The 71,740-nt window shown below is 48.2% G+C and overlaps 1 long non-coding RNA gene across 1 annotated transcript; it reads right to left on the bottom strand.

Moving 5' to 3' along the window:
- Positions 1-26,327: 26,327 nt before the first annotated feature.
- LOC123849660 (uncharacterized) lies at positions 26,328-56,792 on the bottom strand. Its single transcript, XR_008506714.2, has 5 exons — positions 55,499-56,792; positions 49,471-49,532; positions 46,560-46,683; positions 36,294-36,338; positions 26,328-28,055 (listed from the first exon to the last, which is right to left on the bottom strand). It is a non-coding gene; the product is annotated as an uncharacterized LOC123849660 (long non-coding RNA).
- Positions 56,793-71,740: the final 14,948 nt, after the last annotated feature.

The following is a 71,740-nucleotide window of genomic DNA, read 5'->3' as shown; positions in this document are numbered from 1 at the left end:
ATTGGCAAGAATTCTCCCTCAAACAGCTCCTTCTTCTTAAAAAAAAAAAAAAAAAGTTGTCTTAAACCTTACTAAATGGTGGAAATCCTCCTGTTTAGCAAAGAGGCACCCATGAAGACAGTTCTTGGCACAAAGCTAATCAAAACTGCCTGGGTCGCGGCCAGTGGCTCTCGTGAGGTTGCCCCGCGTCAGTTGACAATATGACTGTAGATTAAGTGCTACTAATTTAATAAAGCTGCTCTGAGGACAGAGCTGATCTATCAATGAAGACCAGAGAGGAGCGCATCGGTGGGCGTTCGGGAGGGGCGGCGGCCAATATTGAATTGCCAGCAGTAATACTGGGGGGAACATCTATCGACCCTCAGTGAGGCGCAGTTATTTTTAGTCACCTGACTCTCGGGCACCCAATCATTACCCGTATTCATCAGAGACGTATAATGAACAGAGGTATTGATTAACAGGGCTAGCTGAAGAGATTTCCCAACAGTGCTAGTTCACATTGATAGGTCTCCAATGAGAATACAGGCCACAAAGCCCTGGAACATAACTTACTGTGTTCTAGGTCCTTCCATTGATTTTATTTTGGGTGGGGGAGGGAGGAACAGCCTTGCACACAGTGGTGCTCCCTTGACCTTTCTCTGAAATCTTCCTTGGGAAAAAAAAAAGAAGAAGAAGAAGAAGAAGAAGAAAACCAAGTCGCTGCAAGAGTCAACAAGTACACAGCCCCACTCTGTTTCCTGCCTCTATCCAGGCCGGCTCTCCTACCTCACCTTTGATTGCAGTGCGCATGCATTACCCTGATTTACAGAGATGTGCTCGAAGCTGGGACACGCCAGTCAGAGCTCAGAGCCATCAGGCATACGAAGCCTCCCCTCCCCTAAAGATCAACATATGGCTTCGGGAAATTATCGTGTTCGGCTAATTGCACCAAGTTGGCATGGTAGGAACATAATGAGTCCCGGTTTCAGCATGCTGACCCCAAACCCAGTGATGCCAGCACATACTAACTTTCCAAGCATTTTGCCTCATGGCAGGAATCCTCATTGAGCTGCTGTTTGCAAAAGGCATTTGGTTCGATTCCTAGCGTGCGCCCCGGTCCTGCGCTGGCGCGTTCCCGTCCTGCGAGAGGGTTTGCTGGGCTGCTCACGGGAGCACTCGTCCTTCCAGAGCGCTCGTGGCGACCCAAACGCCCTAACCTTCGGAAGCCGCGTGCAGCCTGATGGGCGGCGTGTAGCTTAAAATGCCAATATAGAACTAGAAACCATTAAACCCCGGGGGGAGGGGGAAAAAAGTACAGGATTAAGACAAGGACAGCTGTAAAAAATAAAGCTCAATGCATCATTAGAAACCAGAAATTCACAAAATACAACTGTCTGTCATCCACGCTGGATATTAGCAACACTTGACTTGTAGATTAATGAAATGCTATAGGAACGCGAAGTCACCCTTAACCACCGCAGCCCCGGGGAAGTTTCTCTTTGCTCCAGTCTCTCCTTACCTGAGCCCGGGGTTTTTGGATGACGTTGAATTTCATTTGCCTCCCATTATCCTCATCAACCTGCCTTACTGGGACTTACCTTGACCAGCAGAACTTTTCCTCCTGAGGTGCACCCTCTCCTTCAACTTTGTCTTTTATACACGCCACCTTCAGCCTTTTCTTTGCCCTTCTTTACTTTCCTCATTATAATGTTCAGTTCAATTTCTGTTTTCTTGGCTGATACTATTAAAAAAAAAAACAGTTCAATATCTTCTGATCCTCTGGGGTTAGACTGTACCTTGACTTCTTTCCAAATGTAAGAGCTTATAAGGAAAAAAAAATATCAAAGTCTTCAATAATTTTGAATCCAGAGTTCTGCGCATTGTGTGGCAACTTCAGGTCTTTGGAATGCTCCAGAAAATGGTCATAAGCAACTGAAGCTGGAGGTTATCAGGGGTTTTGGGTATGTGCTATGTAAGGTGATTTAAAGTGATTAGGCCACTTCCAGGTTTTTAGAGAGATTCATTTTTACAAATAGAAATGCTATTAACAATTCAAAGCACTCTCATAATTCCCCATCTTTGTTCTTCCTCATGATCTCAATTTCCAGTTTCTTGTTTTGTTTTGGTTTTTTTTTTCTCTTCTCTTAAGTGGAGAATTTCCTTCCAAAGTTTCACAAAGTCATTTGCAGGCTGAAAACAAGACACTTATTTGATTATTTTCAGATGTCGCATCACTTGGTCTTCAGCAGAAAGTAATCCTGCAAGATGTTATGCTTTCTGCTTTTTGTTCTTTCAGAAACCACAAACCTGTGTGTTTGAAAAATCTGACTCTCTCCGAAGCCCCGCACCTCACCCACAGAGCTCACATGTGGGGATGGTTTCAGGCTCACATGCAGACTTGTTTTTTCAAGGAAGCAACAGAATCCACTCACTTCACATAGATCTGTGAGCCTAAGTACAGAGGGGGAAAAGCCAGGACGTGGGTGAGATCCAGGAGTTGTGTCTCATGTGGGAACTGTGCTCTAAACATCTTAAAGATGGATTGTTTCTCTAGGCTGCAGCTTGTGGTCCTTAGTAGGTGATCAGTGCACTACTAACAGAATAAATAGAGGAAGGCATAGGGGATGAAGGTTGGGGGTTGGAGCCCTTTGCTAAATACCAAAGTCAAAGCCAGCCTTATGATGAGGCGAAGGAGGCTGCGGTCCCACACCTGGATAGAATGCATGGGTCAGCTATTTGTGGGCTCTGAAAAGTAAGTAGTCTAACAGAAGCTTGGAGAAGAAAGACCAGGATTCGGAGTGCTACCGAAATGGCCTTACTTCACCATTTTTCCTCCCTCCTGTATGCCCCAGCTGGCCTGAATTCATCGAAATCTGAATCCCGTGAGTGGGCATCAGGGCTGGACGAAGGCATCTCCAGAAGCCCTGTGGTCAAAAAGTGGGGAAGAAAACAGCAAATGGTCAAAAATGTAGGCAAAATTGCCTATTCTTGCCACCCCCCCCCCCCATTTTCTAGTGCTGGCCTCAAACCCAAGTGGTGGTGACAAGAGCAGGAGTGACAGGGATCTACAGGAGCCAGACTCTGTGCCCCAATAAGAGCTGCTGTCTCAAGGGCGGGGAAACCCCTTCTATCTCCATTGGCCCTCTCACTTTTGGGTCCTGGAGGTAAGCAGAGTCCCTGCAGAACAACAGCTTTCCAGCCCAAGGACTGAAAAGGCAAGATTGGAAAGCTCCAGAAAGATCACAGAGAGGAAAAAGTATTTGAAATACTAATGGCTGAAAACTGCCTCAGTTTGGCAAAAAGACACAAACCCACAGATTCAAAAGGCTCATTAAACCCAAAGGTGATCAAGTCAAAGAAATGAACACCCAGGCACAGCATAATCTAATTACTGGATTCTACAGATCAAAAAAAAAAAAAAAAAGAAAATCTCAAAAAGAAAAAAAAAACCTGAGACATATGGAGCATTACATATAGGGGAACCATTGGAATGACTTTTTTCAGCAGAAACCAAGAAAGCCAGAAGAAAGTAGAACATCTTAAAAGTGCTGAAAGAAAAGCACTGTCAACCCAGAATTCTAAGTCCAGGAAAAATATTCATCAGGGATGAAGGTGAATTAAAGACATTCTCAGATGAAGGAATTCTCAATTTTTTGTCCAGCATACATGTTCCAAGAGAACTGGGAAAGGAAATTCCTTAGAAAGAAGGGAAATGGTACCAAAAAGAAAGTTGGATCCTCAAGAAAGAAAGAAAGAAAGACAACAGAAATGATAAATATATGGGCAAATATAATACATTATTTTTCTGCTGTTAATTTTTTTGTAATTTGAAGCAAAAACGATAGCATTGTCTCACAGTGTTTTCGGTGGATGTGGATGTACTACATAAGACAACTATGACATAAGGCTGCACTCTGCATGATTCTATTCATATGACATTGTCTGGAAGACACAACTGTGGCCATGGAGAGCAGATGGGGGCTGCTAGGGTGCAGGGGGTGGGGGCAAGGGGGGGCATGGCAATGGAGAGGGAGTGGGAGAGCGTTTGGGAGAGAAGGAAACACACTGTTTCCTGTTTGCAGTGGTGGTAACGCAGATCTATATATGTACTGAGTTTTATAGAACTGTCCACAGAGAAAAAGTCAATTTTACTTGATATTAATTTGTTTTAAAGAATAAGAAGTAGAGATCAGTCCCCTGGTAATCTGCTTTCAGAGGGAGTGAAATCTGCCTCTCGTACCCTCTCACCCCTGGGTTCTAAATGATATGTCCTTTACTTGTTTGCTTTTCCAGCTATGTCCTTAAAAGAAGGCAGCATCCTTCACATCCAAATGACAAGGCTTAAAAGAAAACCCTACAGAGGAAACACACTGACAAACACTCATCTTAAGGTATAAATACTCTCTGCCTTATTGATAGCAGTGTGTTTTGATAGAAGAGCTAGAAGTGTGTTTCCAGAAGAGACTGGAAAGGGAGGGACAGGAAAACTAGGAGAGGACAACTAAGAGAGTTCAGCAAAGGAGATTGACAGGAGTGGTAAGGCGATAACCAGACTCGTGGTAGGGAAGGTAGGGAAGTTAGAAGTGTCAACGAGTGACTGGTTGGCCATATGAAACGCTCCAGAGAAATCGGGTAAGGTGGAAATTAGAAAGCATTCATTGGATTTGGTGATTGGGGAAGTTAATACTTTGGTGCAAACAGGGCATGTTTTTGATTTATGCAACCCAGTGCCGACCAAGCCCAGGACGCCTTGCTAGTTAGAACTGCTTTGCCCTCAGCCCCTACTCCACGAGCCATGCTGGGTTGACTTTCACCAAACTGTGACCGGAGACTGACCAAGCAAAGGCAGTCCACGTATAGGGTGGCAAATGTGCCCATGAGGAGGTCTGGTACAGAGCAAAGATAGTAATTCGTTATTTAAACCATCTCTGTCCAGGACTGGACTCTGATATATAAAGTAGATTGAGCAGTTGGATATGAGAAGAAAATAGCACCAAGTTGAAGAGAAAGAGAAATAGAGCAAGAGAAAGACAGACGGACAGATAGACAGAGACTATGAATGCTGAGAGAGAGATGGATAAAGACACAGGTCCCTACAGGTGCTCCGGGACTGCAGAAGTACATGGACGAGGATGAGCACGGAGTTTATTAGGAAGTTTTGTGGCAAAGGAAAGAAACTTGTGTCAGAAGTGGGAAGAAGGGTCAAGGTAGAGGGTGTGTGTATGTGTGTGTGCATGCGTGTGTGTTTATTTCTTATGACAAGAACACTTCTTCTGATCGCAATGTGAGGTACAACCCCAAGACCAGAAACAAATAGAGTAGAGGTCTCTGGGGGTGTCAGATCTTCCCCTATTTGGCCTCCTCTTTCTCCACTTGCACAGGGCTGTGAAATACTGTCTTGAAAACCAGAACACAGTTTGCCAAACCCTGATCTAAAAACTCCCCCACTTTGTAAATGAGGAAGCTGAGGTATCGAAAGTTTATTGGTTGCTCCACTCATTAGTGCTAGATTGTGATTAAAGTAAAAATCTTCTGGGGTGCCTGGGTGGCTCAGTCGGTTAAGGGTCCGACTCTTGATTTTGGCTCAGGTCATGATCTCAGGGTGGGGAGATCCAGCCCTGCGTTGGGCTCCATGCTCAGCGGGGAGTCTGCTTGAGAGTCTCTCTCCCACTGCCCCTCCCCCCCACTCTCTCTCTGTCTCTCTCAAATAAATAAATCAATCTTTAAAAATAAATAAATAAAGATCTTCTGACTTCTGGTCCAGGACCATTTCCATTTTGGTTGGAGTGTCCATATAATTTATTGTCTAAGCTTGGATATATTTTAGAGTGAAAGAGGGAAAAAAGAAAAGAAAAGAAAAGAAAGAAAGAAAGAAAGAGGGCACTAAAAGTAGTCAATAGACATTAACAGGTCCACAAGAGTAGGAACCTAGGACTGTCCTGAGCAAACCGGACATGTAGTCACTGCAGAGAAACTTTGCAGCCTTTCGGGCTACTTCCCAACTCAAGATCACCTGGGGCCCACCCGCTAGCAAAGCCCTTTCCACATGTGTTGTTTGGTGTGCAGTGTCTCTCCATCTCCTGAGCGCACAGAACCGAAGACTGAACTGGGCTTTCCTATCTTAACATCTTTGAATAGAAGATGCCCTGATACACTGCCAGACTTTCCTCTGTGCAGGGATCACGGGGCCTTGGGCAACAATCACGCATGGTGATTAGAAACTGAACTGAGGAAATTTGGGGGGTGGGTGGGTGGGTGGGGTGCCAAAAGCCTTACTGTATCAGTCAGGTTCTTAACTGAAAGCAACAGAGGAAGACTCTGACTTGTTTATGTGGAAATATCTCTCAGATACAGCTGGGTGGCTCACAGAATTGCTAAGAAGACTGGATCACTAGCCTAGGAAGCTGACAGGAATGCAAGATGGTAGGTAAAAATAAATAGGCCAACAGCTAAAATCGGATCCCAGCATTAGTGCTGTGAGGACCTGGGTGATGTTGCCAGACTGGGCTTTGGTTGCTACGGCCAGTGCTCCTACAGCATAGACCTAGAACAACCTTGGCATTGACCCTGTTCCTGTGCATAGTCAGCTCTGAATTCACTGAGTGCCGTGGCTGAATCAGATGGGCCAGTCCTAGGTCATTCCTGTTAGGACGCTCTTTTCTTACAGCGCGAAGGAAGGTTCTGCCTACAATAACCACTTTTTTGTTCCCAAATACTTCTGCCCCAGCCTGGGGAAAGAATTGCACTTCCCTGCCTCTCTGACATCCGGTTTTGACTGTGTTGCTTGTTTTCGCCAATGAAATAGGAGCAGAAATGATGTGGATCATTTACAGGTGGATGCGTCAGGAGCCAGGGTGTGCTTTGCCATATATTTTCCCTCTGCCTCAAGAACAGCACTGCTCTAGTTGGGGACTGCTGCGTCAGTCCAGATCCAAGGAGTGAAGACGATGCAGAGCAGAGCCAGGGCCATAATTAACAGGCAGCATTAGCAGGAATTAAAGCTTTGTAAGCCACTAAGATTGGAGAGGGTGTTATCTGTTAGCAGGGCATTACTTGGCTTGATCTGACTGATACAATGCTCTCTCCAAGATTCAAGATTCATGTGATGGAGAATTACCCAACATAGAAACAGACCAAAATAATAATAATAAGAAGAAGAAATTAAAAAGACACGAACTTTAAAAAATCCATCTTCAGGGGCGCCTGGGTGGCTCAGTTGGTTAAGCGACTGCCTTCAGCTTAGGTCATGATCCCAGGGTCCTGGGATCAAGCCCTGCATCGGGCTCCCTGCTCGGCAGGGAGTCTGCTTCTCCCTCTCCCTCTGCCTGTCGCTCCCCCTACTTGTGCTCTCTCTCTCTGTCAAATAAATAAATAAAATCTTTAAAAAAAAATCCATCTTCATATGTACAATTCATCCAACTATATAATTTTTGAAGAATCATCTCCCTTCTGCTAGGTCTTCCTTACCCTGTGGCTCTCCCAAGCTCTGCCCTAAGGTCCCCACAGCACTATCAGAGTATAAAGTTTGCTTGGGCAGGACCCTTGGGGCCAAATCAGGAAGTTCTTCACAATCTCTGTTGTGTGTATGTTAGAGAGATTATTTATATTGATCTTACCTTTAAAAAAAAAACTCAGAATGTTAAAATTGATCAGGAAAGACTTCCACTGGGAGAGAATGGTTTTTGAAAAACACTCTGGCAGATTGAGACAATAAGAAGTTGTAGAGTGTGTGTGTATGTATGTGCGTAAGTATGTGTGTGTGTGTGTGTGTATGGGGTGTGTGTGTGCATCAACTTTGTTTTTAGGTGGGTTCATTTCTAAAAAAGTTACATGTTTTGTTTTTTTTTTTTTAAAAAGATTTTATTTATTTATTTGTAGAGAGAGAGCGAGCCCAAGCAGGGAGAGTGGCAGGCAGAGGGAGAAGCAGGCTTCCCGCCGAGCAGGGAGCCCAACGCGGGGCTCGATCCCAGGACCCTGGGATCATGACCTGAACCGAAGGCAGACGCTTAATGACTGAGCCACCCAGGCGCCCCTAGATACGTGTTTTAACAAATTTAATGAAAATAAGGAATCCATTATTTTATAGTCATATTATCCAAATACTTGTGCCCGTTTGCAATAGAATTATTTTCCCTCTCCTAAGGAAATTAATTTCAGCCCAGTTTCCTGGCTTCCCCGAAAGTTTTAAGGTTCCGGTCCTTCATTCGTATCTGCTCATGACTTTTAGGGCCTTTAGGATTCAGTTCACAGACTGAAAAGAATTCTGACGCCAAAAAGCAGGTTGACCAACCGATTGCAAAGCACATTTACCTTAGAGGCTTTGCAGAAGGGGCCGGGCAGAACTGGCTGGTAGTGCCGGGGGTGTTCACTAACCCAAGGCCTGGAGATGGTTTGGGGTCCGTGTTCTCGGATGCTCAGCCCCCACCGCCTCACCCTGTCATCCGTTCGCTTCTCAGCCTTCCCCGCTTCAGCCCTTGACTTACCACCCTGTCACTCTGCCAGGGCCACCAGTGTCCTCCCTCGCACCTACTCGACTGGTCTCTTCCACGTCCCCCCGGACAGCGGCGGCATCTGCTATGGACCCCATCATCTGCGAAACTTCTGTCTTCACTCCACTGAGATTTCTCTTCCCTGGCCTCCTTCCTCCAACCATTATTTCTCAGCGGCCTTTAGGGGCATCTCCTTGGCCCCGTTCTTCCTGCCCTTTCTTCCGTAGAGATCCTCATCCGACCTCACACGTTCACCTGCTACGTTCGGGCAGCAGCTCCGGCCAGTGCAGCACGCTCAGCGGCCCGGCCCTGGGCTGCGGCCGCCTTTCCACCTGCCTGCTCGCCATCTCCCTCGTGTGAGCGTCCTCCTGGCTTTTCAGGGCCTGGCGGGAGGCCCTTGCTTCTCTGCCTCCCGCACTTCCCAGTTGAGCTGACTGCCCAGCACGAAGTGCTCTTCTCTGTCTCTTTCTCCCCCAAATCACATCAGCACCAGCGCTTGCTTCTATTCCTTCCCTTGACGTATCCCTCTCCTTCCCTCCCACTCCCCTTGACCTCTACCTGGCCCATCCCTGCAGGCTCTTCACGGCTCTCCGGACTCCCATCTGCCAGGGCCACGTCCTAGGGCGCCAAATCCGGGTCCTCAGGACTCAGCCTCCTCTCGCATGAAGCTGACTCCCCTTAGAATGGCGCTCGGGCCCTTCCCAGTGTAGTCCCAGCCACCTGTCAAGGGACGGACTCGCCACTGTTTCCTTCCTTCCTTCCTTCCTTCCTTCCTTCCTTCCTTCCTTCCTTCCTTCCTTCCTTCCTTCCTTCTTTCTTTCAAGACTTATTTATTTGAGAGACAGAGGGAACACAAGCAGAGGGGAGGGGCAGAGGGAGAGGGAGAAGCAGACTCCTCGCCAAGCAGGGAGCCCGACGCGGGGCTCCATCCCAGGACCCTGGGATCATGACCGGAGCCAAAGGCGGACGCTTAACTGACTGAGCCACCCAGGCGCCCACTCTCCATTGTCTCATAAATAACTCCTCACCCATTTTTATGGACCTAAGAAAGCAAAAGCCTCTCTAAAGACTCTCTAGAGAGGCTGGGAGTTTCTCTAGAACCTCTAGAATCTGAGGGATCAAAGACTCCCTGGAGACTGGCCTTCACCTACCTCAGGTGTGGGACTCTCTGGAAAACAGTGACTTGCTTCATTGGCTTCAGGCCCCCCTGCTCCCACTGGAGTTTCTCCCCGCAAGCCTTTCTCTCGTCACAGGTGACCCCAAGCAAGTCACTGAAATGCCCTGTTTCAGCACCCTCCTCTGTAAGGTGGGACGAACACCTCACCTCACAGTTTTGAGGACGTACTGACTTGTAACTAAAACCACTTACCACAATGCCTGGCACATGGTAGGTACTCGGAAAATGTAGGGTTTTTCCCTTTGTTTCCTGACCAAGCTTATTTGTTTTCTAACCAGTAAAGCCTTGTCCCTAGGTGTTACCTTTTTCACACTCACATTATTTATTCACCCACTGGTTATTGATAACTCACGCACGCTAAGCATTGTTCGAGGTTCCGGGGCCCCCTGAGTGAGGACCACAGCGTCCTCCAGGGCCTGGTCTTAGCACACGGCTGGAGCTCCGCTCTCCTCCAGCTACACCAGAATTAGTGGGTCCTCAGCACGCGACCCCAGCCAGCAGAGTCTCATTTCATTTCTCCACTTTTTTTTACTTCGATTTCTGGTGCTTTCCTCCAACACTCATAGCTCGTGGCAGTGTATGACTGGAAAGAAAATGACTCGGAAAAACAGGGTGCTTAAAGATGCATAAGGGGTTGCAAAAGTACCCCCACGGTGTTTGAAAATTACCAACACTTGAGAAGAAACAAGGCTAAGAAATATTCACATTTAAATAAAACCTTCCTCACCAGCCCAAGCCATTCAACTCAGAGAGCAGGAGGTGTTTGGATCCAGTCACCGTATTGACAAACTTGCTCTCCTCCCTATTGCTCCCAACCAAAGTATAGTCATTCCAATTACTCTCAGATCAATTCATTGTGACCAAATCTGAACCCGAAGGCTGAGGTCATGTCCTTCTTTATCGCTCCGGTGGGGAGCTGAGTGCAGTGCTAGGTAGGGGCTCAGCAAATTCTGGCGACCATCAGTTCCAGGCAAAGGGTCCTCAGAGGCTGGGTCACCGGCTTCCTCATTTGTACATTCTTATACTAAGCACAGGGCTTGGTGCATAGTCGGTGCTCAGTCGGTGTCTGCTAAGTAAGCAAAGGACTAAACAAAGGGATGAAAGGGTGTGAGTGGAATGATGTTCAGAAGCTCCTTCTCAGCCCACAGGCTGTGGTGGAGCTGCAATGGGGGGGCTGTGGCTCCCACAGGCACAGGGAACCCAGTGTCCCTGCCCTCATGGTGGCCCGGGCTCGAGTTTGTGCGAGGCCACTGCCCTCCCCCATCACAGAACGGGAGGTCTCCTCTGATCAGGCTGCTTTGGAAAACTGCTTGCACCTGGCCTGGAAGGACACAATTAAAAGATGCCGTAAAAATTGACAGATCCCAGTGCGGAGGGCCGAGAATACATTACAATTCCAATCGAACTATAAATAAAGCCCCTAAATTAAATAAATCTCACACAATTATGGATTAAAACATGTTTAGTGTTAATGGCCTTGCACATGGACCCTGACTCCCGAAATTCTTGCTGAGGCTGCATGGCTGGGGGATTGCATCATAATTAACACCAGGCCATCCTGGGAGGGGCCAGCCTGAGGTTCAGCTGTGGGCCTTCGGGAGGCGAGGCGGGGGACCGGCAAGGCTCCCTGCTCCCAAATGCTCACCCAACCCTTTCTTGGCCTCACTGATTCTTCGCTTGAAAGAATACGACCTGGAGATGGCCATTCCTGCTCAGGGTCTGACCTTGGACACGAAGGCTTATTCTAGGTTTCGTGATCTGGCTCTTCCCACAAATGTCCGTGTGCACCGAATAAATGACCCAGTACCAGAAAGAGATTGTTGAAGAAATATCTGGAGAGTTCAGCTACTGCTCACTCCAACCCTGTTACTTTGAAGTCCATAGATTGTAATATAAATAATCAGCAATAACAGCAATAGTCTCATGCACGAGTTTCCTCTACTAACCCTCAAATCAGTAGGACCAAGGAGGTTGGTCACATCATGAAGGACAATAAAAGATACAAGAGCTCTACCTACCCCAAACCAATATGATCTCTCAGATTTAGGAAATCTTACAGGAGAAAAGCATGGAGCCTGGAGATTTCCTTCAAGACAGATTCTTACCTCTCACTGAGACCCAACAGATGGAAAGAGGCCATAACCCCCCCTCCACCCCACGGACCTGCCCCTCAGAGCAGGTGGTTTTGTGGCTAAGGGCGTGGGTGCTTGGTTCGGGCAGCTTGGTCCCCACTGCGGAGGAGCAAAGCCTCATCCTTGCTCCCGTGCTTCAGCTGTGGAGAGCACATCCCTGGTCTCCCTAATGACGACTCGGGAGAGAGAGTGCCTGCTTGCAGAGGTGGGAAGAACACAGTTGAGGGCAGACGCATTCCCAGTCGGCTAACTTGTCCCCTTGAGCAGCTTGCCTGCACCCGGAGAGAGGGATGATAGGTACTCGCTGGGTTCCTGGGAGGATGGAAGGAAAGGAACACCATAGAATGGCTTAATCTGAGCACCCAGCGCAGGGTATCTGCACCCAGTAAATGCTGGCTCCCCTCTACCCTCCCTCCCAGGTATCTTTCAGTTGCCTTAGCAGAACCCAGAGAGGTGCTTGAACATCAGCCTACTCCAAGGAGGATGGGGGCTCAGGGAGGGCTGGCTGAGAGAGAGAGAGAGGGATTGAGATGCTGAGCCTCCCTGGGGAATGGGGTTCAGCAGCTAACAGGGTCCGTGCGGGGCTCTTCCCCTGTCACCCTCGGGGTGAAGGGGCCCTTGACCGTGGCTGTGTGCAGCCTCCAGTCCTCTTTCTCAGTCCTGATTTGGCATCTCTGACCATGCTATTGTCAGACTGAGATTTTAAAGACAGATCTTACCACATCACTGTCCTGCTTAGAAAAGATTCAATGGGTCCCCCTTCGGATAAAGTGTAAAACTCCTTAACAGTCTTTGCAAAAGGGTCTACTGGGTTTTTTTCAATCTCTATAGCTTGCACTCTGAGTTAAGTTCTCAGGCTCTCTCTGGCTCTTTTTTGCTCCTGTAGGCTTTGTGCATATTCTTCCCTGTGTTTAGAACTTTCTTCCCCGGCAAGCCTCGCTTGGCTGGCTCCTGGTCTTGGCTTCCATAGCCCATCCTGCATGAGGTCTTCCCTGATCCCTCCTGCTTGAGCTCGGTGCCCCTCCTGGCTGCCTCCTTAGCAGCGTGCTCAGACCCCATCAATGTGCCTGTGTATTCAAGTGTGATCCCCCAGTTACATGTCTGCAATCCCCGCTAGACTACAAGCTCCAAGAGGGCCCCTTTCCTTCATTCACCACTGTATTCTTGCTAGAACACAGTGCCAGGCTTAGAGTAGTGACACAAGAGATGAGAAACAGAAAGAGAGAATCTCTCTAAGAAAGAAGGAAGGAAGGAAGGAAGGAAGGAAGGAAGGAAGGAAGGAAGGAAGAAGAAAGAAGAAAGAAAGAAGAAAGAAAGAAAGAAAGAAAGAAAGAAATATAGAAAGAAAAGAAATATAGAAAGAAAGAAATATAGAAAGAAAGAAAGAAAGAAAGAAAGAAAGAAAGAAAGAAAGAAAAAGAAAGAAAGAAGAAAGAAAGAAAGAAAAGAAATTGCTCATTTTTCTATTCCCTGCTTGTCTGTGTTGTTTCTTGGCATCTCCACAAGGACAACTGAACATGTGTCCTCCCTAGTGAATCAAGAACCAGCTCTGAAAGTTCCATGATGAGAGGGGCTTTCTTGGAATAGGCAGGCACCTGCGAATCTTGGCCTGGACGAGTTCTGGTCTCACTTATCCTTTCACATGCAGATACAGATATGGATGTATAGATGTAGGTGCTGATATACGTATACATGTATTGCAAGGACTTGACCCCTGTGACTATGCACTGGCTGGCTAGACAAGTCTGAAGCCCGGGGGACAACCGGAACTCCCAGACATGGGTGGAAGCTGCAGTCCACAGGCAGAATTTCTTCTTCAGGGAAGCCTCCCTTCAACTGATTGAATCAGGCCCACCCGGGCGATTTAGGATAATCTTGCTTACTTCAAGTGAACTGATCATAGACTTTAATCACATCTACAAAATAATCTTACAGGGACATCCAGATTAGTGTTTGAATCACCAAGGACTACAGCCTGGCCACACCCACACAGAAAACTCATCCATCAGGCCTGGAGCTGCGTTGAAAATCCAGGTCTCTTGCTCCTGCCCCAGGCTGATCTCTGTGCCCTGTGCATTTTCTCCCTGTTAAGGCAGAGAAGACCAGCCTGCATTGCTCTGAGGCCTTCTCCAAAGGATATTTCCAGATAGAATTATCTCCAGAAGGATGGCTTTTTACTTGCAATGAACTGCAAAGACTCTGGGAAATCGTGGGTACGTAATGTGAGAAACCATATTCAACTTCCCCAAAAGAGGAGTGAAGGAAGCCCTTGCCCAGTGGCCAGAAGGGGGCTGGAGGCAGGGCTTATCTTCACTCTGATGCGCCAGGATGGCTGGTCGGGGGTTTGGGGCTGACCTCCATTCTGATCCGTCAACTGCTGGGCATGCTGGTTGTTAAATATTTTGCCTCTCAACACGAGACCGAGGTTAGGCTCCCCCTGGGCCGGTGTGGTTGAAGGAGAGTAGCCATTTAAAATAGGCCTGACAGCTCAGTTAGTCAAAAAGGGCCATTGATATTTGAGAGTAAGATACATTCCCTTCTGTCAATCCAACATGGAGGTAGGGAGCCAGTCACACCCTGGGGTGGCAAAGATGGCGCCATCAGGTGACTGCTGTAGAAATCGTTGTGGACTCCTGGCAGCAGAGAGCCTCCTCACAGTGCCTCCAAGTTACAGAGAGACCGTAAAAGGACTCGCAGACCGCTGCTGGCAGGAGTTGGAACTGGAATGAGAGGCGTGATAGAAAACTCCACACGTCAGAGCGGGACGAGAGCTCGCGGGTTACTGACTCCAAGCTCCTCAGGACAAGAATCAACATAACCCCCTAGGTATTCCCCAAAAGGTGTTCCAGAAACTGGTGATCAGGACCCTCCCCGCTCCCTCAACAACCCCCACCCTCCATCAAATGTCTGGAAACACTGAGACGAGAAACGAAATGAAGTAGGAATCTTTCCCTGAGAACTTCTTGTTAATGGTCACTGTCATTGCCCATTGGGGCAATGTCGTCATCTGCTATGGCTAATGCTTCCAGTTAGAGGAAATGATTTCTGACTGGCCTCGTGAAATTTTCTACAGAAAAAAAAATACAGGTTTGGGAATAAGACAAAATAAACCCATTTCCTCATGCTCGGTTATGACAACACGTACCGGAGGAGGGGTTCTCCCGCCGAGCACACCGTGTTTGGGGTGGCACGTTTATGCTCCACCAGCAGCAAGGAAGGACGCCCTGAAGTTGCTTCTGCCCATTGGAAGGAGCTTTTCTGCTAGACTGTTAGGATCAACGGCCTGAACAATGTACATTCCATCTGATTCAGTGTCTCCAACCCTATGGGCTCGTCCTGAGGCGATAATAAGAGATGGCTATGTCTCTTATTATTTATATTAGAAAAAAATGAAAACCATCTAAGCAGCAAACAGGATTGGTTAAATGACTTGAGGGATTTTTAAATTGAACTTGAAAACATAAAGTTCTTAAAGTTCATCAAGAAGAGGATATATGTAAAAGTAGGCGAGGCAACTTTGAAAAAGGAGCAATGCCTTGATCTAACGAATATCAAAGCATATTATAAAACTATAATGATTTAAGCAGTGTGATTTCCACATTTCTCATCTCTCTCTCTCTCTCACACACACACACACACGTTTACTTTATTCATTCAGGTAGATCTTCAATAAATACTGTTGAGTAGTTCCCGAGTAGGTTCTGCATTAGGACCATCCTGGCTGCCGCCAGTACAACACTGACTTATTTATCGTTTATGTTCATCCCTCCATTCCCAAACCCCATTAGGGACATAAGCTTCGTGAGGACAGCAGTTGGGTCTGCCTTGTTCACAGTTAATGGGATCCTGAGTTTGTCCGGGTTGGTAATATGCCGGGTCCCAGGTGATCAATCATGATTTTCTAAGTCAGGGTTGACAATTTTCTTTTTTTTTTTTTTAAGATTTTATTTATTTATTTATGTGAGAGAGAGAGAGAGAGAGAAACAGCATGAGAGGGGAGAGGGTCAGAGGGAGAAGCAGGCTCCCTGCCGAGCAGGGAGCCCGATGCGGAACTCGATCCCGGGACTCCGGGATCATGACCTGAGCCGAAGGCAGTCGCTTAACCAACTGAGCCACCCAGGCGCCCAGGGTTGACAATTTTCTTGTTGTTAAAGGGCCTGATAGGAAGCACTGTAGGCTTGTGGCTCGTTTCTGCTTCCATGCTACAGAAGTAGCCATGGACCATACAGGAATGAATGGGCATTGCTTTGTTAAACAAGAGCAACAACAAAAAACAAAACCCAAGCACTTTAGTCACAAAAAAAGTCAGTGGGGACAGATTGGTCCCAACAGTCATCATTTGCTGAATTTGATTCCAAGCCTAACATTTAGGTTTCAGGACCTCTTTACACCTTTAAAAATTACTGAGGACACTGAAGACCTTTTGTGTACGTTGGGTAAACCTATCAATGTTTCACATGTAAAACTTAAAACAGAATTTGAAAAATATTCATCATTTCATTTAAAAATAACAATAATAAGCCCATTATATGTTAGTATGAACCAACTATGTTTTCCCAAACAAAAAACTGGCGAAGTATTATTTTGTATTTTTGTAAACCTGTTTAACATCTGGCTTAATAAAAGACAGCTGGATTCTCATATCTGCTTCCGTATTCAGTCTGGTGTGATATGTTGTTTGAGTTGGAAATTCAGTCTCATACAGAGATGGGGTTGGAAAGGGAGGCCTCATAGAACCTCTGAAAAGGAGGCCCTCAAGACACTTTGAGAACCACTGGCCCATGTTGATCAGGGGGATAGTCTTCCCCTTTGCTGGATACTCAGTGTCCCAGACTCCCTTACAGCCATGGTGACTGTGTGACCTGGTTGCAGCCGGCCTTGTCCTAGCTACTGAACCTGGGCAATTTGGTTAACTTATTTGTGCCTCATTTGCAACAAAAAGAAAAAAAGAGAGAGAAAGAGATTTAATAAATTTCACATGTAAAGCACCAACGTAATGTCTGATAATAGTAAGCAAGTGAGTGATACAATTATCTTTATGATGCTGGTAATGATGATGATGATGATGATGATTATAGTCAATTAGATCTCAGGAATGTCTGCTTGGGGTAGCACTAGGTAGTGCTTACTTTATCGTAAATGGGCACACCTCATAGTGTGGACACAGGGCCTATGCAGCTACCCAAGGCAGCACTTTGTATCAGGCTGTGAACAATAGGGAATAACAGAGGGTCACAGCAAAGAGCAGGAAACAGGATGAAGTTGAATATCTGACATCACCACTCTTGAAATCTGTTGGCCAAATGCAGTTCCATGGCTCTGGATGGCCGCCATGTTGCTGGCGTCCATTTCATCTACCAAATCCTCTGTGATAAGCAGAATTCTATAGATGTCCCCAAGATGCCTGTCCCCTGAGTATTCAATCAAACACTAACCTAGGCACTGCTGTGAAGGGGCATTAAGGATGTAATTAAGTTTACTAATCAGCTAATCTTAAAATAGAGAGAGTAGCCTGGATTATCCAGGTGGCCCAATCTTGAGCTCATAAAAGCAGAGAAATTTCTCTAGCTGGAGTCAGAGAGATGTGGTGGAAGAGGACGGCAGAGGACAGATAAGGAAGAGGAGAGATCAGAGGGATGTGACACATGAGTAGAGCTTAGCCATTGCTGGCTTTGAAGATGGCGGAAGATGGAGGAAGCAGGGCAGGAGCCAAGAAATGCAGGTATCCCTTAAAAGCTGAGAATGACCCCTGGATGAAGGCTAGCAAGGGAATGGGGACTTCATTCCTACAATGTCATGGACCTGAATTCCGCCAACAACCTGAATAAGTCTGGAAGCAGATTTTCACCCAGAGCTTCCGGTGACCAATACAGCCCTGCTGACTTCTTGATTTTAGTCCAGGGGGACCCTGTCAGATTTCTGACCTGCAGAATCTCCAGGTAATAAATTTGGACTGGTTTAAGCCACCAGTTTGTGGTAATTTCTGAAGTAGCAATTGTATTCTCTCTTCCAACTTTGGGTTTGGTCCATGCTGTGGCCTCAACCAAGGGCTCCCTGAAGAACAATTTGTCCACCTAAGCAGGACACCCTTTGTTTATTATGCAATACAGAATGGCTTTTCCCTGTGTCAGCTTAATCCTAACAGAACCCATGACAGACTCAAGTAAGTGTCACAATGTGGCCTTTCCACTAAAACCTCATTCATGATGAATTCTCTCACCCCCTAGAAGGCCGAAATGGTTGAATTAAATATATTGCCTGTCTCCTGTCATATTTTTTCCTCTCCAAATCATAATGGGATTTGTAGATGGGCAAAGTGCCCTTTCCTTTATCATTCAGGTAAAGAGATTCAAAAGCTCCATGAAGATGCTGGAGTTATGCCTTCTTTGGGGCAAGATCCTGTTCCTTCTGTTTGTTTTGGGGGAGAGCTAGAGGGGATAGAACCTGAATCAGAGCTGAGTGGTTCTGATACCTCTGCTGAGTCAAGAAGGTAGAAATATCCAGATAATGTTCAGGACTCACATATATATGTTGTTTTCTTCCCACTATAGAAAAGCAAGCAACTGTGACCTGCTCATTCATCTTAATTTAGTTGTCTTCAATCAACACTTATCAAAGAACTTTCTTGTTTTTTTCATTTGGATCACTGAATCTTGGTCATGGATGTTGACCTTAAAAACTCAAACAAAACCAGACCAACTGGGTTTAAGTTTGAAAAGCCGAACTAGAAGGGAATATAAGGCTCTCAGGAGTTTGGTCTCAATTTTAAGCTTGTTTCAGACAGATTCTAACAGGACTCATGCTTCTTAATACCTGTATGGCCTTCAGTTGCTTATCTAGGTAACAAGAGCTTTGTCCTTGTCTTCTAGCTTCTGTCCTAGGGCTAAGCTTCCCAGCAGGACAGAAGTCGTTCTAGAGCCTACGGAGCCCCTATGCTTGGTAAGGATTAAGTAGAAAGGTCATGTGTTTTCTTTTTCTCTCCAGCCCATCTTCCCTCACAGAATGAAGGCAAAATCCTAGGATGGTGCAAGCAAGAAGAGAAGCGAAGCTCTTGCAGTGTGTGTGTGTGTGTGTGTGTATGTGTGTGTGTGTTTCTGCATATTGCCAAAGAGCTCAGGAATGCTCCTTCTCTGAAATCTTGATAGCATTTAGAGCTGAGCCACATATTAGTTTGAGCTGTTACTTCTCTTTCTATGGGTGCAACTTATTTCCATAGCAAAATTGCAATCTTCTTGCACCCAGGGAGCACATCTTTAAGAAGAGACTGGTAGAAAACTGGTGTATTATGTTTGTCATAGGTGTGCAATGCTGTAGTGTGTTCGTAACATGATAGAGTTAGCTGGTCCTCTATGGAACATTCCCGTTCTAGTTGCTTGCTGCTTCTTTGCTATTAGCGTACTGTGATGAAGACCCTTGTACGTGAAATTTTGATGTCTTTTATCTATTTCCTTTTTTAATTTTTACAAATCTGGTTAGTAAAAATATGTTTTAACTTCGATTTCTTTGTTTATTGCGGGGTGAGTGTGTGATGCTCCATCATATATTAACAACCACGCACTAGGTCTGTTTCAAGATCTATTCCACTGGTCTGTTCACTGTTTCTTGTCTAAGTCTCTCACTTGAGATGTTTTGATATCTGACAGCAGAACTCCACCCTTACTTGTAAAAAGTTAGTTATCTTTACCGAGCCATTATTCTAGGTGGGTCTGAAAAGCCCACCTGAGTTTTTGTTGAAATCACAACCAGCCTAGATGCTGATTCGGAAGCATTAACTGCCCTACGGTAGTCTGCCTATCTCCCACCCAAAAGAAGATTTCCTTTCTTTACGTTTTCCGCCATAAATTGTAGTGAAGATCTGCTGTTTTCTTCCTGTGGTTTCTTCATATATATTGCTAGAGATTTTCTTAGTTATTTTTTTGCTTAGGTTGTTATGGTGAATAGTATCTTCTTTTCCTTTCTTTTGTTATATGAAATATTTTAAAAATATGGTCATTTAGCTACTTTCCTTTATTGATTCTAGGAGATTTTCAATTGATTTGCTTACATTGTCTGGTTTTATAATTTTGACATCTATGAATAATAATCATTCTCTTTGTTTCTAAAGACTTATTTATTTATTATTTGAGGGAGGGGAGGGACAGAGAGAGAGAGAACCTCAAGCAGACTCCCGGCTGAGTGCAGAGCCTGGCACGAGGCTTCACGCAGGGCTCGATCTTTCGACTGTTTGACCTGAGCCGAAATCAAGAGTTGCACGCTTAGCCAACTAAGCTACCCAGGTGCTCCTCTTTTTTTTTTTTTAATAATTATACTTCTTATTCTGTTCCATATCTTTCTTTCTTTTTAAGGCTTTATTTATTTATTTCACAGAGAGAGAGACAGCGAGAGAGGGGAACACAAGCAGGGGGAGTGGGAGAGGGAGAAGCAGGTTTCCTGCTAAGCAGGGAGCCCAACTCAGGGCTCGATCCCAGGATCCTGGGATCATGACCTGAGCCAAAGGCAGACGCTTAATGACTGAGTCACCCAGGCGCCCCCCCATATCTTTCTTATTGGTTAAAGTTTCGACAATGTTAAATAATAATCACATGAGCCAAGATGTATGTTGTAGCATTATTCATATGAGGGGAAAGCCAATACCTTCTAAAAGTTTCCTTCGATTCAAAATTCACTTAAGATCATGTTCATTTTTAGGATTATCACCAAATTGAGGAAATCTCATATAAAGTCTATTTCATATATTAGCTGCAAGATGTTTTTTTCTCTTATTCTTATTTTATTGAAGTTGCCTATGGCCTTTTCTCAGGAGACGAGTGGCTTTGCACATGGAGGATATCTGTGAATGTTTATTGGATCAAAGACGCCTCATACTGGCCGTCCTCCTTGGTCTCGCACTGATTCCAGGCCAATGAATAGTTGCTTCAATCCCAAAAAACAAAACTTTAACTCACTCAAAATTTTCAGACACAGGATTCCAGAGAGTGCCAAGATGGATCTTAGGAAAACCGTTTCACAATGGGGTGAAGAGCCACGAAGTCAGGGCTCATTTTCCTTAGCTGTAAGATGTGGAAGATTTCCCACATGCTGGCTTCTGCCTCTGTGTATTTAAAAACTTGCTTCTCCTTTTACCCACATACTCCTGGTACTCGGCATTCTGGGACATGTTCATGCCTTAATACGACCTCTGGCCCTGCCTCTTTGCCTCAGGACACCAGGTGAGTGGGCAGAGTGGGTAGAAGGAATATTCCTGGAAGCCATTTCTATCCCAGGAAAGCCAGGAGTAACCTCAGCGGCCATGGCAGTGACTGAGAACCACATATATACATCATGTTGTTTCACCCAGACTAATGCATTTGCAGCTCAACTCCCCATTAGCCCAACCCCCCAGTGCTCACGTCTATTCCAACACTACCCCAGAGGCAAGGGGGAGTGAAGTCAGGGTGGACAAAGAGATTAGCATAACTGATCATAAAAATCTTGTTAAAATCTTGTACTTTTTGCAAATTTTACCAGATGTCGAATGCTGCGCTCTGCACGAGGGTGCTCTAGGAGGCGCCATTCCCCTCGTGGGCATCATGGAGGTGCATATTCATCACCACAATTCTCCGGTACTTGGCATTCAAGGGTCTCTTTCTAACTGAATTAGAGTTGTCTGAAGAATTTTGACTGATGGAAATAGTCTTGAGGAGGGGAGAATATGTCTTCGTCTTTCACGCAAAGGCTCTGTATGGGTCAGGGACAGTCCTGGTTGGGGGGTTCTGGACGTTTTCAGCCTATTAAAGTTCTGCCTTGGGCTTATTTATAGTCCCTACTCCACACCAGTGTGGTGGAGAGTGGTCATGGTTCCACCTCATGGTTTAAGAAAGAGCCAATGCCCAAGGCCCTCCAGCCCCGAAGGTCCTTCCAAGTTGTTTGTTCTTTCCCTGCATTCCCATGTGCCCTGACTCCATCCAGTTCTATGGGAAGCTGGAGGGCAAATGATTTGGGTTTGGGGGGCAGAAGGACATGCAGTAGAAACCTGACTCGCCTTATTATGACCACCCATCTATAGGCAAGAACTTAACCTTCTGTTCTGCTTCTCTAAAATGAAGGTAAATGCAAATAGTATTTACTTCAGAGTAGTTGGAGGATTTACTTTTTTTTTTTTCCTGTAAAGTACTTAACACAATTCCTGACCTGAATGAACTCTCAACAAATGGTGTTATTATTATTTCCATCATTCGCTCCTGCTTTCCAAATGCTGGCTCTTTGGAGTTCTTTGCCTTTCCCATCCCCCTGGTCTGTGATCTCTCCCTACTCTGAGGCTCTTCTTTCTAGAGCATCGATTGCACCTTATTTCATGTGTTTTCTCCCCTGATGGATTTTAAGTCCCCTGGGGACTTTGTTCCATAAGCCTTTGTTTCCCCCAAAGGACACAACAAGGTCTTCTCACGGGTCAGAACATTATTGCTTTTGGCCAAAGCTATTGCAGAACTGACAATCACTGGGTCTTCAAAATACAACATAAGATGAATGTACAACAAAATCAATGTAGATATTTCAGGGAAAGTAAAAACAAAGTGTTAGTATTTGTTTCATGAGGTGAATCATCAGGCAAATGCACAGGGTTCTTTTTTTTTTTTAAGAGGCTTTAGCTCAGTTTTGTTGAAGGGAATGTGCACAAATAGAGAAATTTGAATCATTCCATGAATTGGAAATGTAATTTTTCCTTCTGTGTTCAAGAGCTTAGACTTGTAGGAGTCCCAGAAACATCTGCCATAATGGTTACCGTTAAATGGTGGGGAAGGCAGGGGTGAGGGTGGGCGATATTCACCCCAGTGTTAGCTCAGGTTGCTCATGGATACTCTCAAGTAGACGGGGGGATATGGTTTCTCTGTTTTCTGATATCTGCTGACATGGTTTGGGCATCACTTGCCATCACTTCTCCATCACACATAGTCATTCATGTTCACCCGGGATCTCTCCAAACTGCTATTCTGGGCTCTCCTCTTCGCTTCCCGTGAATTCCACATACCAGCCTATCTGGACATCCTGCCCTTTTCCTCACAGTCTCTTCCTGGTGTTCTCCCTGACCTGACCCTCCACCCTCCTGTCCTGACAACATTTTCTCCTCCCACCCCCACCCAGCTCACCCAACTGTTGCAACTGTCTCATCCTTCAAGGTTTATATTCCACTCCAACCACCTCCAGGTAGAATTAACTGCCCTCCTGAGTGATCTCACAACACTTCGTTCAAGCCTTCATGACCTCACTGGCCGTGCTCCTCAGTCTTCTCTGCCAGACCCTCCATACCCATCTGTCGCCTGGATGCTGGAGTCCTTGGTGCCATTCTTCTCTGCTCTCTCTGCACTCTCTCCCTCAGGGATCCCATCCAGAAGTATGACATTAATAGCTTCAGTATGCGGTGGCTTCAGATTTATTTCTGCAGGTCTTGCCAAGCCCCAGGCTTGACTCCACAGTCACCCTCTCTGATCTTCGCTTGGATGCTAATAGGCACCTCAGACTCAACGTGCACCGAACGATCTCTTGATTTCACCTGCTCAAACCTGCTTCCCACTGGAGGAAAAGAAACCAGCTTCGGTCAGTTGCTCAGGCTAAAAACACTGGCCTCCTCATCCTTGATACAGCTCTTTCACATCCCTCATCCACTCCATAAACAAATCTTTGGCTCTTCCTTCAGATATTTCCATGATCCTATTTCTTATCATTTTTTCTGCTCCTCGGTCCAACTTGTCTCCCTGAATTCATTCTCGCAGACTATTCTCACAAAGCAGCCAGAGGGAACTCGATAAAATGAAAATTTGTGTATGTCAGTCCCACTCAAATCCCTCTAACGGCGTCCCGCCATATGCAGAGAGAAATCCACAGTCTTTCCTTCTCACGAGACACTACAGACTCTGGCCTCTGGCCCCCTCTCCTTGCCGCGGGCCCGGTCACACTGGCCTCTGGGCTCTTCCTTGAACACACCAAGAACACACCTGTCTCAAGACCTTTGCACTTTGTTTTCTCTGCCTACTTTCATGTTTTTGCTCACATGTGCCTCCTCAGTGAGGCACTCACCGATCACCCCCTTCGAAGCAGCAGCTCCCCATCCGTACCCAACACTAGCTCTGTCCCCTGCCTTACTTTTCTTCACAGCATTTTCCTGAAACGATGTGTTCCCTTGTGGAACTGCTCATTATCTGCTGCTCCCACAGGGATGGAAGCTCCCTCAGAGCAGGGACGTTGTCTGTTTTCGTCACTGCTGTGGTCCTGCACCTCAAACAGCACCAAGCACATAGTAGGTCCTCAGCACATTTGGTTTGTATATGAATGAATGAATGAGCCTGTATCTCAGCCTGTCTCATATCATAGCCTTTCTTTTCTTTCTTTCTTTCTTTTTTTTTTTCTTTTTGCACTAGCCTGTGTCTTCCCTTTACTCCCCCAGCAATTTGGGGAGCAGAGACCATTTCTTATTCCCTTGAATTACCCATCTGTTCACTTGGCCCTTGGTCCATGCTTGTGGACCTGAGGTGGAAAGGCCTGTGTGAGCTCATGAAAGGTAAGATTAACTGGGCGAGTGCGCTCCCGTGACTACTGGAACTCTCTCCACGGCTAGGTACCGTTGGGCTGTCCCCTTGAGAAGACGATGGCACATCTGTGGAGGAACCTGGCTCTGCAAGCTTCTTGCAACAGTGGCTGAGCCTATTGAAGGCCCCCGATACTGCTGTCACCTGACCCGACTGAACAGGGATTCCCTCCGATGACCAGCCAAATGAGAAAAGATGAGCATATCCTTTCATAAAAGTGAAATGTGGGCAGCATCTTCCCCTCAGCTCTGGCTGTGGGTGACCCGCAGTGAGAGGACAGGAGGGGGGGCATCAGTGAAGGCACCCTGAGGTGACTGTGGCCGTGCCCAGTGCCAGGGGCCCCTCGAAGGACTTCCCACCCATCATTCAGCAGGACCCCACCCTGGGAGACAGGACGGGGAGCGGCCCGCTCACGGGGGTGCCATCACACAAAGACTCCCCCAGCCACGGACCACATCACTGCCGGCAGTATGGCCCAAGTCCCCAATTTCTTCTCTAGTCAACCCCAGTTACCATTTCGTTTTTCCCTGCCGACCATGCTCCACCAAGTAAACACAAAGCTATAAATCTTCGTCAGGACATCTGGGTGTGCAGCACCTAAGCAACCCTGACGCTGATTCCTTAAGAAAACTCATTTCTTGTAATGTGAGCCCTGCTGAGGATGGCCATGTCAACTTATTAGACTTTTTACTTGGCCGTATTGATTCTGCTCTACCCCTATGTGGCCCATAATGCTGGCTAATGTTATTGACGAGCCATCAGTCTTGTGGAGAAGTGTGGGGCTTGCAGCTCTTTCTGAACCACAAAAACCTATTGGTGGACAGTGATGGAGAGAAGGAGGAGGCCACGAGTGGGGCTCTCAGGCCAGCTCCGTGCAGGCCCGGGTACTTTAATGAAAGACATTCTCTCGGTGGCAAGAGACAGATGCAGCTCTCCAGAAGCCATTTATTTATGAAATAATTATGAACGCACAGTTGAATCATGGATTTTCATTACCGTGTGTGCCCAACACTCTTTCTTGATTCATATTTTGTTGTAAATGGAGTGCTGTTCGTTACAGGGCGGGGGGGGGGGGGCAGGCAGAGGCGGGAGGGCAAGGGGGCACCTTCAGGCAGGAGTCCTGGGATATGTTTTCTCTCTTCCACTGGAGGCACTGCCTGTCCTCCCCCTCCTACCACTGTGTGTCCAAGCTGGGCCAGTGCTGTCCCCTGAGGGAGCTCAATTCTGATCTATTCTCACAAGGGACCAAGTTTTTTGACCCCGCAAGTCTGTTTCACTCAAAGAAACTCAGCTCTCAAGGGCCAGCAAAGGTAGAGCCTTACTGACTCGATGGGATACTACAAACAGGCATGACTACAGAAGATGCCCACTTTCCAAGCTCCTTACCTATCAGACCCTCTTATCTGGGGAAATTTCCTACCCTTTCTACAGGCTTCTGTTTTATTTTTATTTTTATTTATTTTATTTTTTAAAAATTTATTTATTTGAGAGAGGAGGGAGAGGGGAGAGAGAATCTGAAGCAGACTCTGCGCTGAGCACAGAGCCCAGTGTGGGGCTCGGTTCCATGACGGGCGAGATCATGACCTGAGCGGAAACCGAGTCGGATGCTTAACTGACTGAGCCACCCAGGCGCCCCCACAGGCTTCTGTTTTAAAACACCATAGGCTGGGTGGCTTAAAACCAGACATTTCTCACAGTTCTGGTGGCTGGGAAGTCCAAGGTCAGGGCGCCAGCAACTTCAGTGTTTGGTGAAGGCCCTTTTGCTGGCTCGCGGGCAGTAACCTTGCTGTGCCCTCATGTGGCATGGTCTCTTCCTGTCCTTATTAAGGCACTGTTCTCATCACGGGGCTCACCTTAAAATAAGGAAAAAAGAAGAAAAAAAGGACTCCCGACCTCACCAATCCCTGGCTCCTTCAAAGCGAAGAAACTACCTTTGACTCTTCGGCTCATCATCTGCTCCCACCTCTCATGGTTGCTCTGACCGGAAGGGAAACCTCAGTGTGTCTCATGCTGTGTGTATCTATATCAATATGAATCCAATACCAAGTCCAGTACCTTGATGGTGAAAAATGTAAATTAAGGGCTGATACCCAGTTTTCACGCTTTGTGTTGGTATTAGGGAAACAGAGTAACCAATTGGATCAATCCTGGCAAAGCTCGAGTGGAGAATTTCTAGAGTCTTGAGGTAAGTGAAGTTGGCTGTGGGATTTATTTCTAGCAGGGCTGCTGCACAAGCAAATGATCAAGGCACGTGTTCTAGCAGTTTCTGTGCTGGTTAATGGGTGCAAGTCTTCCATAGCCCCCTCCTGGTGGTCTTCCCAACACATTCCTTCTTTGCCTCACACCACAAATCTTCATGTGTTGTCTTCCTACTATGCTGTGAGCCCCTGGGGAGGCAGGACAGCATCCTGGCAAATTTGAATCTTGGTACATAAAAGGCACTTCATAAATGCTTGCAAATGAATGAAGGTATCTATTTTATTATTATGTTTAGGTTTTTTTCATCAGAGGCTCTAACCTCCAACTGTTCGCAGCTCAGCCCTTCTGGAAAGTCTAGTTGGTCTAAAATATCCTTGGGCACAGAATATGCATCCACTGGCGATTTTTAAAGTCTTTATAAAGCAGTAGAAGTCCTTCCTCCCTAAGAAGACCTAAACTGGACGCCCAGAGTATGAAACAGATCAACCTGGAGCTCATTTGGAGGAGGAGAAATGGGGCGATAGTAAGAAGAGGGATCAGGAAGAGGCCAAATCTTCCCAAGGCTCTGCTCACCTGCACATGTCTGAAGGCAGAGGGGCAGGGGGTGGTGAATATGGGGAGACCAGAGATGTGTGGGGTGGTCACCCCATCCCCGAACCTCCTTGTTCCCATCACACACACACTCTCACATTTAACACAATCATACACACACACACTCGTACCAGACTCAATCCCATGAAGGGAAAAGAAAAAACAGAACAATTTGATTTCAGCACTTGACAGGATGGTCCTTGCCTTTCCGCAGACCAGAGAAGTGTCACAGATGTCATTGCTCTGTCATCTCCTGCAAGCTGGTCTTCTAACTCAAACCTTTGGGGCAGCTGTTCCACTATGCTCGACGCTTCCTGGATCCGTTATCAATTAGCTGGGTGACCTTGGGCAAGTTACTTACCCTTTCATTCCTCATTTCCTTCCAGTCTGAAATGGACACGATAATATTACTTGTTTCAGAGGTTTGTTGAGAGGATTAAATGATTTAATGGATGTAGATGTTTGGAATTACGCCCAGCACAAAATAATCCTGTTTGGTGGTATTTCAATCCTGCGTAGCTCAACAAGGGAGGTGTTTTTTTTTTTTTAGATGAGGAAACTAAGATTCAGGGACAAATGATTTACCCAAAGGCTCTCAGCTACCAAGTCTCAGAGTGGGGCTCACTTCCAGCCACACCGCCTCCGGTCCGCTGACACCTCGGAGTCTTCTGAATCATCTCGAGCCCATGACACCTGCTGAGCCCTTTGCCTGGAGTCTGCTGTCTCCTCTTAAAGTCACTGCCACCTGTGTTTTCACCCTCTGTGAATGTTTGGTCCCTCCAGACTGAGTCTCACTGTTTACCTCTGTGAGGTCAAGTACGATCCAGGCATCAGGCTTTCTGGGTAGCCCACGGGTCATCACCTTGATCACTGAGGTTGGGTTGGGCCACGTAGGGTTTGGTGGCCTTGGGGTATGTGCTGCATCCTTTAGAAAAGGGATTTCAAAAATAGATAGAGTCAATATATACCATTAATAGGAACGGCAAAGACTGCTGCATTCTTCAAGGTAATGACCTCCCCGAGGGCGAGGAGCGTTACTGCTTAATCACCTCCTACGGACTCATGGGCACATTTCGTCTTTAATCAGTCTTTTTTTTTTTTTTTTTTTTTTAGCTAATGGCAGCAAAACTAAGACCTTTCCAACTTTCATTTTTTTGCTTTTGAAAGTATTCTTTTTCCTATGGCAAAAAAAAAAAAAAAAAAAGAGGACCATTCAGAAAAATATATTTTTATTTTGCACTGAGAACTTTGGGATCACTGGGGGAATAAACAGAGCATCGTGGTGAGTGGGCTGGCCCTGAAGATGGTCACCCACGTTAACACGCACACCTCTCCATTCAGTGCTGGCAAAATCGATGCGGTCCCTGCCCTTAGAAAGTTCTGCAAAGCGGTAGAGGCCCCTAGTCTGGGGGAAATGGGACCTGAATGCCTGAAGCCCCTCAGTACCGCCCAAGGCAGGGTTTATGTCTAACTGGGGCACCCCTGGGGCAGTCTGAGAAGGGGGAGGTCGGTTTGTGGTCATCCAGGGGTAAGCGTGGAGGCTCTGGTTGGGTGGCGGTGATAGGAAAAGGAAAGAGGCCCTGAGGGAGCAACCTGTCCATCTCAGGGACCTGGAAGTCAGAGAGGGCATCCAGACTACGAGCCCCAGTTCCCCTAACACCGAAGTGTTACTGAGAGAGGTACAGACGCTAAGAGGGAAAGCCGGTTGGGCTGGGGCCAAATCATGTAGTTTGACACTTCTTGGTTTGATACAGTCCGATGCCAAGTGGGAGGGTCCTGGGGGCGGCTATAGATCAGAGATTTGCTGATGTGATCGCGTCAAGAGAGTCCTGGGCTGCGTGCGGGATGAGCCCACGAAGAACACAAAGAGCCTTCGGAGGGGTAGCAGGGCAGGGGTGTGTGGCACCAGGCGACCCATCGGAGGGCAGGCTTTGCAGGGGAGTGTGTGTTCAGTGGGGACACATGCCCCTGAGAGGCCTGGAGGGTTAAGGATTAGAAAATAGTCATTGGGTTGGAGGTTAGGGTTTTTCTGAGGACCTTTGAGAGCATTTTCAGTAGAGCCATGAGGTGGAAATGGGAGAGAGGAAAGCCATCCCTGAAGGAAATAACCACTTCTAGGTCCAAAGGTTTGAAACAGAAGAGGACATAACGCCGCGGGATGCAGGCTCCAAGGGTCAGTGCGGTCAAGGGCAGCCTCTTCATAGAGCACCAACGCTGAGTGTTTGCATCCAATGGAAGTGAACCAGAGGAGCATGAGGATGAGGGAGGGAAGACCGGGGGTGTGCAAAGGTGAGCCACGAAGAAAATCCCTCTAAGATTTTGATGGATGAGCGGAAGGGGTGACCTCAGCAAAGAGGAAGGAGACGTGTGGATTATGGGGGAGTGTGAGGTTGACTGATGGAGGAGAGGCAGGAGAGGAGGCTGGAGGATGAAACTTCCTGTACCACGTGACCATGGCTTTCTCCAAAGCAAGAGGTCAAGTCATTGCCGGCAGGAAATTCTAAAGGGGAGGGGTGACCACTGGGGGTGCAAGAGAGGGTGCTTCCAGGGCTCTCCCCGCAAATGTCAGTCAGAGCTACCAAACCACTTGCCTTCCTGAGGAGTCAGAGCCCTTTCTTGGACCCTCTATGGGCCCCCTTAAAAGGAGAGGTTGGAAGCAGAAGCCAAAGTAGCATTTCTCAACATAGCTGAGGGGATCAAAGCAGGGGTCAGCGAGGGTCTCCCAGGAGAGGAGGAGGTGCCCAGCTAAAATGGAGACATTTTCAAAGAGGAAGGCCCCAGGCACAAACACAGACCCACTCTAGGCACAGAGCCAAACAGCATCATAGGAGGGGATGCTGAAAAGGTAGAAGCAAGCAGGTGCGAAGAACCATGAGCTTCTTCAGATCAGTGAACTGAAGCTTTTGTCTAACAAAGCCCTGTGTCTAGTACCCACTCGTCCCCATGCACCAATGCTGGGACCCTGCGGCAGATGCAAGGTAAGGTATTTGCTCTGAATGAGAGGCAGGTGCTGTAGTAATAACAACAACAACAACAACAACAACAACACTTTTGGAGTGCACTGCTTTATGTCCTTTACATAAAACTTATTGACTTTATTTTATATAAACTTTACATTAAACTCATTGAACGATCCAGTGGGGTAAGTCCCGCTACCATCTCCATACTTCAGATAAAGAAACAGAATCACCAAGACATTCAATAACTTGCTCAATGACCCATGACCCTCCAAGGTCTAAGGTCTGGACCCAGGTAGTGTGATGTCTCATGGCTGACACTGTCAACATCCTTATCTCAAAGCTCCTGCTGAGTGCGAGGCGCTATACTCAGTGGTGGAAACCAAAGAAAAGGGATGAATTGGGTCTAGCTTCAGGTGGCTAGCAGGTTCAAGCAGGTCTGGGCTACTACTATGAAATAGTAACTAATGACTTTCCCAGGATTTCCTATTTTCTGTTTATGCCATACACTCCCACCCCGATTTCTTGAATAAAAGAATGCATGAATGAAGACATGGATTTAAATAAGTGGATAGTTACTCATCATTTCTGGCCAGTTAAATGTGTAGGATTCATCAGTTTCCTGAAACAAAACAGAATGATCAAGTTTCCACCAGTAAAACTGGATTGAATTGTGCTCTTCCTGGTCCGTCTGCCTCCTTGGAGAGGCCACCTTCCATCATTGTCTCTGGGCTCATGGCACAACCCAAGTTAATGCCCATGGTGGGTGGTCCAGGCGGGTAGGATTCCGAAGTGCCTCCGCTCAGTTTGCCCCAAGTTCAGGTCCCCGACACTGTTCTCCTACTTCCTCCTGACACAGGTCACCTGGCGCCCTGATTCCTTCTCTGTATGCGCCTCCCTGCCCTAGTTCTGGCCTTGACATCTCTTGTCTGTACTACTGTAATAGTCTCTGAACAGACATGGGGTTTTCGAGTCAGATGGATCTGAATTTGATCTTGAATCTACCACCTGTTTGCAGTTTCATACTCGGGCAAATGTCTGGATCTCTCTAACTTCCGTTCCCTTACCTGCACACTTCGAAAACAATACTTTGCCTCGCACTTGATCACATCAAATGCCTACTACAGGTTCACCCTAGATGCTATTATAATTTGTGGGTATTATTGTTAGACCTCCCACCCCCAAGCCAGCCTACTATGGAAGATTAATCTTCCCTGAATCCAATTTTGATCATGTCATTCCCTATCCTGCGAAAGCTGCACTTGCCAATGGACAATGTTTGTAAGGGGAGTTACCTCGTTTTTCCTTTCTGGATGCCAGAATCTTGACTCCAAGAGTCAGGTGCCTCCTACACAGCCCACTCTCTCTATAAAAATGCCTGGAGAGGTTCTTCAATTGACAAAGACAATAAAGACAATACAGGGGTTTGTTAGTCAAGGTTGAACCCACTCAATGGGGTGAGACCAATATAAGTTTCACTGTACAGTCAGGTTATGCATACTTATGTGATGGGATAAGAATTTTTAGAAAATGTCAACAGAATTTTCTCCCTGTGATAATTCCTCTGGCCCTTTGCCCCCTTCAATTAGGCTAGTCATTCTGGATTCATTCCCTCGGGAAAGAATGTGATAGGAGAAAGCGGAGAGAAGGGGGACCTCTCAAAAGCCTTTGAGTTCCAAAGGCTGAACCCCTATGGACAAAAGACAGAGGAGAAAGTCGCGATTAAGAACAAGATTTTCTGGATTCTATCCTGCTAGAAAAATCGCTGGGATTAGGGAAAAGAGAAAAGGGTAGGGACCAGGGAGGGGGGTGCCGTAGCTCAGCTGCCCCGTACGGTCAGCCTGCACACTGCTCCCCATCAGCCGCAGTCCCAGCCCTCTGTTAGCTCTACATCCTGCCATCTACTGAGGACTTCCCTTCACAGCAGCTGGAATGTTTTTGACCAATCCATGAGAAGGATGCTCTTCTTCGCTCTGAGACTTTGCTTCAGCCCATTTGACTAACTCCGTGGGAACTGCCCTCAAGTTCTACTTGGCCAACAGTGGTTTGGAAAGACCCTATTATAATTGTGTATTACAAACCGAATCACATGCAGCAGGGCTCTGGTTCATACTAAGTATACATGTCTCTATTCCAGTCAGACATGAATTTATCCCCTTCAAAGAACGAAGCTATAATAGCGAGGTAGAGGGGAGCGGGGTTCTTTTTGAGATGGGGACCCTGCTTGGGCTTGATGCCTCTTGGTATTGATGCCACATAGATGGTAACACAGAGGGTAAATTTCTGATATAATAGAAGGAGGTTCTTGCTCCTTCCCTCCTGTCCTGGTGTTCTCTCTCCAGTGCCACCTTCTGGGCTGGGACTTCTAGAGGGAGGGTGGGTGCTTCTAGAGGGGTGGGTAGGAACATAGCCAGATCTAGTTACCTGGGAGAGGCTATCAGTGGGTTCAGACACCCCATGAAGCCTTCTGGGGTAGACTGTTCCATCAATGGCCCCCAGGAAACCACTTTCCTGTGTGGTCCCCTCCCCTATGGACTCTGGGCTTGGCCACGTGACTTGTTTGGCCAATGAGACATTCGAAAGCATGACGTAAGCAGACACTGGATAAGCTCTTGCACAAGTGGTCCCCTTGGGACCTTCCTCTGGGAAATTGGCTACTCTTTGGTAAGGAAGCCAATGCAGACTACTGGAGGAAGAAAGGCCCCGTGGAGGAAAATCAAGGCATACCGGCTCTCATTCGGCACCAACAACAAGCCATGTGGACAACACCTTCGTGGACGTTTCCCCACCTGAGAGCAGCAGCTGATACACAAGGGACAGAGTTGAGTTATCCTGCCTGAGCTCTCTTCAAGTTGTAGAATCATAAGCAGGTAACCGTTGTTGTCATCTCGAGCCACTAAGTTTGGGGTAGTTTGTTGTACAGCAAAAAGTAACAGAAATATCTTCTTTCTGAGGGACGCTTTCCTGTCCAATTGTGGGGATTTCCCACAGGGCAGGGACCTTATCCATTCTGATCACCTATATCCTCAGCCCCTAACAGCCTGTAATAAGTGTCCAGTAAATATTTCTGGAATTCACGACATGAAACCAAGCACACAGCACTTACACAGCATTACAATGCTCTTTATCCTGTCCTTCTAAAACCAGGAGCTTCTGAGCCTTGAAGCTTCTATTTATTGTAAATGAATCGTGGGTACATTTCTAAGAGATCTATATGTGTGTGTAATGGTTGGTTAATAGGAATTTGACTACTATTGGCTATGGACCTTTGGTTAGCTGAAAACTGAAAACAAGGGATGATAACTACCCTTACATTCCAAAGATTGGTGGTCAACACATTTGCAGCACGTGCTGAGATGACAACAATCTTTTCTGACACCCTATTCCATTCTTTGCCTCCCTTCTATATAAGAAGAAGACAGGCACTAGAAATCCGTAACTAGAAATCTGGCTAGAAGCTGGAGCCAGGCAGCCTGAGTTTGAATCCCCACTTGGCCACATACCAACTGGGAGACTTGGGCCAAGTTACGTCACCTCTCTGTTCTTCCATTTGCTCATCTGTAAAACAGGGGTGACGATACCATCTACCTCACAGGGACGCTGTGAGGATTAAGTAAATCACTGTAGAGAGGCTAGGCAGCTCTGTGTATGGAACCCCGAGAACAGTGCCCAGCTCACAGTAAGGGCTGATGTCAGCTATCATCAGTGTCATCAGGGCGAATGAAGAGCTCTTTGAAAAAAATTGGCTGTTGGGGAGGGGCATACATTTCCTGGTGGGAGAACCCCAAGTTTGGGGCTGTTTGCCAGAGGGGAGTTGACATATCATTTATTGACTGTTGGACTGAAGAAACATCCTGACCCTTCCTGAGCTTCTCTGGGAGGGGACATAGTGAGAGAATTCTTTAGAAAATTTAACTGGCATCCCCCGGCAGGTGGAGGCACCAAGAAGGGAAAAGTCCGAAGGGGTGAGGCTGGTAGAGTGAGGAGAAAGGCCTGAGGTGGCCTATGCACCCCTCCAGGGTTGGAGAGGTGAGGATGCTGAGCTTCCCACCAGCTAAGTGGACAGTCGCTCGAGGAGACGTGGGAGAGGAGGTGAAATCATGGAGGTGGTACTGAGGGCCAGCCTGAGAGTCTGTGGGCCATGCTGAGCGGGAGGTCCCAGTGTGGGGCTCTGGAGAAAGGCACTGGAGTGCTCATGGAGGACAGGTCGGGGTTCAGACATCTGCCATGGAGATCTCTGGACAGCACCAGCTCATTCCCTAATCCGATTTGGCCCTTTCCCTTCCCTTTCAGGTCCCTGCTGCAGCTCTGGAGGGGTGAGGCAGGTGGCAGAGGGACTCCGAGAGTGAAGAAAACCCCCCACCTCCCAGTTTCAGGCTACTGAGGCTCAGTAGGCCTGAGCTGGGGAAAGAAGAACTGGATGAGGCTTTGAACTGGATGAGAAATTGAAATTTTAATATTAGAGCGGTCTGCACTTTATCCATTTCTGAGGAGGAGACTTTTCTAGTGCCGACCAGTGACTGGCGATGCTCTGGGCTCAGCCCCAGATACCATCCGGGAGCAGGGGTGCAAAACGCATGGGCTGGGAAGAATAAGGCTATCCGTGGAATATATTCAGTTACTTTAATATCATCTTGTTTCATCCGCACGACCGCTCTGCGAGGTAAACTGCCTTCCATATTCCCACTTTCCAGAATCTTAGCAAAGTTGACGGACTTGCCCGAGGTGCCACATCCGGCGGGGGGGCAAAGGGCCTGACTATAACCGCTCTAACACTCTTTGAGGCGGATGCTGTCTCTCGCACCTTTGCATCCCCAGTGCTTAGCGCTGGCCCCACCATCCAGAACATGCTCTCTACCGACTCGTAAATGGATGCATTGTCCCCATCAGCAGCCCTGCTATGCCCTCACCAGGGCCGAGCCCCCTCTGCATCGGCAGACAGAATTCTTTAGAGCCAAGCACATTGGGCTCTGGCCCAAACCGGAGCGCAGCGCCCCGATGGACCAGGAGAGAGCCATTGTACTTCGCGGCGGCTGGTCTTTGGTTCCTCTGACCCTCCTCCCAGCCCTTCTACCACAAGACTGTGCTCTAGAGGCGACCTGGTGGCAGACACTGTGCCAGGCTGCTGGAAGGGAAGCCAGCCTTAGCCATCTCCCCTGAAGGTCTCACGGGAACAAAACTGGTATCAGGAAATGTCCCCGTGCGCCTGAGAGACTTGGATAGATTGGCCAGCATGCCTGTATCTTCCTCTTTCGCTCCGTCAGAGCATGGGGTGAGACGGATGGATGAAGGTTCCAGGCTGTTGCTTTGTGGGCTGGTGATGTGGTGTTTGTAGTTTCCACACACAGGCAGCTGATCGCACGGGTGGAAGGAAGGTGGCCTCAGGGTGAATAACCCCGACTAGAAAGGGGGCAGGATTCCCAGCACCACGGGCTTGGGTGTGTTCTGTGCTCGAATTTGGCCATGGGTGTGTCTGATGTTCTGGGATTCGTATCATTTCAAACAAAAGCTCAAAGCCACACACCGAGAAGATTGTCTCTGGAGATTTGGGAAAACTGCTCAATTTTCCAGAGCTGCCCATAGAGCAACTCCTCCCTAATTTCATTTGCTGTTTGCAAAACATTTTCACAGATAGCCTTTCATGAGCTCCTCATAACAGCCCCCAAAGTTGATGGGAAAATATCACTATCCTTCTTTTACAGAGTTCCTGGAACTTCAATATGATTAAAATACTTGCCTGGAGTCAAAACGGCCGGAGGTGAGGGCACCTGGCCTCCTTCTGGCCTTGCTCCCCGTCCCCCCTTCCCCCCCATCTCCCCTTCTGCGGGCCGGCCCTGGGCCACTCCTCAGGTCAACCGTAGCTCTGGTGCCCAGCCTGCGCCGGGACTCGGGGTCCCACGTGCTCGGGAGGGGAAGTCAGCTACCTGGGGAGGTGCTGTGTGGGGTACACTCCCACCATGGCACTATTTTATATTCCCTTCTGGTTGACCTTAGACCTTTCCAGGGAAAAGTAGTTCCATTTCTGGGGATTAATGTTCAGATAATATTCAAATCCGGTCACCAGGACAGATGTCTAAGGGGTTCACCACAGTGTCATTCAGAGAAGGGACACATGGCAAATAACCTGAATATCCAAGAAGGGGTCCACTTACACAAATTCAGATATATTGAATCAATGGAATATTATTCAGCTTTTAAAAACTCACCTAGTAGAAGGACTTGAGTGACATGGAATGATGTTCTTGATCCATCTTTAAATAAACAAAACAGGTTACATGAGAAGTGTTTCAAGATGGTCCCATTTTGCTTTGACAAATATTTCTATCTCTGTCAACAAGCTGGTAAGTACCCAGAAGGCCATACACCCAAAAGGTAATGGGAGCTATTTCTGGCCCGCAAGGTTATAGGTGATTTTTATTTCTTCTCTTTATCTAGGTTTTCTAAGTACTCTACATTCAACGTGACTTAATCTTTTTTTTTTTTTTTAAGATTTTTACTCATTTATTTGACAGAGAGAGAGAGAGAGAGCACACAAGCAGGGGGAACGGCAGGCAGAGGGAGAAGCAGGCTCCGCACTGAGGAGGGAGCCCGATGCGGGGCTCGATCCCAGGACCCTGAGATCACGACAGGAGCCGAAGGCAGATGCTTAACTGACTGAGCCACCCAGGCATCTGAGTTAATTTTATAATATGAAAAAATGTCACAAAGTAGCAAGACAGGATTAGCTCTACTGTTTTAGTCATGTAGTGATTCAGTCACCCAGCTATTTGTATTTAATGTATTAAGTGTTGGAGATTCAGAGATGAATTCAGAATAGAGTCCACAATCCCTGTGCTCTCGTCCCTTCCCAGGCTCACAGGGCACCCCTTAGAAGAAAGGTGACATCTACTGAGGATTTACACCATGCCAGGCATCTTCCTTCACACGCTGTATTCCCCTGAATCTTCACCGCCATCCTGCATGGGAGGCATGATGATTTCTGTTTTAAAAATGGGAGGCTGAGGTTTAGAGAGGTAAAATAACTTGATGAAGTTTCTATGGCCAATTAATGGGGGACCCGGGGGTTAGAGGACAGGTCGGCCTGAATGCCCTGCCCCCATTTCATGCCCTGATGCCCTTCACCATGACCTTGGCTGCTCCTATTTCACAAGGATGGATCTTGAATTCTTGAGCTTGAATGGCTTCTAGTGCCCGCCCTGGTTGAAGCTGAAGCATGGTCTCGGTAGCACTCAAGGAGGTAGCTGAATTGCCAGGAGCAACCCTGAAGACCTGGTTTTCTCAGCTCTCCATCACCTAGGGGAACCTAAGCCGATGAAAAGGCCCCTGACCCACGCTGTGCCTGCCATGCGCCATCAACTTTCCTCCACCTGCTTCCCACGAGAGACGTGTCTGGATCACGCACCGCTATGTGTTAGGACTAAGGATTCCAGGGAATCCTGCTGCACTGGAGTAGAGATCTTTTGCCGGAAAAGGAATTTGCAAGTTGCCATTTAAAATTGTGAAATCCAGAGGAAAGCATACAGGAAATAAAAAACCCCAAACAAAATAAAAATCCCCCCCCTGTGGGCTAAGCTCTGGGGATCAAATATTCTCTTTGTATTGTGCAGAGGGGGAGCCTGGGCAGCCAGGGCAGGAGTTTTCAGTTGGCCACGCAGAAAATGCTCCTGGGCACTCCCTTTAAAAACTAAATCAACATTATTTTAATTTGTGTTCCCTGCTTCCTCGTTCACATGGAGAGGAAGGTGTGAGGATGAGCAAGAGCATATTTCTCTTACAAGTTAACTTAACATGCAATATGCAGGGGATTACTCTGGGCTCACTCAATACCACTGCCCAGAGCTTTATAGAATTCTATTGATCTTAGCTTAAAGCTGTTTAATTTTTTCACTTTAATTTTCTTTCCTTATCTGCTCATTAAGTGGAGGTGAGGAAGGGGCGGGGGACTGATGGCAGGTGACACTGCTTGGACTTCAGGCTGGTTTGAGGGACCTGGAAGCTAGTCTAGTGGCATGTATTGGCAACATGTTAACCCAGTGGCTTCGGGTGGGGGGTGGTTGCAGAAAAAGGGAAATAGGCATCCCTGGATGGATATTCTTTTGCTGCTAATATAGGATTCTGGGCATAACATGGAGGGAAAACAGAGTGAATCTGACATAGATATGACCCCCAACGAGTTTACCTTCTAGTAGGAGAGAAGCACATAAATCCAAAGTGGGACACGGATGTGCCAGGATGATTGAATGGGATATTCATTTTTGCTCTTAGGGGAGGCACAAAAGAATGAAAACCTAATTTTTCCCAACCATCCCCCAAACCTTTGGCTACAGTGTAATCCCGACACAGGGTCATCAGGGACTTCAGAGGGACTTGCCTGATGGGGGGTGTCGGGGTTGGAGTTTGGACAGAAAGCCTGGGAGGTGGGGAGGGGATGACTAGGGCTGATGGTCTGCGGGCTGGGAACTGTCATCCTCCCTGGGCCAGGTGGCAGGGCTTCTGAAAGGGCAGCCCATGGGGATCCGGGTTGATTATTAAGCTCCCGTGCCCTAGGAGCCTGGTGGGAGTGGGTTGTGCCTGCACTTAGCTCTGCAGGGTGCACCTCTGGAGGCTGCCTGCAGTAGGAAGGACTGTGGTGATGGTGACAGCCACCAAAGTTGAAGGACCAGGCACGCCTCTCCTTTCCTTGAGTCCTTGAATTCTTAGAGAGCCCAACTCAGAGCGGGAGGGAAGGCCAGTACTACTCATAAATGACATCTACTGAGCTTTACTATGTATCAAGCACCGGCTAAGTTCTCTAAATGAATCCCCACCAAATCCCTCTGACATAAGCCTCATTATCACCCCCTTTTTGTAGATAATACTGAGGTGGAAAGAAGTTAAGTCTCTTGTCCAAGGTCTTTATGGATGGTTAAGTAGCAGGGCCAGGATTTCATCCTTCTTGTTCTGGCTCCTGGACTCCTTGCCCTCAACCCCTGTGTCTTACAGGACCTACTGGTCCAGAGGCACATCCCTTAGTGGTCGTTCACATAGCTTGCTGGGGGAAAAAATAGAATCAAACGTGATGTTTTTTGTGCCCTCATATTGTGGAACAAATTTATATCTAGTGCAAAAGTAGTAGAAGGTAGAGTGCTATGGGAGTTCAGGACCCAACCAGCTCACTTCTGATGGAGAAGACTTTTTCCAGATGGGGCTGTGAATGAAGTGAAAGTGCAAAAGAGAAATAAGGAGTTCCTGGGGACAGAAAATTTAGCATATTTTTGGAGCCAGTGAGCATTTCCATTGCCTGTGGCATGGAATGGAGAAATGGTAGGAGGTAAAATGGGAAAGGGAGGTTGTGTCCAGGTCAGAAGGGATTAAGGGAATTGAACTCTATGCTAAAGGTCGAGGGCAGCAAAGGGGTTTCACTTCCTGGGCTGCATTTGATTGGCAGAGGCTGTCTGGACCGTTCTGAATGAAGGATATACAGAATTAATGGAAAAGAAAGCTGGATCAAGCAGCAGTGTCCACCATGGAATGAGTCTCACCAATCTCTTTTCTTGTCCTGGCGTTCAACAAAGATTCTGAAAGACAACAGTGAGGTTGGGCCCTGGTGGGGAATACATGCCCCAAATTATTATCAAACATCTGGTCATTCCGAGGTACAGAGACTGATTCCTTTGTGTCATCAATTACTCGCTCCAACCCTCCCCACCAATTTTATTAAAAATGCCTGAAAATAAGGAAACCAAATCTATTTGGCTGTGTATGCTTCTCATCTGGAGCTGCTGAATCTGATCCAATGGGCAGAACCCTGCATGGGACTCCAGAGCACCAAGGTCTAAGCTGAACTCTGCCAATAACAGCTGGGGACCTTAAGGCTCATGTCTGGGCCTTTCCGAAGTCATCCAGCATCACAGAGCTTTTGTGAGAAGAAAAGGAAGTAACCTATTGGAAAATACTGTGACAATGAAAATGTGCCCTCCTGGTTAAATGCCATATTTTATCAAATAAAAAATGTCATTGATTGTAAACTTTTATTATTAAGAAAGAAAAATGCTGCCGACTACAGTACCCCATCCAGTTTCAATCACATTCTGTTATCAGGGGTGTTAAAATGCTGGAAAAACAGCATTTTGGAATCAATGAAATATGGAACATTATGACAGAGCTCCAGCTCTGAGTTACTAACCTCCATTTAAATAAGTTAAAAATGTGTTTGCTTGGATTACAGACTAGGTTCTTCATGCATGAATCGCCACGTTCAAATCAACTCATGCTACCTGACACAAAAATCTGGTCTCCCATTCTTCCTTTGTAATTGAAAGTTGGAGAGATATGGTTCTTTAAGGGGAGATTGTCCCAATTTACAATGACTATGAAAACACTAGTTTGACTGTTGATTCAGATATAACTGGTTCTAAATCATATAAGCTGCCAAACAGCCTTGATTAAACACTTGCTAGAAATATTTCAAGGTCAAGGAGCCTTGCAATTCTGAGTGTGACACAGTAAAGCTGTGTTAGATGTCAGTCTGGGGCTGGAAATAGTAGAATGTGAGGCCCAAGCTAAAGCTCACAAGCCTGGAATTCACCCTCTTTTCCATTTTATTATTTGTAGAATCCTTGAGAATAAGCTATGTGAACACAAACTATCATCTAACCAAACAGGACAATGTGTATGAGACATTCCCAAGGGAGCCAACACCTAACAATTCCACCACCAAACAGGGCCTGAAACTCTTTTCCAGGCTCCAGTTTGAGACATCCCAGAAACGAATTCTGATCCGCCTCCTTCGGATCATGTGCCACTTGTAGGCAAGTCATTTGTGGCCAAGGGGTGAGAGTACTATGATTTTAGACCCCGACTACAAATACATGATTTAAGGAAAGAGAAGGAACAACTTTCTAAATGGGGTGGCCCACTATGCCAGAAGAAGGGAAGGGTTCTGGCAGACAAGAAATAGATGCATTTCCGTTACCAAACTTATTCTCAGAACGACCTTTTCATCTCATGGCATGAAAAAGAAAGTCCTTAGAGGTTTGGCTGACAACAAAGTAATCTTATCACCATAACAGTCAGGCCAATTTAACCCATTAATCAATAACGGGGTATTGGAGCCTCCACAAGATCATAGCCGCCATTTTGGTGAAGGCTAGCATGCCATTCTCTAGAGGACACACCCTGGAGGCAATGTGTGTCCACCCTACAGAAATTCCTGACTTTCTAAACCCTGTTATTGGAGAACACAGTCTGTCTGTCCAACTGCATGTGTACCTTGCAGAAGAGTGTGTATGGATTGTAATTCGCAGAAGGACTAGACCCGATTCCCCTACCCTAACTGACAGAGAAGACCTTCAAAGCTTCTTTGGAAGCCCAGTTACTTGTGTGTCATTGGGCAAAATTCGGCCTCCTCTTCTCATTAGAGACAGATTATGAAACTTATTGCTATCATCAGAGATGCTGCAGAAGATGGAATTGATTTCTTTACAAGGACCCTTAAGGACAGATATTTGATCTATCTGAGCACAGAAATGGCTATGTTGCTTCCTTGAACAACTGGTTTGTTTTTGCTTTACAGACACTAAATCTCATGAACTTTCACATTTCCCCTCTTCATGGTGGCTGCTAGGTAGCTCAGAGCCAAATTCATGAACCACTAATAGTTGAACCTTAAATTCTTAACGGCAGACATTTAGTGTATGTGGTTACATCTTGATTCCATCCTATTTCCTTAAGCTTAGTCTCTCTTCATCTCAAATTTTAAGACATGCATATGGGTTATTTAATCTTGGAACACCTTTCATATCTTTGTAAGTCACCTTAACTTTTTTTTTTAAGATTAAGGTGAGGATATAAGTGATTATTCCACTCTGGTTTCAAAGGTTTTGAAGCCTTTCAGACAGAAACCATCGCAGTGGAGTGTGTCTTTATGTACAGCGCCACTCCTTCTGGAACCCAGCTGATGTCTCAGGGACATCTTTGATATATTGTCCCTTTGCAGGGGTCTCTAAACCCACTGGCCCACCTTTTAATTGCAAATTACATTGTGAATTTATTGATTTTTCTTCTTAATATTTTTGGCCATGAAAACCGAATTATTTTGTGTTCCTTTCCAAGACTTGGGAGGTAAATTCCCTCCCTCATGGTAATGAAGTCCGAAAGAGAATTCATTTCCATCCCCTACAATACTGCTTTATGTTCAAAAATATCTTCGCGCTTTTACAAATCTCTAATTGCTGAAAGATCTGTAGTTAACAACAAATCTCAAATATTTAGCTTCAGGGATTTAAAATTCCAACTACAATGATAACTAAGATAAAACAATTATTATCTGCAATAAATGATCCACAGCAATGTCTTTTAGAAGAATACTTGTGGGCGACTTTCACTTCCATGACTGGGGGTGGGGTTGAGAGCCTGAGGAACTCAGCCAGATGCAAGGGTGGAAAAGTGAACAGTCTAAATGAGGCGCTCATTTCTCAAGTTGGAAACACGGGAAACAGTCCTCTGGGACACCGGCTGCTCTTCCCAGTCATTTGCTGTAGGGCTCTTCATTTCTCTTCCGGGAGCATTTTTAAGCTCCTAGACAAGGCGCACATCCGCACGGGCCCTATTTTTCTCGTTTCTCCAAAGGCACAGGAAGTGAGGCAAACCTTTTCGGTGTGATCTGCATCATGTTCTTCTTTGTGCAAGTTCATATTTTGGTTGAAATGATAACCAATAAATATTTAACATTCTAAAAGCTGTGGCTTTCCAGCTCCAGCCATCCATCCGATGGGAGACAATGTTGCATGCATTAATTTACAGCCCACTTTCATTTCAAGTGGGTCGATAATATTTCATAAGGTAGGAAACCAGACGGCATGATTTTGGTGGAGAGAGGAAAAGGGCACAGCTTGGTTTATAGACCTAAAAACTAAATTCTGAGAGGGAGGATAGAAATTGTTTGGCACTCATCTTATTTTTTGTTTTGTTTTTTTTCTTAATCGACATTTTCTTTTTTGTGAACTGAAGAAATTAACATTTTAAGAAGTGAAAGCTCTCTTGTGCTGATTTCCTCCCACTCCCCTTTCACACATGCACACACTCAGAAAGTCAGAGGGAGGGTGCTACCCACAAAAGCTGGCCACAGCATGTCCCTGCATTTGACCCAGTTGAGCAAAGGTGGTGTTTTGAAAAATGACCAACACTTGACATTTACATGATACTAAGTGATCTATTTGAATGTCATTATTTAAGCGATTGCTTTTCCAGCTTGCAGACAGTCTAATTCTCATCAATTTCACCTTTAATTTAGAAGACAAATGATAACCAATGAAAAGAAGAAGAAGAAAAAAGCCCACCACAGAGACCTGTGTCCTTACGTCTCAGTGGTTTTTCATTCACAGTGTCTTCTGTAAATGAGATTTTGAATCAACCCCAAACTGACGTTGAGTGGAAATATATTCTTCCTTTTTAGCTGGGACTGAGGAAAAATGGACGATGAATAAAATATCCTAATTACAAAAACCCTACAATGGGATCTGTTAAAATACATAAACATAAGTTCAATCATAGGAAAGTAATTGTTGTACATCTATATGCTAATGGGGGAACAAACTACTTTTACTCCAGATAATTCAGTGGTTATTGATTTTTTTTATTATTTTTTTAATAGATTTTATTTATTTGTTTGACAGAGAGACATAGCCAGAGCAGGAACACAAGCAGGGGGAGTGGGAGAGGGAGAAGCAGGCTCCCCGCAGAGCAGGGAGCCCAATGTGGGGCTCGATCCCAGGACCCTGGGACCATGACCTGAGCCGAAGGCAGACGCTTAACGACTGAGCCACCCAGGCGCCCCGTGGTTATTGGTTTTTTATCTTATATGTTTAATAACATGCTCCTAAGTTCAAAAGAATCCAAATACCAATGTTCAGTGATTTTGGCCTTCAAAGACCTTTAGCAGTATAACTATCTAAGGCTCATGCATCACTGCCTGTGCCCCTGGTGAGGTCTGGGTGCTAAAAGCAGAAATCAAGGCTAGCAGCCCAGAGCAAACCGCCTGTGGGATTGACTCCTCTCTGCTTCCTTTCCTCTTGAAATGAAAGGCTCACATGAGGGCGTAATGGCAGCAGAAGCACCAAAGGAACAAAGGTAGGTCATGTACCCATGGTTAGGGTACACATGGACCCCAGGCTGGGCCTTGAGTCTGGACCACTTTGTTTCCGGCATATACGAGGCCCAGATACCCCTGAAACTCCATTTTCCTTTCAAAGAGCTGATAGGATTTGTTTGATGGCAAATGATTAAAAAACCAGTTGGACAATGAAAAAACTGTCTTGTTCATGTAACTGAAGAGTCCAGTGGTAGGACTGATGCTGGGTCAGACTTGGTCCAGTGGCCCAGATGATGTCATCCAGGACCTTGTCACTGGTTTGCCTTTGGTGACACTGGCTTCATCCTCAGGCTGCAGTTTCTCATCTCATGGTAACAAAAGTGTTCTAGCCATTTCCAACTGCACGCCTTCATGACCTCTTCTCAAGGAGAAGGGAGAAGGTCTTCTGTTAGATCCCGTGCCTCTTGGGTCGTCCTTTCTCTCATATCCTGGGGAGGTAGGATATGCTGCTTGGCCTAAGCCAGTCATAGCCCACCCTGCAATAGGGAGCATGGTCACTCCCACCCACATGGAATGGGAATGGGGAGAATGGCTTCCCAAAAGGAAAATCAAAGTACCATCGAATGGGGAGCAATGGAGGCCACGGATGTAAACAAAAGGTATACACTACGACGACTTTGTAGCTTCTTGTTTAACTATGCCTTTTACCAAACATCTTGATTTTATTTCTTTTTGCCACAAAGTCACCTGAGGAAGTCAATGGTGACGTCAGTTCTGGTTGCAGGCTGGATGAAGACTCTGATGATCCTTTGATCTCCATCTCCCAAGTTCTGGCTCCGTGTCTCCAAAAGAAGGGGCTGGCCTGATGGCAGACACCTGGCACACAGGCCGCCACTTTCCCCTCTCGGTCCTACAGCAGACATCATCCATCAATCACAGGACTTTTTCCTGTGCAGGCCAGATGTGGCCCCAGAGACCTACATAAAACAGTCCTCCGGACAGCCTCTACGAATGTATTGGTGTTGACAAGTGAGATAAAACGTATTTGCCATCCCTGGAAAGGATTGCACACCAATGACCCAAACTATCAATGCATTTCACTCATATACCAAGAGCACTCACAAACACACATGCACAGGTTCCTACACCTCAGTGTTTCTCTAAATGTGGTTTGCAGATCTTTTGCATCAGAATCCCCTTGTGTTCTCATAAAATGTGAATTCCAGAGACTCACTCTAAAGCTACAAGATCAGAATATTCTCAAGATAACAGATTTAAATACTCAATAAGCTAGCAGATGCAATAGAATAATATGCTTCATTCCTACTAGGCCTCTGAGATATTGGCTCATTCTTTGTGTATTCTTTCAGCAGTTTCTTAAGCTACTGTGGGTAGGAACTGGGTTAGTTTCTGTGAACTCAATGAGAATGGTACAAATAAAAGACTCCTAGACTTCCTCAGAGAAACCCAGTGATGCTCTGTGGAAGGAGTTAACAGCCACCAGAGAAGACCAGGAATTTGGGAGTTCAGAGATGGGCAAGATCACTTCTATGTGAGGGGGCTAAAAAGCTAGAAAGTGTCATGGAGGACTTGGTCCTGGAGCCTTTATTGGCTAGGAAGAGTTGGGGTATGGGATGAGGAGGGAAGAGCTGGGAGGAAAAATGGCAGTGGATGGAAGTGAGAATGTGCAGCAAGAGATCGTGAACAGTCATTTAATGCAAACTGGAGCTGAGAATGGGGGTCTGAGAAAAGAAGTTGGAAAGATAGGATTACGTTTTCATTAGGGAGGGTTTTGTGGGGCTGGCTTCAGTGTTTAGACTTTGTTTTGTAGCTGATGGAAGCTATTTTAAGCAAGGGTGTGATATCATACTAAGCCATGTCTAAGGACGTAACATTTGGAAACGAGGGAGGGGGGAGGAGTAGAGTGAGAAAGGCTGGAGCTTCCGGGTGGTGGAATGTTGTAACTGTGTGGGTGAGAGGCTGGGGGTCTTGGCAGAATCTTGGCAATAGAAATGGAGGGGAACAGGGGTGCCTGGGTGGCTCAGTCGTTAAGCGTCTGCCTTCGGCTCAGGTCATGGTCCCAGGGTCCTGGGATCGAGCCCCGCATCGGGCTCCCTGCTCAGTGGGAAGCCTGCTTCTCCCTCTCCCGCTCCCCCTGCGTGTGTTCCCTCTCTCACTGTGTCTCTCTCTGGCAAATAAATAAATAAAATTAAAAAAAAAAAAAAAAAGAAATGGAGGGGAACAGATGTGAGAGCCACTGAGGAAGCAGAACCATAGGCCTTGTTGGTTTGACAGTTTGGCCAGACTTTCAAAGGCATATTAGTTAGGATATGCTGGGTCATGCTGCAATAACAAATTAATCTTGAAATCTCTGTTTTTAACATAACAAAATTTTACTTACCTCATGTTTTACATCCAAGACTGATTGGCAGGGGGCTCGATTGTACTCAGTCACTCAGGGACCCAGGTTGAAAGAGGCTCTGTTATCTTTCAGCTGCACTACAGAGCATGTGGCCTCCTGAATGCTAAAGAAGAGGAAGAGACAGATGCAGACAGAGCAAAGACCTTTAACTGATCTGACATCAACATCACTTCCACTCAGAGTCTGTTGCCCTAAACTAATCACATCTAACTAAATATCTATAAAGGAGGCTGGGAAAGTAGGGGAAAACGTGGACTATTTGGTGAGCCTTCCATTTTTTAGTCATAATACGGCAATTTTTGCATTTCACCCAGAGGCAGAAATTAAGAAATCACATACCTGAGTTGCCCCTAGAACATGGAGGTAAATTGGTAGGAGGAAGAAACTGGAGAATAATTTTTGTAACATAACCAGTCACTTTTAGAGGTGGTATTACAATTCCAGGCACAAGGGGTGGTATGCTTTCAACTCAAGTGGTTCTACCTTAGAGGTTTAGGCTTTAAAAGTTAGTCAAAGGAGTCCCTGACTGTGACTATCTGTAGTAGTGAACACACCTCACGTAAGGCAAGCAGAAACCAGGTCATGTACATGCATACACATACATACACATACACCCTTGGGTTTTAATGAAGATAGATAGATGATAGAGAGAGAGAGAGAGAGAGAGAGAGAGAGAGATACATACATAGAGAGAGATTTTAAGGATTTTATTTTATTTTTTTTATTTTTTATTTTTTTAAAGATTTATTTATTTATTTGAGAGAGCGAGAATGAGAGAGAGTACATGAGAGGGGGGAGGGTCAGAGGGAGAAGCAGGCTCCTCGCTGAGCAGGGAGCCCGATGCGGGACTCGATCCCGGGACTCCAGGATCATGACCTGAGCCGAAGGCAGTTGCTTAACCAACTGAGCCACCCAGGTGCCCAAGGATTTTATTTTTAAGTAATCTCTACACCCAACATGGGGCTCAAATTCATGACCCTGAAATGAAGAGTTGCATGCTCTTCCAACTGAGCCAGCCAGGTGTCCCTAATGTGTAAAACAAAAACAAAATCCCCAAATCCAAATATATTTATCTTCCTCAACAACCTCAGAGGTTTTTAGAAATAAAAATATTTTTATGGAGTGAGAAGTCTTTTGAGAAGCCCCACTAACTATTTTGAAAGTCTTCCTTCTGAGTCTTGAACACCCTTCCCTCCAAAAGAACCTGGGCTGCCGTCAGACAAACACACTGATGCAGGCAGCAAGTAATCACTCTGTGCCCACCAAGTCCCAAGCATTCCTCTAGGCCCTGGGGATGCCACCTTTCTGGAACTTACGTTTAGTTGGGGAGAAATATATTGAGTCAGTACACAATTAGAACTTTAACCAGGACTTCATACTCCAAACTCTTTGCACTAACATGTCATGTTTATTCTTCAAAGGAAATCTTCCAGCTTTCTATCACTGCCACCTCCTGAAGAACTAGCTCCTTCCCAAGCCTCCTTGAAAAACTCTAACAAGCCCAAACTTATTGGGTGGCATGAGGGGGTCTGGTGCTAGGGGGAGATGAAGATGAATAAGGCTTTCTCTTTGCTTTCAGAGGGGCTTCTGGTCTATTTCTTGGGTGCCAATCTATCTTTTTCTGATGTGCCCCCCAATGTTCACAAAATTTCAGGCCAATGCTAGAGCGCCTGAGCTATCATGACTGCACCATGGCCAGGCAAGAGAAGAGCTCTTTTTGCCCACCTTTATGAAGGGCAGGAAGATATTCAGGAAGAGGATGGGGGTACTTTCCACCCCTGCACTCCAGACAGAACTGTTGTATTAACCAAAAAAAAAAAAAAATCTGGTTCCAGAGCGAATCGAAAGCCATCTTCTTTTTGCTCCTAGGGACAGTGGCTCTACCAGAAACTACTTGGAATCGTTGGGGCAGAAAATAGAAGGCTCTTTGGGAACACAGTGCCTCTGATCCCACTCCTTTTATGCCCCAGGAAAAGAAAAGAGGCCCATGTGAAAACCCCTCCTGGGGCTTCCCAACCAGTTAAACATGAGGGAGAGGAGAAAAGGGGAAAAATTCTAAATAAAAGCAAAGTCTTTGAAAAACTTCAAAGAAACATTTCTCCTGTTCAGAAGTCAAGAGCACATCTGGCTGGCGGTGAAAAGAGAAGTGGTGTCATCTGGGCAAAAATGTTCTTTTCAAATATGTCCTTTAAGAAAAGCAAGAAAGGAGAGTGCAAGAGATTGAGAGGAGAGGAATAATGCAAAGAGGGAAGGGAAGTTAAAGGGAAAGGAAAAGAAAAAAGGGAAAAAACCTCCTAAATCTTGTAATGTTTTAGGAGGGCTTATTAGAGTGAAAATTAAGTGTCATACAGAGCTCTGCTCCAGTATTGATGGCCTTTATTCAAAGAGCCATCACCCTGTAAACTCACTTTAACAACTCCCTTCAGATGAAATATAAAAATTAAAGACATTTACAACACAGCTTAGTAGCAGATGTAGTCGTCCTATTGGGGCTTAGATCAAATAGTGATGTAAACCCCAGCAGGATAACAGGTCTTATGAAAAAGTCCTTAACAACAGCCCCCAAAAATCTTGGAAATCTTACAAAACATGTTTCCCATTCTCTCCCAACCTCAAGGGTCCCCCTCCTTCCCCCAGCCCCTCCCGTGATCTGCTAGACTCCTTTTCCATCGTCATCCTTGTCTGGAGTTCTTATGAGTCACTCTACACTTAGCAACTGGACCAAAAAAGAAAAAAAAAAAAAAAATCTGGTTGGGCTTCTGGTTATCTTCTCCATCTAGTCATCTGCCTCCATCATTAACTGGGGGAGCACCAGGGTGAGGGATGTGCTGAGCAGTCTGAGAAAAAGACTGATATGTACATATAGCTCAAATGGAGATTGAGGTCTGACCTTCACCTTGGTCTGTTCTTCCCCATTTGCGTCTCCTTCTTCTTCGGCTCTCATTTTTCCACCTAGAGGAACCCAAAAAGAGATTTCCAATTTGATTTAGAGGCTGGGTCCTCACTAGTATGGGAAACATTTATATCTGTTATATTGTAACAACCGCAGGTGGGGGCCTTCTCCCCAGTCTACCCTTTCTAAAGAAGCCTTTCTTTCTTTTTTTTTTTTATTCTTATGTTAATCCCCATACATTACATCATTAGTTTTAGATGAAGTGTTCCATGATTCATTGTTTGTGCATAACACCCAGTGCTCCATGCAGAATGTGCCCTCCTCGATACCCACCACCAGGCTAACCCATCCTCCCACCCCCCTCCCCTCTAGAACCCTGTTTGTTTTTCAGAGTCCATCGTCTCTCATGGTTCGTCTACCCCTCTGATTTCCCCCACTTCATTCTTCCCCTCCCGCTACAAGAAGCCTTTCTTGAGGATTTATTCTGGGAGCCATCTTCATCCATCCACCCACACCACGCACCCATTCACGTGCTCATTCATTATTTCAAAAAGTACATTCATGTGTCTATGACATGCCAGGCACTGGGAAGGTGCTGGAGGCATGGACATGATCATCCTGTTGGTTATGGTTCTTTTTGTCCTTGAGCTGACATGTCCATGGACTGGCTTTGGAAAGAGAAAAAGCTTAGAGAATGAAAGTGGAGAGGTATAAGTAAGATCTATGTGAGAATTTCTGGTTGTTAGGTTCAGTTTTTCTGTGCCCCCAACTCTTAAAAATGAAGCCAATGACCTTTCTTGTCCCCACCACAGTGTATGGAAAGAGTCAAGTTGCCCTTTAGGCCCAGGGGCTTGTCCCCAGACTCCTCTTTCCTGGCAGATGATCACTTAGCCAGTGATTTGGGAGTGATGGTGTTAGATCTTTGGCCACAGCTTGGCCCTTGGACCAGACAGAGGCCAAGAGGCTGGAAAATAAAGAAGAATCTAAAGGGCCTTGATGAAAAAGAGAGCAAATCCTGACCCTGTAATGAGCTCTACTCTGAGGATAGGTCAAGGCCCCGCTTCATTGGAAGCAACCTGATAAGAAAACCAAAATAAAGTGTTATCACCTCAGCTGGCTGAACCAAGGCCAGTGAGAAAATTGTCCTAGGGAGCCCTGAAAGCAGTAAATGAGAAGCTAGCTTGGATGTCACATGGAGCTTAAGAAGGTTGGAGACATTCCAGGGCTAAGTGGGGGCCTTCTAAGGTCATGCAGTCTACAGTTTTCCAACACCCAAGCCAACATTTACAGCTTGAACTCATGCCCTCCCTGCCCTCCTCTCTTTTGCTTTACCCAAGAGATCTGCAATATGATTGGGTTGCAAATTTTGTCTGGTCCATCCCCATACCTCCCAGCAGGCTTGGCTGGATTTTGTTTCACACATGGTCTAATCTGAAAACAAACACTGGAAATCAGCTGGTAGGGTGGGAGGCCATGTTGATATGACCAATGATCAAGGAAAGTTCCCTCTCTGGATCCCTGCAAGGAATGACTTCAAAGGTACTTTCCTCACACTCACTAAGTATCCTCCTACTCACACACATACTCCACACCTACAGACGGCCACAGTCCCAGTGGATGACTTTGCTATGCTCTGGGCCATTTGGTCATAGAGGAGGCAGCATTTACCTCCACTAATGCAAGGTCAAGTCTGTGAAGAGAATGTGTGCTTATGTAAAGAACCAAAGAAGATAATAGTTGCAGCCTATGTCACAGGCATGGACTAATCTTCGATTAAATAATGATATTCAGATGACATTTCTTGGCAACTGGCAGACCAGCTGGAAAAATAAGTCAAAATTTCCACAGAGAATAGACCGTTTTGCCATCCAAAGCTGGCCAAGTACAAACAACAAAGGTTCTAAATACATGTGAATAAAAGGTCCCAGCTCTCTGGCTTGCAAAGGGGCTCCCTTTTCTCCTCACAGAACTGCACATACGAGCGTGCACATATGTGTAAAGTGCACATGTGAATTTAATATCTGCTGCATCCAATTGTCTGTCCTCTTCCTCCTGGGTATTCTGACCCTTGAAACTTCCTAGTCCAGCTTTTCATTTTTCAGATGAGGAGACAGAAATCCGAAGAGCTGAAGAGCTTGAAGGACTTGCCCGAGGCTACACAGCAAGCCAGGAGTCTTGACTCTCATTCCAGTGCTCTTTTGAGTACAGTCTGACCTCCACAGAGCTGATTGGTGGAATCTGTAAGCACCCATCATGGGATGCATGCATGTGTGCAAGAATCAGCGTCATTGGGCTGATGTCTTAAAGGTACATGTGTATGACATGACCTGATGGGAAAACTCCAGCTTGGACCTAGTCTAATGTCCGAATCCCAAAAGAGAATGGTGGAGGCCCTGATGCAGGGACTATTTACACAGAGGCTGGTGGAGTCAAGGGAAGCTGACAAGGGATGGGGCAGAAACCCATGTGCAACAGTAGAGAGCTCTTCTGGTCCTTAGACCAGAAGGAGGCCAGTAGAGGGAGAAGTTTCCCAAACCCAAAGAGAGGTTGGGTTGCTCTCTTGGTTGGGGGGCTCAGTCAACCAAGGTAGCCTGCCTGGCGGAAGCTGCGAATCAATACTGTGACCTCCCCCTTCCCCATTCTCTCAACTCCTACTTGTGCCTCCCATTGCATGAAGCCAACAGGAGCTAAAGGCAGGGGGGCCAGGATGTGGGCCATAAGTTGGGCCTCCCTGTGGAAGAGAGTGGTGATTGGGTCTAGAGGAGCAAATAGAATATCCTGCATGTCTGGGTTCAAATCTCAAGTAGCTTTGCTACTTACCATGCTGTGACTTGGGATAAGTGACACAATCTTCCCTTGGATTCCTCGTCTGTGAGATGGTTATAATGCCACCCACCTTGAGAGGTGAAGTGACTGGTAGGGCTGCTGTACGTGCAGCTCTGAGCTCAGTGCCCATCACTCCTGGTGCAGTTTTCTCTCCTCTCAGGAACACCAGAGGCTCCTGGACAATTTGGCAATAGAAACCCGAAGCCTTACACTTTTGCAGACCTTCTGATCCAGCAATTCTGCTTCTAGGAATTAGTTTCAAGGAACGAATCTGGCCCATGCACAAATTTATAATGCTTTTTGCCACCCCGCTACTTAAAATGTGAAAATTGGGAGCAGATTTACTGTCTATATCCATCAGGACTCCTAGATGCAAACAACAGAAACGGATTCTGGATGAGTTAAGCAGAAAAGGAATTTATCGAAGTAATACGGGATGACTCACAATTGCCAGAAGAGGCCAGGTTGCCTTGGTGGCTGAAAACAATTAGCCTTCTCCTCTTGCACACTCAAGCTCGTGGCTGATAATTTGTGAGCAGCAATGTATAAACCATGCCCCAGACACCCAGTGTTCATACCAAATTGTGTGGGCAAACCATCTTGTCCCTACCACCCGAAGTCATGTTTCGTGGGCAAATTCCAGATGCACCAGCAGAATGAGGGAGATGTGCTTAGTAGCAGCACTTGTGGAAAAGACTTGAAGAGGTTGGTCACCAGCAAGCTCCACACCAAGCCCAGACTGAGGTTCTTAAAGGAGCCAGTCAGCCCACTCCAGTTCACAAAGGCGGTCACAGATAGACTACAGGGATCGTGGGGGAAAGTGGACCCAGTGCTGGTACTTTGACCCCAACCTGCCTGTGCCTAGAATGTTGATGCCCAGGTTCCCTTTACTGGGCCTGTTTGCCCACCCAGATGCTCTGTGGGCTATTGACAGCTCACAGCTGCCCACCTTCTCCACTGAGTTGACTGAGGGAGTGCCTTGCCTGGGCAAGGTTTCTTCATCCTCTGACCCCAAGGATCTGGCAAAAGCCAGACTTTTCTCCTCTCTTTTCCTTCTTTAATTTTCCTTCCTCTCTCCCTTATCAGTTTTCCTTGAGGAGCACCACCCCCTTGATAAATCAGCCGTACTCAATCCTTATCGCAAGCTCTGCTCCTAGGAAAACGGGCCGAAGTCATTGTCTGACTTAGATTTATGCCTGGCCTTGAATTCCGTCAAGGGATTTGTGCTTGGGGCCTGGTTTCTGCCCCCATTTGGCTCCCAGGCCCTGCTGTCACCAAGCCCAGCGTGATAGTGAAGGAGAAAAGGCTTACAGTGTTGTGGGAAGGATAGATATTCATGCAGGGGTGCGATTTTGTTTTGGTCCTCTCACAGAGGAGCCAGATCTCAAATGATCAGACTGGGGTGCCTCTCCCTCTCGTGACCCCCCAGCACCCCGTGTCTACCTCTATTGTCACATACACCAATCACACTGTTGTGTGTGTGTGTTTTTTTTTATATAATACTCTGCTTTCTTGTCTTTCTCCCCGATGAGCCTGAGCTCTAGAGCGAGGAAAGTCTCAAACTCAGAAATGGAAGTGATTGGCATTATTATTGACAGGCACACAGGTAATCTTCATCAAGTGAAAGCAAGAATCTTCAGAGGACAGGTCTCCCCCAACTCAGGGGGTCAGTACTGATCTTTGGGGAGAGGGGATTTACCCCCAAAGCCAGGCTTGGTTATCAGAGTGGCCCATAGATGAGCTTGGGCTGAGAAATGAATGAGCGCAGATTCTCATTACCTACAAGTCATTAAGTTATGATTTGAAAAAAGGGAGAGAGGAAGGCATGAACATCTGTAAAGGGATACAACATCTGTATTCGGCCATGCACAGCTACCACGCTGGCCCACGGGGCCACCTTTAATGAACAGCATATGTTATGGTTTCTGCAGACCATATTGTATACCTGCTTTGTGCAAAGCATTACACAACACAAAGGCGATTTCCGTTGCGGTCCCTGCCCCCAAGGACCTCACAGTTTCAAAGTAAACAGGCGGTTATAGAATGGATAATATTTATTGAGTGTTCACTATGTAACAGGCGTGGTTCGAGACACTTCACATGTATTAATTCATTTAATTCTCACTGCAACTGTCCGAGATAGGTAATCCTACAAGGGTAAAAACTGAGGCTCAGAGAGGTTTATTAACTTGCCCAAGAAGACAGCTCCAGAGTGGGAGAGCCAGGATTTGAACCCACACGCTTTTAGCTCCAGAGCCCCTCAGCACTCAAACCCAGAGAATGCTCTGGGCCATTTAGTCAAGAGCAGGCAGTATTTACCTCCAGAATGAGGAGTGCTGCAAAGAGAAGTGACTGAATTACCACAACAAGCCCACTCTTCTTACAGAAAACCTTTACTAATGTCCTACTGGCTCACCCAAATCACCGCGTCCAAAATGAAAAGCGTGCATCCTTTCCCTTGATCGTCTGCCCCTTATCCTCCTCCTTCTGGCCAACCATGTCTCTATCAATGATCTCAATCCAGGATCTCAGAGCTGTCCTCCATCCTTCCTTCTCCCATGTCACCTGTCACGTCTACCTGCTTGCTAGGTCTGCTGGATTTCACATCAGGCAGAACTCCATAACTCAGCCCCTTGTCCCCACGCTCCCAGCCCCCAATTGCTGGGATCACTGCAGTGTCCCCGGTAGCTTCCCGACCCCGCTCCTTCCCCCGTCGATGCCCGTCTTTTATTTATTTATTTATTTATTTATTTATTTATTTATTTATTTATTTATTTATTTGACAGAGAGAGACACAGCGAGAGTGGGAACACAAGCAGGGGGAGTGGGAGAGGGAGAAGCAGGCCTCCCGCAGAGCAGGGAGCCCAATGCGGGGCTCGATCCCAGGACCCTGGGATCATGACCTGAGCCGAAGGCAGACGCTTAACGACTGAGCCACCCAGGCGCCCCCCGTCGATGCCCGTCTTACTAATGCCTCCTCACACGGCCCACCCCGGCCACTCTGCAAGCCTCCGGGAAGTGACTCGGACTCTGGTCCAATCCATCCCGGAGGCCAGGGCTCTGCCTTTTTAAGAGTAATTCTGGCCGGGACTAGGAAGTGACTCACCCCAGCTTCCCCCCAGGGCAGGGCAAGAGAGGCCCAGCTGTATGCACCAGAAATCACACTGCTTCGCAAACGGTTCATTCCCATGTGACTCACCTGGGAATCCTGGTGAAGCGCAGAGTCTGATTCAGTAGGTCTGGGGTAGGGCCTGAGAGTCAGCATTTCTGAGGAGTTCCCAGGGGAGGCGGCTGCTGCTGGCCCCCAGACCTTAGTTTGAACAGCAGGTACTAAAGGGCAGTGTTAGGGGTGACAGTAGGGCTGTCTCCAGCCACAATCTTAGGCCAGGACAAGCAGAGCTAGAGACAAAATCAGCCCCGGAAAGCTTTATCGAGCATGTGCACTAGGCCAGATGCCAGGCCACGTGCTACTGAAAGCCCAGGGGAGCTGGCATGGCGGGGCTCCTGACGTACGTTCTCTCTAGTTCTTGCGATATTGCTCACAATAGGTACAATGATCAGAGATGCTCAGAGGGAGGCTCAGAGGCAGAAAGGGCAGACCTGAGACCCCATCATCATTGCCTGAGTTCTCGGGTACCTGGAGCTGCAGGCCTGTCAACGAACACTAGGCCCAGGCTGGGCCACCTGAGACCCCCCAACCTCCCCCCAAGCGCCCACCTGGAGCAGGCGAAGCGACAGAGCACAGGACCCTCGGTGGGAGGAGGCCCTGAACAGAGACAGCAGAGTGAGACTGGTGGAGAACTCTGGACTGGCTGTTTACCCTGGTTTGACAGTAAAAATGAGCAGCGTGACCCTGAGCAGCATTTTCCCTCGCTGGGCTCCTTTATTCACTGGGAAGGCCAGGGGCAGGACCGGGTACCTAATCTTTGGGGCATAGCAGACAATGAAAATGCGGGCCTCTGGTTAAAAAAATGCCTACGAATTTCAAGATGGCAACAGCAGATCGTTAACCCCTGAGCGGGACCCTTCCCAGTGTGGGGCTCTGTGTGTCCTCACAGGTCGCACACCCGTGAAGCCAGCCCTCGGGTAGGGTGGGACAAAATGATGTCTAATGCCCCTTCACGCTCTATTGTCCAGGAAAGTTGCTTTTCTGCTGTCATCCTCATTTTGCATATTTATAATTTATCTGTCACCCGGAAAATACGTGCGGCAACCTCTCTCCACCTGGCTCTGCCTCTGTCTGGTGTCATAGGATCATCTCCCTCCTCGTCCCATCTGCTCTACCACCCGAAGACCTTGCAAGGTTTGCTGTGTCACAAATGCGAGAAATTGCCCCAGGCCCGTGGCCATCTTGGAGGAGCCGAGGGAGAGCACGGGTGGGAGGAAGGAGAATATGCCCTTCTTCTGTCCTGGATCCCATCCTGTGCAGACAGCTCCTTCATTTCCCAGGTCTTTCCCGCCTCCCCGAGAATCGGAACATTGAGGCATTGAGAAGAGTGAGTCAGCAGCACAAGTCCTGTCCTTGCCTCCTACCCCCCCAATCCCCCACCCAGGGGCTGAATACCTCAGTTCCCAAACTCTCTGAGTCAGGGAGGTCGCCCTGAGGACATCTGCCTGTTTATCTGAGCCAGCCGGAGCAAGCAACAGCTGCTCAAATGAGCCCAGGAGGGAGGACACTTCCCGGGGCCAGGAGGCCAGAGCAGGTGGACTCCTTGCCCTCGCCCCGGACGCCTGCAACACTGTCCAGGTGGCGGAGTACAGGGAGGGCACTGGCTGCTCGGTACCCTTCCAGCATTTCAGAGCCTCGGCCCAGCGCCCAGCAGAGCCCCTACCAGCATCTTTTGGGATGCTGAGCGTCGGGGTTGTCAAAGTGTAGGAGGCAGTCCACGGCACAAACTGGTCCCTGAGAAACAGACAGAGGCACTGGCCTGAGTGTCAGGGCCCCGGAGTCTCTCTCAGGTTTTGCCACTGACCTTGGGGGAAAAAAGAATCACCTTTTCTCTCTTGATACTCTCTGGGCCTCAGTTTCCTTATCCAAAACGCGAAAGATCTTCTTTGCCCCCTTCCCCAAGGCAGAATGAATCGGTCCTTCTCTGGGATCCCCAAGCATCCAGTACTGTAACTTGATCAGGCACTTTCCACGTCGTGAGATGGTTGGTCGGTTCCGTATCTGACTCTCCCTCTAGGTGATCAGCTCCTTAAGGGCAGGCAACATATTTCAGTCCTTCCCTGGTGCCCGCCTTAGCCCTCACCCTCCACTCTTCTGTGTCTTAGATGCTCAGACTGCACCGGAGACGCTGGTGTGCAGGGAACGACCATCTTTCACATGCAGGAAGGTGAAAACATCACACGTGCCCTCTGCCTGCAATGGGAGAGATGTAAACAAAGGGAAGCCTGAGATCTCTGCCCACCACGCCAGCCCGAAGAACTGTCTTTGGAAACCTCCCCGACTCGCATGCCCTCTCTCTCTCTGTCCCGTGCCTGCCTGGCCACCACTGAATTTTGTCTTCTGTCACCCGACTGCAATGGCCCAGTGTCCTGTCGACATCCGACGGTCATGTGAAGCCCAGAAGGCCCAGCAGTGCTGCCTGAGGAGAGTTCGGGCTCTTGCCAGGAATGGTGAGGCAATTCCTGGTAATGGGCATGGGGCACAGGTATGAACTTCAGACCAGACCCTGGGGAGGTGTCTAAGGAATAAACGGAGGTGAGAAAATTCTGGAAGCAGCATCTGCTTCCCCTGGGAGCCCAAGAGGGCTGGGAAAAGGCCTGTGAGCCCTTGGGGAGGCGCAGGGCTCCACCGACAGGCGGACTCCTGAGGCTCCTCTCCTGTTCTTTCTGCCCCTCTCCGCTAGTGGGTAAGGAACACTTTGGGGACTTGCAGTCACCGGAACCAAGGCAAGGTTGGTATTACAGACCAAACGGAGCCCTCCTTTCCCTCAAATTCATACTTCGAAGCCTTAATCCTCAATGTGATGATATTTAGAAATGGGCCTGTAAGGAAGTAATTAAGGATTAATGACGTCACAAGGGTAGGGCCTAATGCAATGGGCTGGTGCCCTTATAAGAAAAGATGCCAGAGACCACTCTCTCCACCCGCCACGGAGAAGAGACCATGTGAGGACATACTGAGAGGGTGGCTGTCAGCCGGCCAGGAAGAGGGCTCTCACCAGCAACCAGCTCTGCCGGCACCCTGATCTTGGACTTCTAGCCCCCAGGACTGGGCGAAAATGAACTTCTGCGGTGTGAGGCACCCAGCCCGTGGTATCTTGTTATGGCAGCCTAAGCTGACCAATACCATTGGCCTGTTGGCGGGCACCACCTCTCATGCACCAGGGTGGGGCCAGATGTCACAATACAGGGGCTAAGCCAGAGGTTTTATGGGAAAGGGGAAATTTTAAGGCCAGCAAAGGTGTGGGTCCCCGTTCTCCCACTGTGCCCGTGGGGTGGTGTCCTGGGCTGGGGAGGTGCTCACTGCCATGTAGCAAGTCGGCCCTTCCTGAGGATCCTTCCTTCTTATGGAACAAGCAAGAGAGGAACCTTATCACTGGGGGCAGCAATCAGACCACTTTAGCACAAGGCAGACTGGCCTCGGGGGCCAGCATTTACCAGAGCTGTCTGGGGCCGTCAGCTCCTAGGACCTGGAGCCCTTGAGACCTTGTGACTGAGGACACCTGAGCTCAGCCACAGGCCCTCCCCACTGGCAGATTCGGGGCCCTTGGTGCCTGCAAGATCATTGCTTCAGCAATCTGGAGTGAGCACCAGGATCATTCCAGACAACCCAGGTGCTTTTGTTTAGGCATAGACCAGAGCAATCAGAACAGCATTCCCCTGGGGTTGACAAGCTGTGGGAAAGGGAGTGAACCCAGGAGAAGGTCAAATGCAGGGACAGTGCTGGTCACTTGATCAGCTGCCCTTCCCTATCGGAGACTCTCCTGCCTAGAACGGATTTAGTCCTGATTAAGGAGTGGGCATTCCTTCCATATGAGGGGACAGGGCAGGATCCTAGGGGACCCACGGGATCATGGGCCACTGGGTGTCGCCAGGCCAATGAGACCACATGACCCTAAATGCTCTTGACCTGCAGTGGCCTCCTCTGTTGGGGGGGAAGAGAGTGCTGAGGGGGCACGAAGTTTCAGGGTTCACGTGCTCGAGGGAGAGGGCCAGAGGCAAGACTCACCAGCCACCTGTGCCCCAGCCTTCCAGGGGGGCTGAGCTGCGCCCAGGCTACTTTCCTCCCCACCCCTGGATGCCTTTCTAAAAATGGACATGTCTGGCGAGTGAGGGCCTACGATACAAACCATACTTGGCTTTGCTTCTTCCCCCAGACCTTGATAGCTGAACCAAGCACCCCCCATAGTGTGCGTGTGCCCAGGATGGTATGGATGCGTGTGTGTGTGTGTGTGTGTGTGTGTGTCTGTGTATCTGTGATGTGCTGGCTCTGGAGAGAAGAACGGAGACGGGGCAGACTGCTCTCTCCCGCCCCACCATCCTCCTCCCATGCTGACCCCCTGGCCTGATCCTGCGGCTGACGTCACTCACAGGGTCTTGTCTCCCATGGTGCTTTCTCTGCAGTCCATCCAGGAGCAGCCAGGCTTTGATGGCCCCCTCTGGCTGCCTCGTAAGGTCGGACTCAATGGGAGGCTAGCAGAGCAAAAGATCAAACAGGTCTCTGCACAGTTTACCTCTGTCTGTCCTGCCCGTACCCTGGGCAGCATCTCAGCTTTGGTGGATTTCACTGTCACTTTCTGTGATTACCAAACAACTTCAAAATGTGTCCAGGCCAGGGGCGCCTGGGTGGCTCAGTCGGTTAAGCTTCTGCCTTCAGTTCAGGTCATGATCCCAGGGTCCTGGGATTGAGCACCATGTCTGGCTCCCTGCTGAGTGGGGAACCTGCTTCTCCCTCTCCCTCTGCCCCTCCCCCCCACTCATGCTCAATTTCTCTCTCCCCCTCTCTCTCTTTCTCAAATAAATAAATAAATAAATAATCTTAAAAAGAAAAAAAGTCCAGTCCCGTCTAATCCAAGAGTTTCACCCTCTCACCCAATTTAAGGTCTCCCTGTCCCAGCTGAGCCCCATCTCAGGGGAAGAGGCTGTGTTTAGCTTCCATGTGCAGCTTCTGGGGTCTTGGGGTTGGAGCAGAGGAAGAGGGGTGACAGAGGACAGAAGTCTTTCTCTCCTGGTCTATTGCCATCCGGCACTGGGGATCCTGGCACGCACACAAATACTGGCTCATTTCCTTCTAACGAGCATTTGTGGGTCCTCCTAGGGTTCGTGGGCTGTGCCTTTACTTGGCATGGGAGACACCATCTCTAGCCGACAGCTTATGGCCAGCCCTGCTCGACCTCCATTCTGTGGCGCACCCTATGGGCCACCTCCAACCTCTTTCTGCTGGAGTTGCCTTAGCTCTGTCAGGAAGCTGGCTTGGCTGGAGATCCTGTCAAGACAGAAGCCAACCTGCTGCCTGCCGTAGGTCCACGTGGCCCACAGACAACTGCCTGTCCTTTCTTCACCTTGGGTGAAGCATAGCTTGTACCCACTGTCACCTTCTCAGTCTCCCGCATCAGGCTGTGGTCATCCAGCCCCTTGCCTTCAGACTTCTCCAGACAAGCTTCAGGGATCCACCCAGTGTCTCCCTCTCTGGTGCTTCAGGTCAGGCTCTCTCAAGGAGTCCCTTCCTGAGGGGCCCCAGTTATTGGTGTCACCATCTCTCAGATTTCTGTAGCTCAGTGAGCCTCTGGCCAGAAGGGTGAGTTCACTGTCTTCTCATGGGAAACACGCCTGTTCTGTAAGCATGGTCCTCCCGAAGTCCCCCTCTCTCCCTGCCTGAGAGTGAGCAGATGAGCAGTCCTGCTGACAACGTTGGACGTTCTCTGCTCCAGTCTCTGCCGACTGGTCCTCCTCTGTGCTTTAGAGGAGGGGGTGGACTAAGAGAATGGTCTTCAAACTATCTTGTTTGACTACTTCCTAAAAGGATTTTGGAAAACTATGTAGCCTTTCAAGCATCTTTAAGCATTTTAAATGCTTTTACTACTAAACATTTAAGACTGACATCTAAAATTTTACATCAGAAGTTGAAACGGTTCCAAAGGATGAGATTTCTGGTGCACTGAACATGACAAGCACACTTTAAATACTTTTCACCGAGACCCTGAAGTTGCTGGTTTCGATCATCCAATGTATGCAACATGGCTACTGTTTAACTTGGCAAAATCAAAGACTTCAGTCAAAACTTTTTCTAAAAAAGGAAAATTCTGATTTCACTCGAAAAAGTGAAAATATTGTATTAACATAATACAAAAGTTAATATGTCCTGGAAACCCCTGCATTCTTTTTTTTTTTAAATTTTAGATTTTATTTATTTATTTGAGAGAGAGAGAACACAGGCAGGCAGGAGCAGCAGAGGGACAGGGAGAAGCAGGCTTCCCGCTGAGCAGGAAGCCGGCTACGGGGCTCGATCCCAGGACCCTGGGATCATGACCTGACTTAACTGACTGAGCCACCCAGGCGCCCCATAAACCCCTGCATTCTTATCCCAAGATAGACAGGTAGGTAGGCAGGAGGTGGTTTGTGGTGGTTTGTCACTTGTATGAAATATCCCTGGCTTGGATTTTTACTGGGCTCTTCCTTGTGGTCCTGCATTTGGTGCCCTGAGGATTTTATATCCCAGGGAGTTGCCCCACAGCCAGGGTTTGGGATGCGCAAGGCCTTTCTTTGTTCTGGTGGGAAAACTGGAAACCACCAGTGCGTGCTCAGACACTTTAGTTTTGGAAAGAACGCCAAAAGAGAGGGGCTGGAAAGATGTCTTCAAGGCTGTCTGTGCCTGTGTGTTCTTGGGAATGTCTCCCTGAGTCCCCAGGGCACCCAAATGGAAGACCGCCAGGCCAATGGGTGCTGTGTCTTTTGTGGTCGCCCTTCACAGGTTCTGCATAGATGGCCCGACGCCCCTCATTAGCATTGACACCCTTGGTGTTGGACTTGAGGTCTCATCTGAGATAGGAATGGCGGGCAAGTCCCTCGTGAACACCTTGCTCGGCTCATGCGGGGCTTGGCCCACGGGGGTTGCCCAGGGAGGGTCTGTGATCCATGTCTGATGTCAGTGCTGAGTCAGCCCCCACAGTCTCTGCTGCCCCTGTCCCTGCCGCCTGCCCCTCCCTGCGTGGGAAGGGGTGTGATGGGGAATTCTGGGCTGAGTAGCCACATCTGTGTGGTTAGGGCTTGGGTGTGGGCGGCCGTGGGAGACACAGCTGGCTGAGAGGGGCCGGGGGACGTGTCTGGGGGATGAGGCCTGGGCCAGGGCAGAGTGTGTCAGCCAAGGGGAATCCCCGCAGCCCCATTTTCGAAGTCATTTGCAAGGTTGAGCTATTGCTTTGTCTGGGTCCGGGGACCCCCCCCTTTCGGCCACAGCCTGGGAAACTATGGGCAGTCGGGGCCATGGTGGCCTCTTGGAGTAGCAGCCGTTCAGCATGCAGCCTCCACGGACTCAGCCTGTCTGGCCCATCAGCAACCTCTGCCTGGGTGGTGAGACCAGAGGACACGAAGATGTACTTGAGCCAACTATCTCCCACACCAGCCTGTCAGGGGGCCTGGTGACCCGCCATTAGAGAGAGATGGAGAGAGACACGGAAGGAGAGGGTGGCTATCACTCCCGCCTTCATTTCTTCAAGTACTTGCTATCTGGCCCTGGGTAAGCCCCCTGACCTCTCCAAGCCTCAGTTCGCTCCCTGTAAAATGGGGCCAGGATTCAGGACTGAGGTCATCAGACGGGATCAAGGATGTGGGCGTACCGGGCACCCAGCATGTGGCCGGGCATGCATTATGGCCTCCCTGAGCTCTGACCTCTTTCCGCAGAGGGGCTGATCCATACACTGCCCTGAGCCAGCAGATTTGCTTTCTTGGGATTCTGGATGGAGAGAACAGGGGAGCTGAACAGTAGGCATAGTAGAGAACTGGAGGGATGGCCCAGGCCCCGGCTGCCCCCTGCCAGGTGCCCCCCACACGGCCCAGCGTGGTCACTGTCACACTCCAGCAGAGGGCTTGTTACATGCAGACTCCTGGGCCACAGCCTTGAGGGCGGACTCAGGAGGACAGGCTGTGTGGTCCAGGTCCCTTTGAAGCAGATCCCTGACTTGGGCCCCTCCCCCTGTGGCATTCCCCTCTACCTGATCCTGGGCAGCGTATACACCACCAAAGCTATCTTCTGGAAACTCTGCTGCCCTGGTAAGAGCATGCTACAGAGGACCTCCCCCCTGAAGGCGGACCAGGGTTCTGGGGAAGCAAGACAGTGACAAGAGTGAGGGAGGAAGAGCTATGGGTTACATGCTTGGGGAGGAGAAGTGGGATCAGGACCATCCCCGGTGTCACAGGAATATCCAGGGCTCACCTGAGCTCAGGCTCAACGTCTCCCTCCCGGAAGATGGCGAGCTGGCTAGTCTCTTCTGGGCGGGGGTGAGACCCTGTCTGTAGCACCAGCCCAGGCCCAGCTTTTGACCACACAGAGCTCTGGTGGGGGGAGCCATTACCCGAAAGACTAGTTGCTGCCAATTCAGCCTCACTGACTCACCCATGCTTCAGGGAGCCTGAGGACCAAGCACTGGGCCAAGAGCAGCTGAGAATGAACATCAGCAGAGCTGATGGCCACACTTCTCTTCTTCTCTTCCTCCAGGAAGCCTTCCTTAATTTCTCCTTCTTCTAATGCCCCCGTGCCTCAGTTTACCGATCAGGTTCTTGTGCCTCATGTCATGGCTCTGTCTCCCTGAGGGTATCTCTACATCTCCAGGGACCCCAGTCTCCCTGTGCTGGGCTGGGAGGGAGCAGCTTGTCTGGTCCTGGGAGGCCAGATAATGATGTGACAGTTAAGAGCTTGGTTTTTGGATCCAAGAGACCTAGCTTCCAATCCACTTCTGCTGATGTGTAACCCTGGGGAGATCATTTACCTCACTGAGCCTCTGTTTCTCCATCTGCGCAAATGGAGGTAATGATAGTTCTTATCATATATGACAGGGATCTGTAACACCTCAGGCCTCTCTGCACTTAGAACATACCTGGAGCTCAATACATGTGAGCTATTATTATTATTATTATTGATTATCATTAACGATTCACTCTAACCCCTCCTCTAAGGATCCATGTCAGCCATCTGTCAGGTGCCGAGCCAGGTGCTGGGGATAGCAGCGTGAGGAAGAGACAGACCTCTCTGCCAAAGGCAACTTATGTAACAAGTGTTTTCATGGAGATGTGGCCAGGAGACATGGAAAATGAGGGAAGGCCTCGTCTGGGGCCGAGCTGGGGCGTGGGGCTGGAGCGGCTTCTGTTGGGTGGGGTTACAGAAGGCAGGGACTCTGGACAGGAGGCATAGCTTTCTGCCATGCCAAGGAAGAGTGAGAAGGGCATTCTGGGAAGAGAGAATGCAACAGAAGCATCTCCTCTCTCGGGAGGTCATTGCCAAACACGGTAGGGAAGGAAGGGTAATGGGGTAGGGGCTGAAATGTAGTTCAGGAGAACCCTTCCCTACGTCCCTAATTGGAGCATGAAAATCCAGTCCCTTAAACATTGACCAGAGACATGGCTGGCTCAGGAAGGCTGCACCGGGACCCCATGAATTGTCGGGCAAGGCTCAGGCAGAATCTACAGAGGATGAGAATCTCTCAATTGACAGGTGCATCCCCGAAGGCCCCCCACAAGCAAGGAACCAGATTGTCAACACAATGGTTCTAACTGTGGACCTCTCGACAATTAGACAGATAGGCAGAAGACCATCTATGGATCTTAGAAGAATGGCAGAGACAGGACGTGTGGAGTCTCAGGTCACACCTGGGGAATAGTGTTTTGCCCCATTGGTTTTAACTGTGGACCTCTCGACAGTTAGACAGATAGGCAGAAGACCATCTATGGCTCTTAGAAGAATGGCAGAGACGGGACGTGTGGAGGCTCAGGTCACCCCTGGGGAATAGGGTTTTGCCCCTACTTGGCCCCTCTGGTCCTACAGGCTCTGCAAGGAGCTGGCTGCAGCCACAGACATGCCAGGCAGTGGGAGGAGCTGGTACCCTCACCATCCCCAAGGCATGTCTGATTATTAAAACTCATACATCACGCTCTGAAGCAAGTACCCAGTGTGGGGGAATTGGAATCCTTCAGCATGGACTAGATCCATCACCTTCTAAATCAGGTACATCAGCCCGTGAATCAAACACATCACCTCTGGATTCGATGGGCTCCCAGTCGGATTAGATGCATCACCTATTGAATCAAATGCAACTCTGATTGAATCAGAAACTGCACCTCACCTAGTAAATCATCTAAATATTACCCACATTACGAGTTTGGAATGGCTGCCTCACCAATACATTTTAACAGACAACATGTTAAAGCTGCTATAACATTTAAACAATTACCCACAGAAACGAACTCAATACATCACTCAGGCTGGCCGATCAACGTTTTGAACGGGAGAAATCGCCATCCAGATGCACGGGCTTTCCATTTTCCCTCCCTCCTCACCGCCGCCTTCCCCACTTGGAGTCCCTTCTCCTGCAGACACATGCTGAGGTGAGGCGGGCGGGAGCCGTGGGGGCTCCTGACCGCAGCCCAGGGGAGGCCGGTGTGAAACCCAAGGCCGCAGACCAGATGTGGGCCCATCCGGCGGCAGGCCTATTCTGTTTAATCTGCACAGTGCTTAAAAAAGAGCCAGCGCTTCAAAAATCAAAGAATTCACATGAAAATCCTGGATTTTTGGCTTCTCTTAACAAAGTGAGATTTGGCAATAATAGGCCCGCACTCCCGGCTAAACCTAGTAATAGTAGCTATTACCAGGTGCCGTTCCAAGCACTCTTTTGTATTACGTCATCTGGTGCTCACAACAACCCCAGAATAGTATGCACTCATAGACTCTTATTGATTCCAGTTGAGGAAGTCCAGGGCACAGAGAGAGCAAGCAACTGGTCCAGATCACACAGCTGAGCCACGGGGGAGGTAGCAGCCTCAGGAAAACAAGTGGTGTGGGGCAGTTTCTGGGGTGGATGGTGCGTGGCCTAGCTCACCTTCCCAGGTGTCCTTCTGATCTCATGAAACCCACATGCCCTTGTGTCCCGACTCCCTCCCCATCATCCCTCTCAGCCAGCATCCTGGCCCCATAGTAGGGCCTTTCCGAGAGGCCCCCGACTGGAGACCTGCGTATTATCTACAAGACTGGATATGCAACCACAGAGCTGTCCTGGCCGACCTGGAAGAAATGTTCATTATACTATTTTAGAGTTGCACCCCATTGACTATATTATGCTGAATCCAGCGCCCTATCGACTGATACGCAATTTTTAGAATAAATCCTGTAACTGCATTGCAAACTACACAATTATGCTGCATTGTATTTGTGCGCCACGTGTCAAGAGTGTTTTCTCAAAAGTAAACACTAAAATAGAACAGGTTTTGAAACTCTACTTTGGTCTTTCTTGTTTTTTAATATGCCGGAAGCTCCAGGAGGGAAGTGGCCCAGGCCCTCTCTTTCCTGAGCGGCCCTGCCCTGGGGGCACTGTAGTCTAGCATCTGCATCTAACCAGGCCCCCTCCTTCTGGCCACCGCCCCCCCCCCATCCTCCCGCAGCCTTTGGACTATAAACAAACCAACTAGAATAAAGGTGACAGCTCTGCACGGCATGATCTTTGCATGTCACCTGGCTCATAGAAAAGCTTGGTAAAGATGACAGGTGTGTTTTCAGAGGAAAGCCTGGGAAAGGCCAGCTCAGGGTCTATGTACGCTTAGCAGTATCCCAAGGCTTTGTGGGCATTGCCCTGCAAACACCTGGGGCTTCGGACCCCGGAGCTGCCAACTGGGAAGCCACAGGTCAGGTTGGGCCAGGGTGTAGCGCCTAGATCGAGAGCCTAGCCCTGACCCACCAGGAAGCAAAGGAAAGCGCTCAGGAAGGTTCTGGAGGGCGGCTCAGTGCATCCTCCCTGGGTGCCACACAGCCCACGGCTTTAGGCACGGTGGAGGTCTGGCTGACCCCGTGGGCTGCCTTGAGAGGTGGCCTGGCTCTCACCAAGCGGCTGCTCAAACTTGATGTTGAGTTTGTGTTGGAGTCTGGCCCTCAGCCCGGCGCTGTTCCGACCCCAGGGTCCTCAAGGAGGCCTGTGGGGAGGGTTGTTCCAGAAAGACTACAAATGCACATGGGGGAGTACCCCAGGCTGTCCGCCCATGGGTGACAGGGCAGAAGGGAGAGAGGAAAGGGGAAAATAGGGAATGAGGACAGACAGCTTTTCAGGGTCCCAGCACTGGGCTGAACTCGGGGGGTCTCGATGGGAGAAGAACACGCCACACCACTGGTCAACATCGGTGGAGAAGGCTCAGATCAGCAGCCTCATAATTTAACTTATTGGAATCAGGCATGTCCTAAGGGTTTTCTTTCCATGTATTATCTTCTTACAAACAGGGATATTGGTATTGTGTATATTTCTCCTCTTATGTATGAGAAAACTGAAGTACAGACAGTTCACCTGACCCAGCCTCATTTTATGGGGCCAATGCCCTGAGGATCAAAGAGGTGCACTTGCCTCAAAAAGGTTTCAGATCCGGCAGAGTGGTAGGGCTGGGGTTTAAATCCGAGCATGTCTGATTCTCTCGCCTATGCCCTTCCAGACCCAGGGAATGTTGTGTGTTGTGTGGTTGGTCCCAGGCGTGCCACAGACATGGCCAGGAGAGAGCAGGAAGGCTGTGACTCACGCCCAGGAGGTGGGGGTCCCTCTTCCAGGAAGAGGCTGCGCTTCTCCCACATCCCTCACTCCACCCTGAACACGCCCATTTGTACCTGGAACAAGGTATTTGCACCTGTGAGTGCCCGAAAATGGCTCCGTTGGGTTCTGTACAAATGGGGGGGGGGGACTTTGGTGTCTTCCCTAGTCCCCTTGTGACCAGCCCCCGAGAGGTAGCAGCTGATGGCGCTGGAGGTTGCCGTGGGCTCTGAGTGACGTCCTCCTAGTGCCATGGAGCCCCTGCCCTTCCTCCCTAGTGCCCTGCCGGCTCCCTGCGCTCTCTGTAATTTCAGCCTCGCCAACCCAGATGCTTGGCTGACAGCCTGAACTTTTCTGCCCAGCCTAGCCTTTGGTGCCTGAGGTCCCCGGGGATTCTCAAAGGTCACAAGGAAAGAGAAGCTTCTTCAGGCTCCTTATTGGACTGAGAGATGCCCGACTTAACACTGCCTGCTTATATTCAAGGAGCCTCACTCTCTGAGGCCACAAGCGAGGTTGGAGGGGTGCGGAGAGACACCCTGGGTCCTCCCCAAATGCCCCCACTTGGCACTGACATAGGGTAAGTGGTTTTCTTAGTTTTCACTAGCCGCAAGACCTTTTGTTCAAATGATCCCTTATGTAGAAGCCTCACTGATAAAACAAATAAGAGTAGAATTTCCCTGACCGAAGGATGTATGTTGGGGGACCTGGAGCCTTACCTGCTAGGCTTCCCTCGCCCCGGTAGTAGGACCAAGGTCCCTCATCTGGGCTTCCCACAGATCCTGTTCAAATCCTTTGATTTACCGAAAAAGAAACTGAAGTCCGGAGAGGCTGTGTGACTTGTCTGCTACTTCAACAGAAAATTGAGAGCTGGCTAGATTCTACCAGGTTTGTACACCCAAGTTTATTTTGTTGAGTGTGAGAGCCTAGCTAGAATCCATTATACTCTTCCTTCTCATGTGCAAATTATCAGCCATTAGAAACATCCCTAGAATCAGATCATGCGGCTGATTTAAGCTTAATAAAGTTTCGGTATCTGTGGGGTGCTGGGACCACATGCCCCGAGGGCCGTGGGGGCTGAGGACAGCCACTCAGCCAGCTGGAGGGGCTGGGACAGTCTCCCAGCTTGAGTGGAGTCATGAGGATGGCTAAGACTCAGCCGGCGAGGGCAGGAGGAAGAGGCACTTCTGGAATCGGGCTCAGGGGACAAGTATGGGGTGTGCTGTGAGTGGAACATCACCAGCAAAAGGGGTGCGAGGTGGGGAGAGGCAGGAAAGGATGCTGGAGCCCGGACGCTGTACTAGTGAGCTTGGACTTCCTCCCAGGCACTAAGGATGAAGGGTTTTTAAGAAAGAGAATAAGAAATTAAGGGTGAGGTATTCTGGGTATTCTGTGATGACAGGTTTGAGGAGCGGGGGGTGCAACCGGAGGCCCAATGAGGAGATTATATAATGGTTTGTGTGAGCCTGGGGTGGAGCTGTCCAAATGGAGATTCCAGAAATACTTGTGAGATGTTTTAGGGGGTGGGTGATTGGATTTAAGGAAGGGGTGCCGAGGGAGAGGGAGGAGCTGAGAATAGGGCAGGTGACTAAGAAGGGCCAGGGAAAGCAAGGACATGGGCCAGTGCTGTTGGGAGAGAGACGATCTAGAACATGGGAAAGTCGGGGAGGGGTATGGTTGGGGCCGGGGGGGCGCTCTGTGTGGCCAGGCAGATCACGAGGCAACAGAAGGCTCCCCCTGCCCACCTCCTCCCGCCCGCTCCCTGCGCACCTGTGGGAGCCGTTCTAACTCAGCAGCCTTCCCGGCCCCGTGGGAGCCCTTGGGCAGGTCCTGGGGCTGCAGACCTGCTGGAGTGAGGCCTGCGCTCTGTGTTCACATCTCAGCATCTCCCGAAAGATGCTCTTCGTGGTCCCCAGAAGGTGCCAGAGAGGCTGTCTCCTGGAGCAAGCAGAAAGCAAACCCAGACCCCTGCCACCAGCTGTGGTGTGGGAGGCAGCACCCGCCGCCCAGCGAAGAAGCTGCTAACTCAGGTCACGTTGCCCCCCATCGACCTCTCTAAGCAAGGGGTTAAACATTTCCTTAAAAACCCTACGGTGCCTTGGAAATCAGCTGAATGGCCTTTCTGTACAGCTCCTAAAGTCCCGGGTGCACTCCCTGGCTTTCTGACGAGATATAAACGGCAGATTTTATGGGCAGCGGCATGGGCCAGTGGGCTAAGGACAGGCCGGGGAGCCAGCAAGGACGCGGCCTCGGTGCCTTGTGACCGCTTGACTCAAGGTGTGACCTTGGGCCGGTTGCTTAACCTGTTTACACCTTAGTTTCCTCGGCTGAAAAATGGGAGTCCTGATACCACTGGGCCTCACAGGGGGGCCGTGAGCGGAGCTAATTGATGGCTGAAGTGCACCCTGGGTGTCTCGGATGCTAGTAAACGGCTAAGTAATTACGCGGGCCTCAGAGCACTGGCAGCCCACACGCAGGGCACTCTTCCCAGGCTGAGGGGGCCTGGAGAGTGAGGCCGAGAATACCTGGCTCAGCTAAACGCCAGCCATTCACCTCGCCGAGCACTTGCCCGGCGAGCCCTTCTGCAAGGTCATCCTTCACCTCCTAGAGATCTCTCTCCTCGGGGCTCTCACACCTGGTCTCCGTCAGACCTGCCTCTCTCTCACCTTCATTTCTGCAAGATGTGGCTTTTTCTGTAATTGACAGTCTGGCAAACGATGAGTTTGTTGAGCAGCCACTCTGGGCAGGGCACTCTGCTGGGTGCGTTCTGTGTCCCCTCTCATGGGCTCCCCCCGCTTACAGGCACAACTTAAGGAGACTCTACTGTTCCCATTTCACAGATGTGGAAACTGAGGCGCAGAGGATTTAGGCACTCCGTAATTCTTTCAATGGATCCTTTCAACAAAGCCTCTCCATCACTGTGCCCATCTCAGGGATGAGCCTGCATAGTCCTGAAGAGTCAGGAAAAGGACTCACACCCAGCCGAATTCTCCGGCTTCAATGCTCAGAACTTTCCATCACTCTGGGCTGCCTTTCCCGGTAGCCCTTCATTTCATGTGGGACCATGGAGTGCAGGATGGGGCAGAAACATCACTGGCCTCAAGTGCAGGATAATCTTTTCTGTTTATACCGGAAAGTGACTAGATGAGGTTTGGGGCAGGTTACTTGACCTTCCTGAATCTATTCTTTTCCACTCATGTCCCTTTTGTGTCTACTATGGTACAACTGTACATCGTGGTAATAGATACTTTCCTTCTGTGTGTTCTCATATACGACGGGCATTAGCATATCTGCTGTACGGGGTGCCCTGGATTGAATATTGTCCCCCCAAATTCATATGTTGGAGTCCTAACCCCCAAAGGGATGGTATTAGAAGCTGGGGCCTTTGGGAGGTGATCAGGTCACGAGGGTGGAGCCCTCCCGAATGGGATTAGTGCCCTTATAAAAAGGACCCCAGGGAGCTCTCTCATCCCTCCTGTCATGGGAGGACACAGTGAGAGGACCGCTGTCTGTGGACCAGGAGGCAGGCCTTCACCAGACATCGAATTTGCCAGTGCTTTGATCTTGGACCTCCCAGTCTCCAGACCTGTGAGAAATAGTTTTCTGTTGTTTATGTCACTCAGTCTGTGGTATTCTGTTATAGCAGCCTGAACAGACTCAGATACCCATCTAGGCTGGATGATCCTGTGCCAGGGATTTTGCTATATATCTAATTCTCTGTAACG

Source organism: Mirounga angustirostris, unplaced genomic scaffold (genome assembly GCF_029215605.1).
Source record: "Mirounga angustirostris isolate CCGP_5_RB_7025 unplaced genomic scaffold, mMirAng1.0.hap1 SCAF_15, whole genome shotgun sequence".
NCBI lineage: Eukaryota > Metazoa > Chordata > Mammalia > Carnivora > Phocidae > Mirounga > Mirounga angustirostris.
Note: the sequence above shows the minus strand (reverse complement) of the source record. Positions and strands in the feature narration are given on the sequence as shown.